Here is a 72,089-nt window from a genome sequence, read left to right as displayed (position 1 = left end):
TAACGTTTCTGAAAGTGTCTATTTCTCAATAAAATCTTTGGTTTGGCGGTGGCAGGTCAGTCTGCTCGAATCTTCTGCTCTAGAGTCACTTCTGAAGAGGAGGAGACGAGGAAGAGGACACTAGCTCGGTCCCCCATCCTCCACGTTAAATTAGATATTATTATTTACAATGTACAGCGTGAGTGTAAGCAGGAAGTCGTGTTCATCAGTCGCTGTCCTCCTTGTCCTCCTGGATGGTGGTGGTGGAATGGTTGTAAAGTCCCTGCGCCATCAGCTGAAGGGCCAGCCCGTTCTTGAAGCCACTGGCCTTTTTGATCTTGGCCCTTTTGTTCTGAAACCATATTTTGATCTGGGACTCGTTGAGGTTGAGCTCCTGGGCCAGAGACTGGCGCCGCTGCTCCGTGATGTAGCGATTCACTTGGAACTCTGTCTTCAGTCTCTGCAGCTGCTCGGCCGTGAAGGCCGTGCGTGGCCGTTTGTCCTCTTTGCCGCTTTTTGACTTTTTCAGTTTCCGTGTCCTTGGGCCTGCAGTAGGGGCGAAAGAAGAGAGCGGAAACATAAATATGCAGCGTGCGCAAAACAACAGCGCGCTAACAAAGCTGGAGTTTTAAGTAATCCAGCCTGCAAGCTATGGATACATGACAGATACTACTACTACTAATAATAGTTATTATTATTATTATTATTATTATTATTATTATTATTATTATTATTATTATTATTATTATTATTTCTTTATTTAATTTACAGAATAACGTTATGCGGCACGTGTCTGTGTGGTGGTGTCTTCAGAGTATCAGCGCGTTTACACACTCCTGATTACTGCCTACACGGATGACTACAGCAGCCTGAGCCCCTGTCTGACATCATTGCGAACACACGTACGTTTAGGTGTTTTCACACAATAATCTGTCATCTAAATATTCGACAATAAGATTTCCTTTTTTTTTTAATGTTTTAGAATATTCGGCCGCCCAGATCATGGTGTGCATAGAACAGCACGCGTTTACTGCTTTTTCTCTTTTTCTTTTTAAACGACAAAAACAAATAATGCCAGTTGGAACAGAAAGCTTCAGTTCACACTGAACAAAGTTAAATTCATTAACAAGATGCCGCACAAAGACTATGGTTTGAACAATCCTCTGGTGTAGTGACTGGTGTACGATTGACTTTTTAAAATATTAATAAATGTCTTTACTTGTTTGGCTTTGAAATACTGAAGTCCACGTCACAAATAATATGGCTCACACACACACACACACACACACACACACACACACACACACACACACACACACACACACACACACACGCAAATTTAAATTAATGAACGTGCACGTGTCTTCTAGCTATTTACATCTGCATAGTTTCTTTAGCAAAAATTTAAGCACGCGCTTAATAAATTCAAAATGTCCTCTGTAAAGACGAACAGGCTCGCGAGGCTGTAAGACTTTATTTACCTTCAGTTCCTTTGTGTTTTATTCCACCTTACTGATGGCAGCTCACACACCGGGTCACAGGAGCTATTACACGCCATCACCGGTTTTTGTGGAAAGACAATATCTCCTGGAATCAGCCAAAGTGTCAAATATGTTCCGTTGTCAGCTACACAATTCTAATCCTCCAGGATCAACGCTGAGCGACTGCTTATGGAAATCTAACAAGACTAAATACCGTTTATGACTAAAACGGGGAGAAGTTTTTACAGGCCGCACGAGCACTGGTTGTGCTTTTTGATGCGCGTGAATTTAAATTAAAATAGCTTTTAGGATTATTTATTTAATCATTTTTTTATTTTGCAAGTGAAACTTTAAACAAACAGAAATTCACAGAAAACCTCCACGTCAAACACACCAAAGTGTTACAGATGTGTAGTGAACAATTTTATATTTTCATCCCAAAATATATAAATGTAAAATATATATTATTTTTGAACCGAAATAAATAAATACATGAACCAGCATTTTAAACTGTTTTCTGTCTTTATCGAGTTTTTTTTATTATTGTGGTGCTGCGTCGAGCGGCATGAAATCCTGAGACGATTTAAAAATAAATCAAAGCGGCAATACAAAGATTATCATAACATATATCCAGTATTGTATTGCTAACCAATAAACGATTTGGTTTGATATTAGACTTGAGTCGAGTCAGTGCAGCTTCATTTTTTGAGAACATTTAAACGAAGGTCTGAAAATGTTCTAAAACTTTATTTCGTGCTTTACTTTATTAGAAAAATTGTTCTTCGTTTGTTGCATGGAAACTGTTGAATATTAACGTTTAAAAAAAGTCTTGATGAATAAAATGTTAAGTGAGTTTAGGGTGGAAATAATCCTCAGTTATGCACGGTCACAGTTGCATTTCTTCACGAATCTACTGCCTTACCAGATGAGGGCCTGTCCGAGTATCGGGTGCAGTAAACCCAGGCAGGCCAGAGCAGTGGCTGCGTCTCCGGTGTGGGCGCCGCGGTGCCGTTCAGCACCACCAGCGAAGACGAGGTATTTTCCCCGGTCCCAGTGCCAGTTCTCCCCTCTGCTTTTACGCCATGGCCGTTACCGGTAGAGGGAGCGGCTGCGGCTCCTCCGCCGCTAACGTTGCTTTTTTTGGGACTTGCCAAAGAAGCGGAGGAGGCAGAGGACGAACTACTGTCAGTACTGCAGTTGGAGTCCTGGCACGGCGTCCCTGGAAGACTCGGCCTGCTGATCGCCGGGTGGACGCGCTCCCGACCGGATGTCTGCGCCCTCTCCCGCAGGCCAAGGCCGTGCTCCTTCTTGCAGCCAAAGTCCGGTCTCAAAATGTTGTCAATGAAAAAGTTGGTGGTTCTGTGGGCCTGTTGGGCGACCTGTAGAGGCAATATAGGCGGGGAGGGCAGGCTGGGAGACGGGGAAACGCTCTCCCCCTCGCTGTTATCCGAGCTGTTAAGATCCCGCTGCTCCTCCATCGGTGCTTCTCTGAAGAACCTGGTTTCTGTTCTCTTAATCCACTTCCACTGCGTGAGTTTATTTTGTATCCAAATTATGACTACTAACTAAAACATAGTTATTTTCTCACCGGAATGGTGCTGGTTGTTGTCATTATTCGGAAACTGTGGGCATCCTCCCTGCGCAAAGGCGCTCCAGAGGGTCATGGTCGTTGATTTACTATAAGACTGACTGTGGTCGCTGTTGCACACTACTCCCACACACCCAGAGCTTTTCACCGCTGTGTGACACTCTTCACAAAGTCCACACACACACACACACACACACACACACACACACACACACACACACACACACACAACTAGAGGCGCATGAAACGTATCGGGCCAATCACCGACCGGGACACTTTGGAACAGAGTGTGACGACGTCCAATAATGTCATGAGTCTCTGAGCCAAGTGGAGAGCTGTGGCGCAGGGAGCAGGCTTCACAGAGAAACCAAACAAGAGATTATCGCTGCTCCTCGCCTTCAGTCTCGTTACGGTGTACTGTTACATCTATACAGCTGATGAACGGAAGAATACTGGCTGTTTACTGCTGGTTTTTGTATGAAATTCAACTGCGCACGTCTACTTTACTTTGAACTGTACAGACACAGGCGGGCCTCAGACCCAGTTAAACCGTGAGCCACGACTGCACACAAAAATGCTTTTAATTGGGCCGTAGCGTAAATAGATAGGATGACATTTGGGGGTTTGCTTCCCCACTTACAAGCATGTTTTATCCAAACCAAAGCGCACGCCTTCTACATCTTCATATGCGCCCGTTCGCTCTGAATGGTGGTATCTAACTGCGCACAGCTGCAGGTTAGATACCACCACCTATCAAAACACACGCACATACCTGCTGTTTCCCCTTCTTTCTGGCCATTGTTAGCGCGTGTTGTTTTCGCTGAAATAGCGCGCTCTTATCTCTTTCTGAGAGAGAGGAGCTGCCGAGGGATAATTTATAGGTTTTAATTATTTTTTATTCCGCCTGATGGGCCGGACGTTCATCACCTGGCTGCAAGAGAAAAGCCTTTCAAAGTCTCCGTCAACGTCGCCTTGCCAAACACTTCATCAAAGTGTGAGCAAAGTGGGCCGATAGAATACCAGAAATGCGCATAATAGACAGGCACGCCGCCTGCCAAGATGTTAATAGAAAAGCTGCTGTGCAGCGGAATACTGAGAGGTTGTGTGAAGGGACAACTTAATTGGTATAATTCATATTAAATGAAGCCTGATTATATGTCTTATACGAAGTAATAATAATACTAACAATAACAATAATGATATGTAATGTTTTACATTCTAAGATGCCCTAATTGGCTTTAGTCTTCCTGCAGCAATTCTCCAATAGGCTGTGGTTTTATCAACAGAAAAACACTGATAGTGTGATTACAAACCAGACCCTGTGTCTCCTTTAACTTGACTTAACTTATTGCCTTTTCTTCGTTCCTTTAGTAGGATAAGGAGTAAACTTCATAGCAGTCGTGTCATTAAATATACCGATAATAACTAATACAGCGCTTCACTCGGCTCTATGTCGTCGACTATAAAATGTTTATGAATCATTTTGCAATTCATAATCGTTATAATAATTTGGTTGTTATAACAAGCCTTATTATAACAAGCTATGATGAGTCGTATTTTTATATATTGATTATTGAAAATGTTTTACATTGAACATTCACAGTTACATTACTGCTGCGATCATTTGCTTTATCTCTGGCTTTCATCTCCGTCAGTCAGTAAGCGTTATGATTTAGAGCTGCTTGTTTTCCTCACAGACCTGTGATTCCTAATAATTCCCTTATCCTCTAGTTTAAGGTTTAGTAATATGATTGTGACACTGCAGAAAGAGACAGGCTCAGAAAACGCAATAACGCAAGAACCCTCGGAGTTGAACGGACATGAAAACGAATGAATCTATATGAACACAAAAAGAACAGACGCATGTTTAGATTTTATTCGTTGACGTATCTATGACATAATCTGCTAACTGTAACAAAAATACAGTTTGGCTAAAAAGAAAGAAAAAAATCCGAACTTCTGTGTTTTCATTTTTGAGTTCTATTTTTTTTTTAAATCGACTAAAAAAGAAATGCGTTTAATTTGATAAACTGGTAATAATGATATCTGTGCTGCACCTGATTAAACATATACTTGTACATGATTTTAGCTTCACAATAATCTGCTTAGAGCTGCTATTTAAACTCAAAATCAAAAGAAACATTAAAACTACAAAAAGCGAAAACCCGTTTTTATATAATCCGCTAAGGAAGTATCACGGATCACCCACCGGTGTCTCTGAACCTGTACAGCGGGACAGTGGAGCAGGCGGTCAGACCTCAGGACATTAAAAAAGTACGATGTTCGGCTGTTATTATTGTTCTTATTATTATTGTTATTAACAACCACAACACCAATATTAATAATAATAAAATCACGTGTATAGGAAACCTCAGGGAGCTGTCTTTTTAAAATTATAATTTACCTTTAATTTCATGGCAAACGATCTAAAAACATTGTAGCAGTTAGAAACAAAGGAGAATGACATTTTTATTGAAATTTGTTGGGGGAAACATTTAGCAGTAATGCCAAGAGGAATTCTTAATTTACAGCGTGACACACACACACACACACACACACACACACACACACACACACACACACACACACACACACACACTTTCACTGTTTTTTTTTAATTATTGTGATTTTAATGTTACTACTGAAATAAGTCTATCTTTAAAGCAGAAACATTTCAGCAGTCCACGGAAAAAAATTATATCAGGGCGACACCTAGTGGTCGGTGATGGGTACAGCAGGTCTCTCGAACCACTGCCGTTCCTTTTTAATAGCTATTTTGTCCCGTTTCTCGGTGTTTACATCTCCTGACATCTTATACTAAATTCTAGTTCAGGGGTGTTAGCTGGTAGGAAAACTGTGGGCAGTTATAGACAGTTGGTCTACCTGCTAATAGTCTGCTGTCAGATAGGGTCGTTTCAACAATATGTGGTGTCTGTGGGCTGTGGATGCTCATGCTGTTACTGGTCCATCAGCCAGCTCCAGGTAAACGTGAAAACAAAAAAGTGTTTAAGTGAAACCCAGTGTTAAAAACAAGGAAAATATCCACTGCAGCCACTGTCTGTACTTGATGTTTTAAAATCTTTATGTCTCTTTATTGTAGTGCGTACACTGGGATGGCTGTAGCTCAGGCAGTATGCCATCTAACAACTGGAAGGTTAATGGTTTGATCTCCTCCTGTTTACATGACAAATAATCACAGGGCAAGAGGAGACTGTGTGTGTGTGTGTGTGTGTGTGTGTGTGTGTGTGTGTGTGTGTGTGTGTGTGTGTGTACACTACCAGTGAAAAGTTTGGATGCACATTTTCATTTAATGGGGTTTTTATTTTATTTTTATGACTATTTACATTGTAGATTCTCACTGAATGATTACGTATGACATTACGTGGTAAAGTAAAAAGTGTAAAATAACTCAAAACACGTTTTAGATTTTTTAAAATAGCCACCATTTGCTTACCTATTTGCACATACTTAGCATTCTCTCGATGAGCTTCATGAGGTAGAAATCGCGAAGGAGTTCTCAGAGATGCTGAGCACTTGTCTGACCTTTTGCCTTCACTCTGTGGTCCATCTCATCCCAAACTGTGGAGGCCAGGCCATTTGGCGCAGCACTCCATCACTCTCCTTCTTGGTTAAATAGCCCTGACACAGCCTGGAGGTGAACCTCAGGTGACCCCAAGCACATGTGTTTGGGGTCAATGTCCTGTTGAAAAATAAATAATGGTTCAACTAAAAACCATATGGGATGACATGTTGCTGGAGGACGCTGTGGTAGCAATGCTGGTTCAGTGTGCCTTCAATTTTGGACAAATATTCAAATGTGTCTGCGTCACACAGAACAGGTGGGACCAAAGATCTCAAATGTGGACTCATCAGACCAAAGCACCGATTTCCACTGGTCTAATGTCCATCCCTTATCTGGACTCTGATCTGAGCTGCTGTTAAAATGTGACTTCTGAGGCTGGTGACTCAGATGTATTTATCCTCAGCAGCAGAGGGACTCCTGGTCTTCCTTTCCTGGGGCATCCTCATGTCAGACAGTTTCATTGTGGTCTTGATGGTTTTTGCGACTGCACTTGGGGACACATTCAAAGTTTTAGCAGTTTTCCGACTGACTGACCTTCAGTTCTTAAAGCAATGATGGGCTGTTGTTTCTCTTTACTCAGCTGATTGGTTCTCGCCGTAATATGAATTCTAACAGTTGTCAAACAGGCCTGTCAGCTGTGCACCAACCTGAGTGCTGCACAACACAACTGATGGTCCCAACGTCATTAAGAAGGCAACAAACTCCACCAATGAACCCTGACAGGCTCACCTGTGAGGTGAAACCATTTCAACCATTTCATCATGAAGCTCACTGAGAGAAGGCCGAGGGTTTGCAGCGCTATCAACATAGCAAAGGGCGGTTAAAGAGGTTAAAAATATTTAACCAACTCAAAAAACTACAGGCAGATGTTGTCCTTTTACAAGAGACCCACAGACCTCTTAGAGGTTCGAATGAACTTAAAACACCGGAGTTTCCCAATGTGTTCTCAGCTTGTTATAATTCTAGACAAAGGGGAGCAGCAATTTTAATACATAAAAATATTAATTTCACAGTACTCGATACAGTTATAGATCCAGAGGGCAGATTCTTAATCATTAAACTATCTATACTGGATAAAAAGCTATGTATTGCAAGTGTATATGGTCCAAATGTTGATGATCCCTCATTCTTTCACGGTTTTTTCAGTGCACTCTCTGAACACTTAGATGGCACACTTGTTCTTGTAGGCGACCTCAACCTTGGACTAAATGAAGACATGGATAGGCTCAATACAGCGGGAACTCAGCGTAATTGGCAGTCCATAAATATAATCAAACAGTATATGAGCGACTTTGGTCTTTGCGATGCATGGCGCTCCCTTCACCCCACCAGTAAGGAATATACTTTTTTCTCACATGTCCATCACTCCTACTCTCGTCTGGATTATTTTTTGGTCAGCAGCTCACTGCTGAACGACATTTCAGACACTGAGATTCACCCTATAGCTGTCAGCGATCATGCTCCTGTATCTTTAACACTAATGCACAAGAATAATACTACGCCAAGAAAAAACTGGAGATTTAATATATCACTACTTAAAGATGAAGACTTTATTAAATATTTTAAAAAAGAGTGGACTTCATATTTGAACTTTAATGACACTCCCGAAACATCAGCTTCTGTTCTATGGGAAGCAGGGAAAGCTGTGATGAGAGGTAAAATAATTTCTTTCTCATCACATAAAAAGAAAAAAGAAAACAAAAATATTCAGGAATTAGAAAAAAACATCAAATCACTAGAAGAAGCCTACGCGTCCCACCAAGATCAGGAAACATTGAACAAAATACGCAAAACAAAACTAGAATTAAATTAGATAATTGATAAAAAAACAAAATTCTTAGTACAAAGACTACGCCTACAAAATTATGAACATGGTAATAAATCCGGTCAATTTCTAGCAAACCAGCAAAAAATAAAAAAATAAAAAACAACTATATGTGCTGCTCAAGATTCATCTGGGAACACATTATATGAACCGATACAAATAAACAACATTTTCAGGGATTTCTATAAAACGTTGTATTCACCACAAATAAACCCATCTAAAAAAGAAATTGATCAGTTTTTGGACAACATAACTCTTCCAAAATTATTGGACACTCAAGCAATGGCACTGGATTCACCACTGACACCAGGTGAACTCCAGGAAGCCCTGATAAGTATGACCAATAATAAGGCTCCAGGTCCAGACGGCTTTCCTGCAGAATTCTACAAAGAATTCTGGTCGATTCTAGCACCAGTTTTCTACAGAACGTTGTTGGAAATTAAAGAAAAGGGCAGACTTCCATCAAATATGAATTCTGCAAACATTAATCTCCTGCTAAAACCAGGCAAAGACCCTGTATATCCCTCAAGCTATCGTCCAATATCCCTTATAAATGTAGACCTTAAAATAATCTGCAAAGCTCTCTCAAAGAGACTGGAGAAAATAACCCCCCTCTTAATTCATCCTGACCAAACTGGTTTCATGAAAGGTAGTGTAAAATAAGGAGGGGATGTTTTTCTCATTTTCATTCATTATTTTAATATGGCATTATTAGTTCATTAGAAGTATATAACCAGCTTTGCATTAAACATAAATTGAAGTTTTTGACCTTACATTATCTTTTGCATTTACAGTGATGGCTATAATTTCAGTTTGATCTTTTTCCTTACAGGTACCAGAATAATAACATGATTTTCCATTGCAGATGTAACCATGATCATTCCATACACATTGCAGTTTGTCGCTTATTCTAGAGTTGTGCTCAAGTTAATTAACGGTTAAAAGCTACAGCCAGCGCGAGTCTGGCTGATCTATGGAGGGCAAAGGCGTTGAGCTTGGAAGGCCGCACGCGCTTACACAGCACTTATAAGATGTTATTCTTGGTGATTTTGTGCTTAGTCATGTTTTAATATGTTTTAAGTAGAAGTAGCTGATCCAGCAATATTCATTTAATATTATATACTTGATTTAGAGCAATACACACTGATGGTCTGAGTAAATGAAAGAGTCCTTGTAGCTGCCATGTTGTGTCTTAGCAGGGTACAGACGGTTCCAGGAGACGGGGGCAGTCAGCGTCTGCCCTCGGGAAGGAGACAATGTTATTCTTTGTGTTAAATAAAATTGTCAACATTGATTGTATTGCACCTGTCACTACGCATGAAGGGGCGTTCTAATACCCTGATTTCATAAAACTATGGTGATGTGTTTTTTGAGACGAGATCTGAGACTGTCTGCATACAGTGTCCATCTCCCACGTGTGTGATCATTAAATCATCGTTTGACTCAACCCGACCGGACCAGTGTTGTTATTGTGGGTTTTTCCTCTGGTGTCCATCCCCAATATTTTGAACCTTAACAGTAGGCACTCATCAACAAATACACGTAGATTACTTAATTTGATAGACTACTCATACAGTAAAAACCTAGAAACTACAATATTCTCTTTAGACGCAGAAAAAGCGTTTGACAGAGTTAACTGGAAATTTCTATTTGCAACTTTACACAAATGTGGTTTTGGATCCTCTTTCATAAACTGGTTAAAAATATTATATAATTCCCCAACAGCTTGTGTTAGAACAAATGACCAGACATCCTCCAGCTTCTGTCTCTTGAGGGGCACCAGGCAGGGATGCCCACTCTCCCCTTCACTGTTTGCAATTTTTATTGAACCACTAGCAGCAGCAATTAGACAGAATTCAGTAATTAAGGGCATAAAATGCAAGAACGTGGAACATAAAATCAGCCTTTATGCGGATGATGTGTTACTCTTTCTCCAAAATTCACAAACCAATATCTCTGGGGTGATTGAATTGATAAACTCTTTTGCAAGAATATCAGATTACTCAATTAACTGGTCAAAATCTACAGTCCTACCGATTAATTGCTCCTTCCATAATTCCTCTTCTACACCACTGCAATCGGGAAATATAAAATATTTAGGTATTAATGTTTCTCCCAAGCTTGCAGATCTAACTAAATTAAACCATATCCCACTTTTAAAGAAGGTAGAAGATGATCTGGCTAGATGGAAATGTCTACCCATATCACTCATGGGAAGGGTTGCCGCTATAAAAATGATGGTCTTACCAAAAATAAATTATTTATTCTCAATGATCCCAACTAAACCGCCACAAGATTGGTTCAGATCTCTAGATTCATGTATGTCCAAATTCCTTTGGAAAAATAAACCCCCACGTATAAGCTTAAAAACACTACAAAAGACCAAGGATAAAGGAGGACTAGAACTGCCTAACTTTCAGCACTACTTCTTAGCCAACAGGCTTCAGTTTATCTCAGGATGGCTAAAACACACCCTCTTAGATGAACCTTGGCTAGATGTAGAACAAGCACTTTGCAATAATCTAGAGATCTCAGACCTACCATTTATCAGCTCAAACATCCAACGATATGAATGCTTTAAAAGCATCAACATCAGCTCTTCTCTGACAGCATGGTGGGAGTTTCTAAAATTGACGGCGTCTTCATTAATCCCATGCAAACGTACACCTATCTGGAACAACCCTGACATATTACAAAACAATAATATGATAAACTTTTCAGATTGGAGTGATAAAGGAATCAAATATTTAGAACATATACTAGAAGGAACAGAATTTATTTCATTCGACGGACTAGTTACACAATATGGGATCAACAAGAAAAGATTTTTAGAATATCAACAGATTAAATCCATAGTAAAAAAGAAATTTAAACCGGGTCAAGTTGAACTACAAACACCACCAAGTGTGGTTCAATTTCTTACTCTTAAAACCCCCAAATTACTATCCAAAATATACAGAATGCTTTCTAAAACAGATGAATCAATATCACTTCCTATTGCAAAATGGGAAGCGGATTTATCAGTTAACTTAGACCTAAACTTCTGGTCTCAGATTTGCTTAAAAACCTTTCATCTAATTAGAAATCCCAGTCTTCAATTAATTCAATACAAAATATTACATAGAGTGCACTGTACAGGTCATCGGATGTTCAAGATGGGCTTTTCGTCTACCAACAACTGCTCACACTGCCAAACCAATTCACCGGACAATTATATCCACGCTCTTTGGTTCTGTCCACCAGTTCAGAAGTTTTGGCGCGAGATATGTGAAGACTTATCAAAGTGTCTGAATGTAACATTCCAACTTCCCCCTTAGTGTGTTTGTTGGGCAACTTAGATAATGTCACTTCAGAAAAGAATATCGCCCATATGGTTTTCACTGCCCTATGCATAGCAAAGAAAACAGTCCTCATGAACTGGAAAAATAAAAATAATCTTAATTCTAACCAATATAGAAATTATCTATTAGATTACATTAGTCTTGATACAGCCTCTGCCACCACATCAGATCAATTGCTCTGGGCTCCTTTGATCAGCTCCATCACCTAGTGGGGGTGGGGAGTCATAGTTTGGTCCCGCCTTCACTGTTGTGATTGGTGTGGGGGTAGGGACAGGCTTAGAGCATCGGGGGGTTCCCCGGAGGCATCTTCCTTGGGGGGCTCAACCCGGGGTAGCGGTCATGTTCGGTTAGGGCTAGGGGAGGGTCTGTGCTGACGGACATGGGTTACTGACCTGGTAGCCTGGCTGCCCCTGGGTGGGTCCGGGATGGGCGTGAGGTTCTGGGGGCGCTCCGTCTCTGGGCTGGGGCCCGGGCCGGGCCTCGGGGGCTTGGGTCCTGGTTGGTGTGTTGCCGGGGTTGTGGGTGGGTGGGTGGGTGCATGGGGGCCCAGCCCTGGAGCAGGGTGCCGCCGGTGCATCGAGCCACCTGGGGGTCTCTTCAACTGGTGGCGGAGATTGTCACATCTTGCAGGAGCTTTCCTCTCTTCGGGAGCTCCCTCTGCAGGAGGGGGAGATACAGGAGAGGTGGAGGAAGATCTCAGCCTGGGTGTTTATTGTCTTATGTAGTCTGGAAGATGAGTGGATGGTGGGGTGGGTGCAGTTTTCTCTGTGGTGGGGTTGGGTGGACTGTGCAGCAGGGTGGACTGTGCACTGTGGACTGTGCACTGTGGACTGTGCAGCAGCGCCTCCCGGCCCCACAGGGCCCGGGAGGCGCTGCTCCACTGGGCCCCGGTCTGGATGGGCCTGGGCCCCCTTTCCCTGGCGGGTCGCGGAGTATGGGGGTGCCTACTGGGGTCAGTGGGGGAGCTGGCCCCAGGGTGGGGTCACTTGCCCCTCCCTTCCTTCCCTCCCCATCTCCAGCTGCCTCCCTCTTCCCGCTCCACCACAACCACCCACACATGCAGGACCTTGGAGTAGGGGTATGTCACCAGGGTGCAGAGGAGGCTACCCCCAGAGGGCTAGCAGGAGGGGCTATGCGCTTACCTGCTGCTCTCTGGCAGGTAGCTCCAAGCCCTCCTGGGTTTTAAATGCACCTTAGAACACACATGCATCAACACTACAATGAGCGGGTGGAGGGAGGTTTGGAGTCTTCTCTCACCCCCGTTCTCTGCGGCCTGCTGGAGCGGGGGGGCTAGGAGGAGGAGTTGGCTGTCCGACTGCGGTCTGGAGTGTGGGGCCTCCCTGCTGCTGCGGAGTCGGGGCGGTCTGCCTCCCCCCACCGCAGGGAAAAGGGTAACACCACCTGGGTCTGGGTGCAGTTCCCCCCTCCAGGGGCAAGGGTACCTAGACCCGGTTTGTAAAGTACGCTTGGGGAGTGTGATCGTGTGTACAGCGTCTCTTTATGTCTGTCTCCACGTTGGTTGAGTGTGGAGTAAGTGCATATGAGAGCATGAGGGTGGGAATCGATGTTTGTATCTGTGTGTGCCTGTATGTCTGTGTCTATATGTCAGGTTGGGTATCAGACGCCACCTCTCTGGGGACATCTCAGGCCCTCCAAGGTTTGGAGGCCTATCTCCCCCTACCACCACTTCCCCTGCCAGTGGCGGACCCCCTCAGACATCGGTGCGTTGGTGGTTCTTTGTGTCTGGGGATGGGCGTCCAGGTACACACCGGCTCACTCCTTGGCGGCCGCTTATCGGGGCCTGGAGCCTGGGGCTCGCTCGGGCCACTTCTGAGGTGGGGTGCCCCCGGCCTCTCGGCCTGGGGCTCGGTCACTCAGGCACGGCTGGCTGCCGGCGGAGCTCACGGGCGCGTCACTGCAACTCCCCCTGGCTTCTGCTCCGCGGCTGCTGAGTGAGCCCTCATCTGGGACTCTCCTCAGCTCTTTCTGGGACAGTGGCGCGGCTGCCCCTCTGTTGGTCTTCCTTGGTCTCTTGTGTTCTGGGGGCCTCTGGATGTCTGGAGTTTCGATCTCCTCCATACCTGCTTCATGCCCTGGAGGACGGGGCTGTGGCCCCCCCACACCCTCTAGCAGATCATTACATGAAGGAACCTTTTAAAAAAACAAGAGCGTCCATGCTCACAGGTGTACACACGGGTGATCACACCCACAAACTACACCCTTTTTGGCTCCTACCTCAAAGCACACTGTGTTCTGTTGATCTTATGTGCTGCACAATAATGTTTAATATTTAGTATTTACTGTCATATTCCCATATATCATTGTGATGCTGTTTATTCTATTACTCTTGTTCTCTTCTGCTTGTTTTCTTTCTCAGCAGGTGATCCAGGTGATCGATATATGCATTTTTTTTCTTTTTCTTTTTTTTTCTGCTCATTCTGTTGGTTTTTGCCCTTCTCCCCCGTCCCTCTTCTCAGCTGTTTCTCTTTCCCTCTTTCTTTCTCCCCTTCTTTCCTCCAGTCAAGTCTGTCCCGTATTCAGTAAGTGAAAATAAAATAAACAATAAAAGATGAATCAAATGGACCATTACGGCAAGGCTGGGATGGTCAATTTGGTAAAGTAAATCCGTTGGGCATCTTTCTTAGCCTTTAGACAACAATTCTGATGGCAAAAGAGCCAAACGGGACAGGCAAAAAAAAAAAAAAAACATAGCAAAGGGCAGCTAATCTCAGGAATCTGAAGTATAAAACATATTTAGAGTTATTTATCTTTTTTTTCTTTGCTACATAATTAAATATATCTTGCTTCATATATTTGATATCGTCAGTTTGCATTTACGATGTAGAAAGTAGTAAAAATAAAGAAAAACTATTAACCCTTGTATGGTGTTCGGGTCTGTGAGACCCGTTTTCAGTTTTTCTCAAAAGAAAAATTAAACAATTAATTATTTTTTCAACCTGAAATTCATTGGCTTTGGCTTATTTTCTCTGAAGAACATAAATCTGAACTAATTTTCAATGACCTCATACTGTAACTCCACCCACGCATTTACATTACATACAAGGTGTTCGGGTCCACTGGACCCAGGTCTAATAAAAGTGTTGAAAGTGTAGGTCCTGTGTTCCCACACTCTGTCTTCCTCCTTTCTGGTGCTGCTGATAGTGTTTTCTTCCCCTCCTGCTCCGCACAAAGTTGCAACATTGTTGAAAATTCAACTATCAACACCGTCTGCTCTGACATTCCCACACATTTTACCCTCTTTCTTGAGGGATCCAAATTTTATTTTCTCATACCCTGTCCCACCTGCAAATTAGGGGCATAATACTATAAATAAGACTTTGCCAGTGTGGTTCCTTATCACAACTGATCAAGATGGCAAAAGATTATCTGCTGCGAGGGCCATCCAATTGATTTTGGAAGAGAGAGGAGCTTCGGATGATGATGTTGACAAAGAGGTTTCAGAACATTTCACATTTCTAAAAATTCAGAGTCTGACAGTGACTTTGAAGAAGAGGATGAGGTTGAGCACCATTTAGTAACAAAACGAAGACGAGTACCCCATCTGCTGCCAGCTCCAGGACCAGAACAAGCCCACCAGACAGCAAGTGAAGAAATATGGATGTCAATAACTGGTGAAATTGAATGGTCTTCTTGCCCAAGAAATGAGCCACCCTGCAGAGCTGCTACTGTGATAAGCCAGGGCCAACACGGCTGGCAGTTACTCATGTGCAGGACATCAAGTCTTCATTTGAGCTTTTCATCCCAGATTCCATCCAGAAAATTATTCTGGATTGCAGTAATCTAGAAGGAAGGTGTGTTTTTGGAGAGAGGTGGAAGTAGATGGACCAAATTCATCTAAGAACCCCAAAGGCCTACTTTGGGGGTTTTATCCTTGCAGGAGTTTTCAGGTCCAAAGGGGAATCCAAAGAATCCCTGTGGGATGCAGAAACCGGCACGAACCTTTCCGTGCATCAGTGTGTCTGGAAAACTTCCACAAAATTTCCAGGATTATCCGTTTTGATAACCGAGACGACAGACCAGCTCGACGGCAGAGAGACAAGCTAGCTGCCATCAGGACAGTGTGGAATAAGTGTGTGCACCACCTCCCCGTTTTACAACCCTGGGCCTAATGTCACCATTGATGAGCAGCTGATCCCATTTAGTTGTAAAACATATTGCTTCACGTGTAAATATGTTGTGTATTTCCACTCACTCCACTTGATTATAACTTATTCATTTTTTATAACATTTTATAAAAAAAAAACAAAAAAACCGAGAAGCACATTAATTCATAAATGTGATCTAACAAAGGTAAAGGGAAAAAATTAACCATTTTTGCTGTTCATATGGCTTGTAATTGGGATGAAGTAAATATCTGTTGAGTAATTTAACATAAAATTGTTTGATAGTGTTAATTTGGAAGGCCAAAACTCTAGCGGGTCCACCAGACCCATGAACACTGGCTGAGTAACAAAAATATGAACACCACACAAGGGTTAAATGAGAAGGTGTGTCCAAACATTTTATTTTGCCCTCCATCACTGTAGCAATCAGAATTATTGTCTGAAAGCCAAGAAAAATGCCCAACAGGCTTATTTTCCCATGTAAACCATTATGCCTTTTTGTATGCTGGTCCACTTGACTGTCATAGTTTATCTTTGTTATTATTATATATATTATATATTTTAAGTTATTGCAATCACAACAGACAGGACCAGGGGACAGGAAAGAGAAAGAAGAAGAAAAGAGAAGTTGGACAGAGAGTTAACAGAAGGAGAGTTAAAGAAATAAAATAGAGGAGAAGAGGGATAGAAAGAGAAAAGACAGTGAAAATCTGCTTGATCACCTGCCGAAAAAAAACAAGCAAAAACCAAATAAGACACTAGAGAAACCACAGCAACAACCGACAAGGTCCTCTTTTCCCACCTTTTCCACCATAGATCATTTATTTAACCCTGATTGTAACAGCTCCCAAAGAAGCCCACAGACTCGCTCTGTGAGCAGTTTGCAGACCACTTCAGGGGAAAAGTCAGCGCCATCAGAGCTGATATTTTATCTTCTCGTGATATGATTAAACACATCTGAGGGCTCGATTGTACCTGAGGAGACACTGGACAGCTTTGTCCTGGTTAATGCTGAGAACCACCACATGTCTTTTAGATCCAATCCCCTCTTCACTCTTTAAAACACTTTATGGATTTTTTGAAGCTGAGCTTTTAAACATGATGAATTGCTCTCTTCAGTTGGGTGTCTTCCCTGCTGCCTTTAAAACGGCGGTGGTGAGGCCCCTTCTGAAGAAGAGCAATTTGGATTGTAATGATTTTAATAACTACAGACCTGTATCCAACTTACCATTTTTAAGTAAAATCTTAGAAAAACTTGTTTTTACTCAGATTAATGATTTTCTGAATGATAGACAGATCCTGGAGATATTCCAGTCTGGATTTAGGGTGAACCACAGCACAGAGACGGCTCTCCTAAAGGTTTTAAATGATCTTAGATGTAACTGGGACTCCCAAAAGCTCTCAGTCCTGGTGCTACTGGATCTAAGCGCAGCCTTTGATACAGTAGACCACGCTATTCTTTTGAACAGACTGAAACACATGGTGGGCCTCTCTGGTGCTGTACACAACTGGTTCACTTCCTATCTCTCTGACAGAACTTTTATGGTGAGTATGGATACATGCTCCTCTAAGATCCATAGAAGGACATGAGGTGTGTCCCAAGGGTCGGTTTTAGGCCCTGTACTTTTTAATTTGTATATGCTCCCTCTCGGCGGTGTCATCAGGAGGCATGGAGTGAACTTCCACAGTTACGCTGATGACACTCAGCTGTCCGTGTCTCCTGATGACACCAGACCAATGGATGCCCTTTTTAACTGTATCTTGGATATAAGATCTTGGATGGCAGAAAACCTTTTACAGCTTAACCAGGACAAAACTGAAGTTTTAATCGTCGGTCCTGAGGCTCAGAGAGAGAAACTCTTGTTTAAATTAGAGGCATTTTCACTATGTCCTTCGCTACAAGTGAAAAACCTGGGTGTTATTTTTGACTCTGAGCTTGGTTTTATCCCACATATTAAACATGTAACCAAAATTGGATTTTATCATCTAAAAAATATAGCCAGACTCCGCCCTATTCTCTCTCGGGCCAACACAGAGATGTTGATGCATGCTTTTATTACCAGTCGCATTGATCACTGTAATGCCCTGCTCTCTGGTCTTCCTAAAAAGAATATTTCAACTTTACAACATTTACAAAACTCGGCAGCTCGTGTGCTGACGAAGACCAGAGGGCGGGCCCACATTACACCGGTTTTAGAATCGCTGCACTGGCTCCCCGTGTGTTTCAGGATCGATTTTAAAGTTCTTTTATTGGTTTTTAAATGTCTTAATGGTCTTAGGCCTTCTTATCTCTCAGATCTGCTTTTACCATATGAACCCTCGCGGACCCTGAGGTCCTCTGGTACTGGCCTTTTGATTGTCCCTAAAGTCAGGACACATACTCACGGAGAGGCAGCTTTTCAGTGGTATGGTCCTCGTCTGTGGAACAGCCTGCCGGAGGAGCTCAGGGCCGCAGAGAACGTACATGTTTTTAAGAACAGGCTCAAGACCCACCTTTTTAATTTAGCTTTTATTTAACGTTTATTTATTTTATGCTTATTTATTCTATCCTGTTATTCTATTTATATTATCAATTTAGGTTTTACCTAATATTTATTTATTTTATTCTTATTCATTTTTTGTCTTCTTACTCTATTTAGATTTATACTGTATCCCATTCTTATTTACTTTATCTTTTTATCCTGTATATATTCTTATTAGGTCATATCTCCAGTGTTTCCTCGGAGGGCGCTCTCTGCACCGGGGCTGTGACCGACCGTGGCTGCTGGGGCTCTGGGGGTCCTCTCAGCCTGGCTGGGGGGCTTCTTTGCCTCCCTCCGGCTGTGTGCCCAGCCTGGTGGCTGCGGTCTGTGACCGGCTCCCGGTGCAGACGGCTCCCTGTGATAGTGTTTCCTCACCTGGCTCATGTGTGCCCAGCCCAATTTTACTCTTTAAGTGTGTGTGTGTGTGTGCGGGGGGGGGGGGGGGGGGATGTATCCATGATCATTTATGTTAATGAGAGTGTGGGGAGTGAGTTGGAGGGCGATGTGGGGTGGGCTGCTTTTAACCATGTGCTACATTTCTGTATGAAAAGTGCTTTATAAATAAAGATTGATTGATTGATTGATTGATTGATTGATTGATTGATTGATTGATAAGCTTAAGAAACAGTAAATAATAGATATTGAAGGTTACTGAGCAGCATACAGGACTAAGGATATGTATAGAGGCAGCAGCCAACCAAGAAAGTGTGTCTGTGAGTACCTGTTTTTACACCTGTGTGAACGCTCGTGTGTACACCTGTGTGTGTGGGCGGACTTGTATTCATAAAGTTTCTCCTTGTAAGCGTCTAATAGTAGTGGGGAGCTATAGCCCTGCCCTCCCAGGACATGAAGGAGATCCTGGCCTCAGACATCCAGAGGCCCCCCAGAGCATGAGAGCTCAAGGAGGACCACTGCTGGGGCAATCCCGCCACCCACCTAGAAAAGGGCTGAGGAGCGCCCCAGGCGGCCATGTTTTCCCGTGTCCACCCCTGGTAGAGCCATCATTGTCTGAACTATTCTCGACTCACCTGAGACTAATCCCTGGCAATCTGTGGGAGGGTATTTATGAGCTGTCTCTTCTGGGACAATTCACCAAATTACCCATGTTGGTAACAGTTTTTCTCTTTTCCATGTTCCATGACCAAGATGGAGTACTTACCTCCTCTTTGTGCTAGAGTTTCCTCATCGTGCCACTGATCTGCTCGTCCTTCTCTTGGATGCTGGTCATCACTAACTGGATCCACTCCACAGTCTGTCTCTCTGGAAAGATCTCTTCACCACACACCTGCCTGCCCTCCTGCAACTCAGGTCAGCCCGTCATCACTGCACTCTCCTGTCCACACCACCCGGACCTTCACCTTGTCCTCCAAGCTTTAACAGCTCAACCTGCCAAGTAAGCCAACCCCTTAACCTCCATTCCTTCCTGGCTGCTTTTCATGTACCCGCTAATTATTATTTATTGTATTTCTTATAAATGTATTTTTTTAATATTTCTGCTGTACAGCACTTTGGTCGGCCATGTGTTGTTTTTAAAGTGCTATATAAATACTCTATGGTATGGTAATTACCTTCTCCTCTGTTCACAGTTCACAGCACGCTAAGGTCATCACGGCACGAGTCCGTCTCCATGTTTAAAGCTGTTGCTCTCACTACACATTAGATCGCCACATCACAAATCCCTTCTTGTGTTTAAACCTTTGTTTATAGTTTTAAATAAAGCTTGTGAGAAATTCATTCAGCTGTCTCTGTGTTTGGGTCTGTAGACTGCAGTAACGTACTGGCCCTCCTAACCCTAACCCTTGAATGCTCCAATTACCACGAGAACTGCTGTTGTCTTTACCCGCCACATCTTCTCGAGTTCTTCTTTCAGCCCTTGGTATATTTCTTCCTGATGTTGCTATCACTCAGTATCGCTAGGGAATCAAAAACTGTTCCTTGTAGAAAACCAGTTCCCAGCAGTCTTGGAATTCTTAGTCTGCCTGCCTATCAATCCTGCTTATCCATTTATACACTCGCCCTACAATCAGCTGATTTCAGTTTGTTTTCAGTTTACAGGGAATAGCTATGCAGTCCAGACATCACCATTTATCTCGTCGTTTTGTGTAACAAAAACACAAGCGGAAAACTGCAGCTGGGACAGAGGCAACCGCATTATGCCACTAACATAACTTCTTTGCAAGCATCTGCCAAGACAGCATGCTAACGCTAAGCTAGCCAAGAACCCAGTGTGAAAGCTGAGTGAGCAGCCAAACCCTTAATTTCAACAGGTAACAAGCAGATGAGCAGTCAGGCTGCAGCCTCCCTTCTTACCTGTTCATGTTTCTAAAGCAGGATCACTGTGGTGATCGCTTTTTTGTGCTGGTTTTCATCTTTGCTTTGTGCGGTTAGCTTTGTATTCTACTAAGAGAAAGATCTTAGAAATGTGTGTCCTCATCAGGGTTTTGTGTTAGTGTGCCAGTTGTAGCCCCAAATTAATTTTGTTAAATAGCGATTATGAGACAGAGTGTTTCAGCTATTTTACAGAGTAACATGAAAGCAATGTAATGAGTAGTAATTAAGTAACGTACTGCAATACTTTTAAGAAAAGTGTTCTGTGTAATAAGAGTAATAATGACCTTTTTGAGTAACAACTCCAGCAATGGTCATAACAAAGATATCCCCAAAACTTCTACAGACGGACCCAACACACTGTTGTTGTGTTCACGTTTGGAAGTGTTTATTGTGGTTTCACACATGCAGTGTCTCTCTGTTCAACACCCAATTCACCAACTTTGCAGACGGGCCTCAGCACACACCCTCCTCTCGCTCCGGTCTCTGGCTTCACTTCACAGATCATCACGACCTGTGGCCTCAGCTGGCACCGCCCCCTCAAACTCACTGCACCATCTCTCCCCTGCAGCTGAGCCAGGGACCACACCTCTGCCACAAGTGCCTACTGTGGGATGATTGGCTGCTCCAGGAGAAGTCTAAGTTTCATGGGATCTTGTTCAAGAGTAAGATGAGAAGGCAGAAAGAGACTGACAGACAGATCAAAGTCAAGTCAAGTCAAAGTCAACTTTATTGTCAATTCTGCCACATGTACAGGACATACAGAGAATAGAAACTTCGTTACTCTCAATCCCTAGATAAAATAGCAAATGAACATTTAAATATAAGAGTGATTAAAAATGCAAGTAAAATATTTTAAAGTAAAAAAAAATTAAATAAATATAATACAATTTTACATATAACAAGAAAGCTATACAATATACAATATAAGGGTAAATGACATTGAGTGCAAACCAGGCAGAGTAGTGCAAATAGGCAAATAGTGCAAATGGAGATTTGGTAATGTACGGTATGAGATAGTGTAACACAAAGTCTTATGAGGTAATGGCAGTCCAATGCTCCACAAAGTGACTGGTAACTGGTGCAGGCCAGTGAGTGAGTCAGAGTGTGTGTGTGTGTGTGTGTGTGTGTGTGTGTGTGTGTGTGTGTGTGTGTGTGTGACAGAGTTCAGTGAGACCGTGGAGGAGAGAGGGGAGAGGGGGCAGAACCGGGAGGGAGTTAAGCTTCCTGACAGCCTGATGGATGAAGCTGTCCTTCAGTCTGCTGATCCTGGCCTGGAGACTCCGCAGTCTCCTCCCCGACGGCAGCAGCTTGAAGAAGCTTTGCATTGGGTGCGTGGGATCAGCCGCTATGCAAAGGGCTTTTTTAGTGAGACGGGTGCTGTAAATGTCCTGGAGGGAGGGGAGAGAGACACCAATGATCCTCTCTGCAGCTCTCACTATGCGTTGGAGGGTTCTATGACAGGACGCGTTGCAGGCTCCAAACCACACAGTGATGCAGCTCGACAGGATGCTCTCGATGGTGCCTCTGTAGAAAGTGTGCATGATGGGGGCTGGTGCTCCTGCTCTTCTTAGTTTGCGGAGAAAGAAGAGACGCTGCTGTGATTTCTTGGCCAGTGCTGTGGTGTTGTACGTCCAGATCTTTGTAAACACACAAACACACACACGCGTGCGCACACACACAAACACACACACATTAATATATTTGCAAATATTATTTTGTTCTATTTATCACAACTTTTCAATTTTTGTATTTCATGTATGAACTGTACATCGTGTAGAGTCTGAGTGGGTAAATTACTCAGGGTAATGTAAACATTGTACACAGGAACTCAAAGCCAGAGGACAAAATAAAACTTTATGTGATTGGCTGGGTATTAAGACCTTGTTGCTGTAGGGTATGTACGTTATTGCAAACCAATATTTTCATAACTTTCCGAGCTTTTTTGCATTGTAAAAGAGTAAAAGTGGTAAAAGAACTTGGACAAGAAAATTGCAACTTCCGTTATGGTTTTGTAAGACCTAACCAGCTTCCTCATTTTGGTTTAGCAGTAACACTAAATAAATGTCAGCTGCAATATTTTAGTCAACTCAGCAACAAATCAGAAACTTTTACTTCCTCTCTTTTAGTCGGTTCTCATGTGAGCACTTTGGTACAGAGCTTCTGTTGCAATCTGGGGAAGAAGTGTCATCTTTTACCTACTGCATATGTTAAAAGAGGCTCCCAAGTAGGACGTGAAGGTGATTTGGGGCTTTAGGAAGAATGGAGACGGCAATGAACAGGACAAGGAATGAGGTCACATACACTCAGAGTAACCCACTGTTTGACATGTCACTCAGCAGGAGTGATCTCTACAGCCTTCAGCCTGATGGTAAGTGCTAAGACAGTGAGTGTTACTTCTTTCATAGAAACTGTGTTGAGATTTGGAAAATAGTTATCTGTAACATTTATCATGTTAGAATGAACGTGAAGGCCTAAATCCCTGATTGTTTTACTTTTTAATTCCAAACCTTTGGTGCTGTTGTTTCTGAAAATGTGCCTAAACTTATCCATAATCCTTAACTGGCCATCAACAGTCTCTAAAGCTGGAAATGCCAATTAAGAGATATTATTTTCTTCCTGGTAGGTTGTAACTTTTGAATAATCCATATACAAGCTGCTCCTGAAAAAAACCTCACTGGAAACATTATAGTATCATTTAACAAAAAATAATTTTTCAATTTGCTATAGTAACCAAAAATTTCTCGTAAAGTAAGAAACACTGAACCATCGTGAAAACCAATTTCAGCCTCGATGCGACCAAAGAAAAGTTTGGACTGAATAAAAACATGAACAGTGGAGTTAAGTGGCACAGGCTTTATTAGACTTGATGACAAAAACAAAAAAATCAGCTTCCTTAAGTTTTTTACGCCAGCTGCCTGAGCGGGTAAAAAAGCAAACAAACAAAAGCTGCTGTTGACAACAGACAAAACAATATTGAGTTTTTTGTCTTGGAAGAGAGTTTATTAAGACTCCTGAAACAAAAAGGAACGACATAATGGCTTAACTGAATATAGAGCAGTTCAAAGAATAACTTACAGGAAAGTACAAGAGCAAACAAATCATCTAAAAAACAACTGTGGGACTCTGAAAAACACAGAAGTAACCTGAATACTGGCAAGAGGAAAATGATTTGATTCAATTTGAATGAATTCTGGGGACTGCAGTGACAAATGTACGATTCTGTTGCTTCTAGTGCTAGTAAGTAAACTTTATTGTCATCTCTACTATATACAGTACAGGATATAGAGAAACGAGGCGAGGCTCCGGTTCCACTCAGTGCAAAAGACAAACAATAAATATAAGAAGAGAAATAAATATACACTTTAAGACAAAGATAAAAGGATCAATAACAGTTAAAATTTACAATTTACAGTTTGAAAACTGCAACAAAACCCATTTTACACCCACTCTAAATCAAAAATCAGTCTAATGTCATTATCTAATGTTATGATAGGACCGAGACAAAAACTGTGGTATTTTGTAAATATAATAATAAACGCAAATTGTGTAATTGTGTAATTTTATTAGCAGCGTCCTCCTGAAAACAACATTGAGAGTAACATCCTCCTCTCTGCCCCTTAATGCCCTCTGGTCGCTATGGTAACGTGGAAATATTTCTTTCAAAATAAGACACACAACTACAACACGGGAAAAGACCCAGGGAAACCGAGTTAATGATTAAAACCCCAAAAACCATAAATTTCACTCAACTCTCGCAGCCTGGTGACAAATGACTCACAGCCCAGTACCCGCTGATTTAAAGTACTGTCAGTACTACAGTGGCTGTCATTCTTAAACCTGGGACAGAGTGAAATGGCAACCTTTACCAGCAGGTGGTGGCAGTGTTTCATATTTTCTTTCAGTGACAGCAGGTTTGCTCATTAAGAGGTTTTCCTCGATTCAAATTTAAAAAACGAAATAAAGAAAATGACATGAATGAAAATTCACTCAAAACAGCTCCTCATATGCCAACTATGGAAAAGCATCTTATGGTACAATCAACAGAGCTTTTAAAATACTGATGTTTTAAACATGCATAAAAAAAGCAAGCAGCAGGAAACTCGCATCAGGACTACCAAAATGGCGGCGCGCACAGACGCAGCGGCCCGGGGCTCCTACATTTTTGCACTTTTGGTGGTATTGGGTACACTTGGGTTTTAAGGGGTATTTATTATTTTCTTCATTATTTTATTTACGGGTTGTACGGAAGCCCCAAATGCAATTTCATTGTTCTCTGACAATGACAATAAATAAATAAATACTAAATACTAAATTATCTCTTTCTTTCTCTCTTTCTCCTGCTTTTCTCAAACTCAACATTTGTACTCAGTAGTAGTAATTTGAGTACTAAATGCCTGAATACAACCTCCTGCTTTGATGACAGCCTAGAAATAGAAACTGTGTATTATCCTTGGAAGCACTGAAAGCAAAGTGATAAGTTCCTGTATTTGGTTTGTGCAATGTATATACTGGCATTATTTTGTTTATTTATTTATTGCTTGACTGATTTATTTGCAGAACAACTTGAAAACATTTGGTTAAATGTTAGTGATTCACTTGTATATATATGTATATATATGCATATATATATATATATGGTTTCTTGCTTTTTGCTTGGTAAATGTAGACAAATATTTGTAATAGCTGAATAAATAGCTGAATTTGTGTGTCCGGAAGTGACAATTTGAAGAAGTAATCTTGGTCCAAGAGATTGATCACATAACCCTGTTTGTGTTTCAGATCTGAAGTCATCCAGGCCCAGGAAACTACGGTGTTTTCATGTCATAGTTATTTACCTCATCCTGCAGACAGTCCTTAATGCTTTTCTTCTTTATAAAGGTACAGCTGCATACCATCTCATCTGTAGAATGAAATAACTTATGAGCAAAGACAGAAATAAACTACATTATTTAAAAGTTCAGTGATGCTACCATATCAACAAACACCATGGCGACAAGGTTCAATTTAGTTTAATTTATACAGCAACAAATCGCAACAACAGTTGCCTCAAAGCACTCGATACTGTAGACCCTACAAACACTTCCAGCACAGTTACTCCTGACACAAAATCTCCTTTTTCTATCTGCACACTACAAAACAACAGATAGAAACACACAGATACTAATCTGCCATCACTTCAATGCACACAGAATCCAAACATTAGAATAAATTTTATTATTCAAATCATTTTTCATTCTCGATCCCTGCTCCATCTCTCTGGACAGCAGACATCTAAATACTTTGTTAATCAGTTATTTAGACTTTATAAATGACACAATGACCATGTTATAAATAAATAATTATAAATAAGCATCTTAATCAAGAATTTTTATATTTGTATTTAATGAGGAGTAATGGTTTATAAGTGATGAAGCACTTACTAATACCTTAGTAAAGCAGGTTAGTAAGTTTAGGGTGACATTATTATGATGTGTTACCCATTAACATACATGGGAAGAAAGTATAGTGAAACATATTTGTTCATTTTCTCTTGGTTCCAGTTTTCACACTGGAGGCTTCACTGGCTCGGCCCAGATCAGAGGGGCAAACGTCCAATGATGTTTCTCATGGTTATGAAAGCTTCCAAACTCTCATACAAAACAACAGTCAAGAAACCAAGAACCTGAGACACCACCTATGGACGCTGGAGAGCCAGGTACTCTTCTCGTGTACATATAATGTGACACGGGGCCAATGACACAATGGATATTGAAGATTGTAGGATTGACCCATGGCTGACTTGATCTTTCCTGTGTTGCTCTGGTAGAGCGGATCAATCACTGCCCCATGTTCTTGGGCAATATGTTGATCCCTAAATTGCCGTTGATGTACTCACTGGCATGTGAGCGTGTGAATGTGACACAAAGAGTTTGGGCATACATAAAGGTGCAATGGGAATGTGTGTTATTTGGTGAATGAGACTTACAGTGGAAAGCGTTTTAAGTGCTGAGCTTATGTAGAAAGGTACTATTTAAGAAGCAGTCCATCACTGAATATACAGCGCATCCGGAAAGTATTCCAAAATGGCCTGTATGGCAGTTTGTCCAGACAGAAGCCAAAATCATGCATGATGATGGGCAGCCGTGCCCCTCTCCACACGCCTGTCTCACACACACAGCGAGCCAACGACAAGTATCATAGTCATAACAACTCTATAACAGAGCTTATCTATGTGCTTTGCTTATAGTGAATCATCTTTATTCTTAATCAAAGATATAAATCAAAGTATAAGTCTGATTAATATGTTAGCTGAGACATGAGCTGGGTAATGAAAATTATTCAGATGTCTGGATTTTTGTGTGCATAGACATGATCCAGCTGCAGCCTCAGTAGATGAGTATCTGTGTGTGGCTGCAGAGATGTGAAAGATAAGAAATGTGCTGCCAGCCCAAAATTATGTTCTGAAAGATTCTGGAAAAGAGAAATGGTACTAAGGGTTGAACAGAGAACCATAAGTCAGATGTGATTTTAATGACAGTTTAATTATGCTTAATACTGATGAGAATATAACCAATACAATGAATGAGAAAATATAATGATGTCATGATTCAAGAAACAACATTTCTTTTGAATCACGTATGTGGAAAAGCCACATAGATAGATGGTAAGATATGGCTGGACATCAGGTAATAAGTTGTTTGTTCCTTTCTCTTCTCTGAGATGAGCGCTTCCAAAGCTTAGATTATATTTATATTATAATACAGCTCGGTAATAAAGGGGTAACAGTAGGGTAACAAGGGGGAAACAAGAGGGTAATAATGTAGTATTTCTAAGTTTTAATATCCAAAGTAATAACCATGTAATGTCCAAGTAATATCGAGGTAGCAACAATGGTTACAGTTGAGTATTATTACCCTGAAATTTATGTAATAGGATAATAAGAAACCCAAAAATTGGGTGTAATAATGTGGAAATAGAGCTAGGTAATAAAGCAGTAATAGAAGGGTAACAAGGACAAAATAAGAGTGTAATAATGTGGTAATTTCTAAGTTATTACCACTCAATTACCAGTGGTAGTTTCTATATAAAAAGCAGGAAACAAAATGCCTGTTTCCATTTAATAACACATTAATAACCCGTTAAAGCTAACTTAAAGAAGTGTGGTTATTACCTGGAAATATCTCAGGTAGTTTCCATGTAATAAGAAGGAAACAGATGCAAAACCACTTGTTTCTATCTAATAACACATTTATAACTATGTAATAACCTTTTAAAGCACACTTAAAGAATCGTAATGACGACCTGGAAACACCTGTGGCGGTTTCTGTGTAATAAGCAGGAATTTAACACTATGGTCATGATACCTGATTAAAAGAAGCACCAGGAAGTCTGTAATGAACTGGAAACACTTAAACACAAAATGTTAATAATTAAGTTTAAAACAATAACACATATGAATACATATGTGTTATTCTCTGCACAGGAGTGTAGAGGACCCTCCATCATGGCAAAATTTATACATGGATGACAACACATAATATGGTCAATATAGTTAAGGTGGGAAAGAAAGTGGAGCACATTTTTAAAACTGTGATCAGTCGTGGCAAATCATCAAACATCTGCTGACATCTTGGTGAATTGAGTTGTGTAAATCCACAAAGAGCAGTAAACCTAAAAGCAGTAGCCCAGATCAGCTTATCACAGCTTGTACATCAAGAAAATCTACTGGACCCGCAGATGTATTCTAGAAATTCTTGTGAGTTGTGATTCGTTTCTCCACACTGAGCCATTCCAGCTGTCTTTAGGGTTCCCCCATCTGTTGAATCCCACAACGTAGGCAACAGAAAACAGGAATACAGGAAAATAAAAAATATCTCTATCTACTAATATTTTAATATTGCCTTAACATTGCACAAGGCTTAGTCAGCTTTACACAAAAACATCCTCCAAAAAGCAGTTTTTTACTTTCTTGCATTTACACACTACAGGTGTACTTTCTGTGTAGCTGGCCTGTACCACTACACTTGGTGTCTTACACTTCTGTCTTTGGAACGTTTGCCCCCCATTCCTTCTTTCACAGTCTGTCTTTGCAGGTGATTGATGGATGGTGTGCTCATCAAAATAAAGCTAACATTAATCTCAGTGTTATTCCACATTACCTGGACTATATCAATATTCAGATCATACAGAGATTAGTTAAAATATAATATGTGGATGTGCAACCACAGTTTTCCCCAATCGGGAGCTGAGTACTGATTTGTATTTCTATAGATTTGGATGAATGCATTTGTAAATAAGTGTACTCCAATCGCTTTGTGTTTGTGCATGAATTGAACACAAATTCAACAACAATACATGTCAGCCTTCTAAAATCCCTGAGCACTAATCTGAGCAGGAGTACCTTATACACAAAGCTTATTCATCTATAATAATTCCTTTAAAAAAGTGTTTCCATGTTTTTACAGTTTAACATCACAGTCACATATTTTACCAGATTAAAGGCCTGTGTGGCGAGGAAGGTCAGCTGGACAAACTGAAGACCGACCTGAGCCTGCTCAATACCACCACCCATAACCTGGAAGGCAAACTAACAGTCATCAGCTTGAAGCCAGGTCTGTGCATGTGTTTATGTACACAACAACAGGGTAAAGCAACAACTATCACACAGGGCATTGTCTGATTTCAAGCTTTAGATCCACATCATTGTTGTTTAGACAACACTGAGGTTATTGTACTCTGTCCTACAAGTTTTAGAAATGTGGTGTTTAACCAAGAATTTACTTTAGATTGCACTACGTAGCTAAGACTGTGAGGAATTTAATGAGGAATTTCTAGTATTTAGTATTTAGTATTTATTTATTTATTGTCATTGTCAAGAACAATGAAATTGCGTTTGGGGCTTCCATACAACCCAAAAAAAAAGAAGAAAATAATAAATACCCCTTAACCTTCCTGCCTTCTTGGGACCTTTTTGTGCCACTGCTATGTGTTAAATGGCTGCCATTTCCACTGTGTTCAGTGGAATATAACCAAACTTGCCACAGGATAGTTTTTACCTGTCAATGTTAATATTCCAGTGTGAATTCCTTAAATCAGCCTAAAATGGCTGAGCAGCAGAAATCCCCACACCCATCACCCTGGGGACCATTTTCTGCCCATTGACTTCCATTATAAACGCTATTTTTCAACCCCAAATTATCTTCATATGATTTTATTTTTTCTTCTTTTCTTGGATGTCAATGAAGACTCAGGGCCTTGAAGTTTTAATTTTTAAATTGCAAAAAAAATGCAAACAAAATAATGGCAGGTCAAAATGTATGTTGGTGCCAATCTTTGGTCCATCTAAAGGCCTACTTATAATGACAATCACATATTACTTCAACTGGTTTTTTGTGGAAATATTTAGTTTCGTTTTTTGGTTTTTGGGGCTTATAACACAGGGCGCTCATGTAATAACACTGGGATTTGAAGGGTTAAAACAACGAAAATATAATTAAAACTTTACATGAATATTTCAGGGAGAAGTAGTTTTACAAGGTTGGCTAATTTAAAGTGGAATAAAATATGGATATATGGTCTTTTTATGGCGTGGCTGAGAATGGTCCCTAGGGTGATGGGTGTGAGTTTTTTAAAGGATGGCAGGAGGGTTAAAACCCAAGTGTACATATTTAACCCAGTGTGACTCCAATGCAATAAGACAATCCTTAGCAATAATGTTCGTAGAAATTCAGACAAAGACCTGAGAAACATGACAAAATACAACAATGCACCCATTCAATATTATTGTACTGTGAGATATGATATCAGATATGATAGTTATCTATTTAAGAAAGAGGGGGGGGGGGGGCAGGAGGGGGAAGAGAATAAAGATATGATGCACCAATGCAGACCAGTTCATTGCTATTAAGAAGTTGGATATGGTTATTGTCCGTGAGAGGGGGGCAGAGAGTTCAGGAGCCTCACAGCCTGTGGATACAGGCTGTTGGCCAGTCTGGATGTTCTGGCCTGTATAGACCTGTACCTTCTCCCTGAGGGCAGCAGATGGAAAAGGTGGCGCGCAGGGTGATGTTGGTCCCGCAGGATACTGTGCACCCTCCTCAGACAGCGAGTGGGGAAGATATTACTGATCTCTGGCAGACTTGTTCCAATAATTCTGCCAGCTTCCTTCACCACCCGCTGGAGTGCTTGCTGATCGGCCTTGGTGCAGCTGGGGAACCACACTAGAAATCCATACGTCAGAACGCTGCTGATGGCACAGTTGTAGAAGTTCAACATCAGAGATCTGGGAATGTGTGCGCTCCGCAGTCTCCTCAGGTAGTAGAGGCGCTGTTGGGCCTTCCGTACAACTGAGGTGATATGGTTGCCCCAGGACAGGTCCTCGGTCACAGTTACCCCCAAGAATTTAAAACTGCTCACCCTCTCCACCGCCTCACTGCCAATGAAGAGAGGCAGATGGTTGTTATGACCCCTCTTCCGGAAATCTACAATGATCTCCTTGGTCTTTTTGGTGTTTAAGACCAAGTTATTGTCGTGGCACCATGACTCTAGTTGTTGCACCTCTGTCCTATAGTTTGTCTCATCATTGTTGGATATAAGTCCGAGCACTGTAGTGTCATCTGCAAACTTAACAATGAGATTGGACGCGCAGGAGGAAATACAGTCATGGGTGAAGAGAGTGTATAGCAGAGGGCTCAGAACACACCCCTGAGGGGCACCGGTGTTGACCACAAGGGTGGAAGAGGTGTTCTTACCCACTCTGACACTCTGTCTACGGTTAGTGTCTAACCGTAGACCGTAACCAAGATTTATCCTTTAGCATGCACATTAAACAAATATATAGGGTTGCCTTCATTTGTTTGGTAAAATTAGAAACATCCGGACTCAGAGTGATGCCACACAGCTAGTGCTTCTATTGTGATAAATAATTATCGGGTCACTCTAAAAGCTCCTGAAAAGCCTTCAGTTGATCCTGAATGCTACAGCAAGAGTATTAACTGGAACTAGAAAGAGAGACAATATTTCTCTCTTTAATTTGGACTTGAATTTAAAGTCTTCATCTTCACATGCAAAATGAATAACGAGGCCACGCCATAAGAATTTATAGTAAGTTTCTAAAAGTAGAATAGAAGGCAGAGCCTTCAGCTATCAGACCCCTGTATTATGGACCAGCTGCCAGTTTGGATGAGTGAGACAGACACTCTCTGGGCTGTGAGGTCTCTCTCTCGCCTCATCCTCCACCGAGACCCAAGGGCCCCCCACACTCCAGCAGGGGCCCGACAGAGTCAGGGGGGCCAGGTCCTGCCAAGCAGCCGCTGAAAGGGAACCAGTACACAACTGAATACTCAGCCTCTGACATCCAGAACCATCATTGCTCTGCCAGGTGGGGACACCAGCCACTGGCAGGGACTGTGGCGTGGAGAAATAGGCCCCCACACCTGGGGGAGCCTGAGATGTTCTAAAAGAGTTGGATTAGTAAGGAAAACAGGCACACACAAGCATACATGCCCATCCTCATGCACACATATAAACACTCTCACACTTGCCCAACATGGAGACACTCAGAGATGAATGCAGTACACACACACTCACACTCCCCATACACACACTATACTCCCAAGTCCAGACACCAATGCCTCCAGAGGGGCAATCCACTCACAGACCCATGAGATGGGGTAGAGACCACCACACAGCCCTGGTCCATGCAGCAGCAGAGCAGCCCACCAGCCCTGGCTGGAACGCCAGTCCCAGACCCCATGCCTCCCTCCACCAGCTCATATGTGGTGTTGATGCTGGCCTATAGAGCATTTATAGTACACTTTGCAAAGGAGGAATGAAAAAATAGGATGAATGTTTCCTAAGTTGCAAAGCTTTGACAACAGAACAAGCTTGAAACTAATCAATGTGACTGATTGTCCCGGAACAACAATACCTCAGGTGTAATCAGATGCATCATAACACATAGTGTAATAAAATACTTTCTAAAGTTTATCAAGCATAGCAATGTATTTACGTATGTGTTCTCAGGACCCCCAGGTCCTCCAGGCACCAATGGACATCCAGGTAACCGAGGAGAAAAAGGCAGCAAAGGTGAGGTCAAAGTTACAGAAGCTGTAATTGATGTATTTATATTAACAATGTGACATAAATCTGCCAATGTGAAATGTCATATTCAGTAAGTTTAAAGCAGCAGCCAAGGCCAAATGGAACGAGCTGATGACAGAATCATTCAGAAAAGCAGCGTCACATCTGTATTTATTTTTACAGTGTTTAGTCTAAAACCTGCTTTGGTAAAGAACAAGAAAAGTTTCAACTGTAAAAACTTCATTCATTAGAAGATGCTGTGGGGTCGTGTGCAGCAGAATACATTAGCTTTCAGCTGCTGCTCTGGCAATGATCCCAGCATTGATGACGCATCATCTCCTGTCAGATGGATGATGAGACCTGGTTGATGGATGAGCTGCAGCCGTTATTTCACATAGCTTCACAATGTAGTGCACTGACATTTGCTGCATGAAATCTCTATCAGGGCTGGACTTTTACTCACACTGACAAATTAACCAGCTCTAATGCATATATTTCCCAATAGATAAAACTCTGCGTGCCCTCAAGCTCTCTGCTAAAAAAAAGTCTTTGATCAAACTTATATTTTATGATAATTACATTTAGTTGGTTTTTTGTGGTTATTTGTTGGTTGATTTGTCTGTGAACCACTCGGCTCTAGACAAGGACACTAAGGACAGATTGTTGATTCACTAACATCTTCATTTTCCCGAGTCCTCACATAATAATTCTCAGTTAATCATCAATTTAATTCATTTTTTTTCTTAATTCATTGCCGTTATCTCAGTGCATTTCATTATGTAAAGACTGTAGAATATTAGAGAAAGATAAAAGATGAAGAAACAGTTTGCATCGGTGTACAGAGAGAAGATGAAGCCTTCTCAGGCAGCTGCTGTGACCAGTTGTGGGGTTAAAGCGTCAATATGTTTCTTTTTTACTGCACTGAAAATTTTAATTAGTGAATCTTATTAAGGATGATTAAAAAGGATGTAAAGCGAGTGCTGTAAAAAGAAGTGTTTTAAGTGTAGTGCACTTATACCCAAGATTTACCTGTTATTGAAGTGCTTCAGACGTCCACAGAGATGAATGAAAAACAAGTTCCGTCACCTAAACACTTAAACCCCCACGGACTGCCATTTGGCTTTTCTCTACCTTTAAAACCCAGAGAGCAGCCAAATGGCTTTTAGCTAAGCTTTAGCTTCAGCCAAGTGGAAGCTAAATTGGCTAGTCATTCATATGTATATTAGGTTATTACCTGGGAATTCTGGAGGGAGGGGAGTGGGGGTGTGTGATTGAGGGCGTGGGGGAGCTGCTAAAAGCTGTGCACTTCCTTTTGTGTTTCATCTTGATGCATTCTCAATCATCCAGGGAAATAAATCTCCAAAAGTCACCAACTTGGAGTGTTTCAGTTTGCCATCTTAGGGAGAAATCAACACACATGGGTGTATGTCCTTTGTTGCTGAGATTTATTGATAAAAACAGTACAAAAAACCAACCATTTGTACACATATTTACAAATAATAATAAAAAGTGAGTGAGTACAATTCAACATTTTCAGCAATCACTCACAATCCTGGCACTGCCATGGTATCTGTAGTCTGCATTTACCACATGTGTATCTTTTGCAGTGAACACATCGCACAGTGGCATGATTGTTCTTGCAGTTGTGTTTGACCTGACACGTGGCTCTTTTTCCAGGGCTAGGTGTGGAGGGTTGTGTCCGAAGCAACTGTTCTTTTCTTGCCTTCTTCTCAGCTACATGAGAGCGAGCCAACTCTGTTGCAAGCGCCACCAGGAAGTCCACCCGTCTTTCCTTCGTCCCGGTGCATGCTTGATACAGCCAATTTAGCTTCCACTTGGCTGAAGCTAAAGCTTAGCTAAAAGCCTACCAGCCATTTGGCTGCTCTCGGGTTTTATAGGTAGAAAGGTAGAAGCCTGGGGATGCTAGTGTAAAATAGTCACGTTCTGTGCGGTGACAAAGTATTTGACAGCTCCCTGATTTCTTACCTTTTTGTATTTCTGTTGCACTCACTTGTTTCCGATGTTTCAAATCATCACATCATTTTAGACAAAGATAACCTGAGTGAACAGGAAATGCAGGTTTTAAATTGCAATTTCATTTATTGGGAAAAAAGATATCTAAACCTACCGGGACCTATATCAAAATGTAATTGTCTCCAGCCCTGTGCTCATATATTGGTTTCTATTACTTTTACATCTTGATGAAATCTTCCTCCATGTTCATTTCTGAGATTGGTCAAATCTGGAGAAAGAAAGTTGTGATAATAACATACAAAGTACATCGTTACTGACATTTTGGCCCCATTAGCTGATGTGCTTTTGTGGATCTCAATCAGGCACCCCTGTGTCAGGAAGGTCTGGAACCTGCTCTCGGTTTAAAAGGTCGGAGTCTCTGATCCTATACTCAAGAAAAGAAAAAAAACAACCTTTGAATGAACATAAAAAAATGATCATGCAATGAATTTCCACGTGATTCAATTGCTTTATTATAGCAAGGAGACCACAGACAACCATTCACACCTATGGACCATTTAGCATCATTACCCTAACCCTACTAACTGCATGTACCTAAAGGGCCACAAACGCAGGGACAACATGCAAACATGCACAGAAAGCCCAATTGGTGGATTCGAACTCTTGCTCTGAGGCAACAGTGCTACTCACCAACCTGTCACTCCATACTGTAGAAAAAGTAGGAAAGCTATGATTTCAAGGCTTGAATTTTTTTTACATTTTTGTCCTTGACAGGTTAAGCCACAGTAAACAGCAATAGCATGTACGTGCTGTGTGTTTACTTGCCTCTAATAACCCCAGTGACTTTCCTGTGGTTTGAAATCTCTTGTGATCAAGCGCTAACAGCTTCGCAGTCCTCCAGATGTCGATCATGCATCCTCTGAAGATTTGGTTGCCAGGTTGGCCTCTGATTAAGCCTGAAAAACTACAGAGTTCATTTTTAATGCTATTATGACATCTGAGTGATTTGATGTCAATAATAAACAGGCTTTTACCTTTACAGTTTCACAAGGTGAAAAATAGAATGTCCACAACTCAGCTAATGCTGATTTTGAGAGGAGAGAGGTTGAGGAGAGAATGGGCAGAATTCAGGCTGAAGAAAAGTATTTCTGTTCTGTGTTGATGTAATCCAGCCAAGTCCTTGGAAGTTGTCTTCCTGCAGAAATCAGTGGAAATCCAAATCCTCTTGATTTTGTAATCTAACATAGCAAAAATGAGAAAAACACAAAACCAAACTGTAAGACAACACAGAAGTACATACAAGCATGCGCATCAAATTACAGGAAAAGACCAGAATATCAGGAATCATTATTGCTCAAACTGCAGTTCTTCATGATAATTAGACTTATACTTTGATTACATCTTTCATTAAGAATAAAAATGATTTACTATTAGCAAAAGCACATACAGATAAACTATCATAGCACTTTGCATCACTGTAAACATAAAAGGCTGGATGGTATCACCTCTCTCCAATTTAATATGAGCTAAGCCGGCAAATTCAGACTCTGTCGATCCCACCTTTCTCGACATGCTGTTTCTGAGGTAGAAAGTTGCACAGACAGAGCATTCGTTTTTCAATTTCTAATACCCAACCAATAAGTTACGGTGAAGTTGAATCTCCTGAATAGAGAGACAAGACGAGAGTTCAGCTGTTTGACCAAGTGGAAGTCGCTAACTCCCACTCGATTTTGTGATCGATGTAAACTTAAAAAAAGATATCAGCTCTTTTACTTCTGTGGTGACACTACAGGGTTAATATAACTGATCTAAACACTAATGTCTAGGTACAGTGTATATTTTGCTGAATAAACCATGTTACTAATATCAAGCACAAACTTACTATTTTAAATCGGTTCAACAGAAAACCATGGTGAGGTGACTTTGTTTTCCTGATGTGTAGCATCTGCATAGCTTCTACAGCACAAGTTTCTTCCGTAATACAGTCAACAAAAATAAAAATAGACGTTAAATTTATTAAGTATTTGAAAGATTATTCAGTCATTAACTTTGGCAGTTCATGGATTTTGCAAACTATCATCATATGTTGTGGAAACAACTTGATTATCTAGGAAATAGATTTTTCTACTTTTACGTTGATATAAAATGTGCCAAAATTAGAAAATCGCCTTTAAATGAAATTACTTTTTTAGGGAACAAGTTTGTATTTTTATTTTTCAAAAAACGGAATTTTATAGTTTTTTTTTTATAGAATAGCTTATAGCATATTGGTATGTAAATATAATAAATAATATAGAAAAACAACACTAAAAATAGTTCACAATAGAAAGAATTAACAAGATATTCCAACTGATCACAACTTCTACAACAACAATACAAGTCCTGTGTAGAACTGCAATGTTCTTTACATTTTCACTTTCTTTTTTATAATCAAAATTTTATGCATTTTATAAAAATATGATGTGGAGTAATAAAATTGGTTTGTCTTGTGGTCATCTTCTAACTGCACTGGCCGTGTGTGCTTTTTTTCTGCATGCTTGCGTCATCAGATATTATAATCCATCACATACCGGTATGTTTCTTTCCAGGAGACCATGGAGATAACGGCCTTCCAGGACCAAAGGGTGAAAGGGGAGACAAAGGAGAACAAGGAGAGCCAGGTACTGGAAAATGGTAGAGTTTAATATGCCTATACAGTCCACCCTGTGGCAGCTATAGTAAGAGCTGCTCACATTCTCTGAAATCTTATCAAAGTTGCTTCAGTGCATCCTTTACAACCAGCTTCTGTACTGGGGAGACTGGAGATATCATCTCACAGATCAAAGCACGACCCCAGTGCAACATTCAGTACTGTTGGCGACAATATTTTAGCACCTTGGGAACGAGAATGGGTGCCGGGGCAGACCAGACACCAGACACTCCCACTCAAGGAGTAGGAACGGATGCAGGAGCAGGCTGGGTCATGGCTGCCCTTACCTTGGAGTGGCATCAGCAATGATCTGGCACCCGCTGTCTCTACCTGAGAACCAGGTACTGGAGCGGAAACCAGCAGGGCCCTAACTGATTTGAGACCAGGAAACGCGATTGGCTGAGCCCCAGCCTCCCAAACCTGAGGCACTGGTATGGGTGCAGGGGTAGGCAGGAGCCCAGCTGCCCTCGAAGCAGGAGCTGGTGCCAGCTGGGTCCTAGCCAGTGTCCCCCGAGAAACTAGTACAGCTGCAGGGAATGGGGGGACCTTGGCCACCCTAGGAGCAGGTGTGGGTGCACAACCCATCTCTGCCTTAACTGACTGACTTACACCAATGATCGTTTCAGGCTGTGCTGCTTCATAAACCCTTTCTGAATGAGAACCATGAGAATTCATCTTTGAGCACAAAAACAGTCTCAGAGAATGCAGGTCATGAATAAATGAATAGTCTGAGGGAGTCTTTCAAAAAGTAGTTTCATATACATAATCCTCATGCACAGTCTTGTATTTAGCCAGTTCAGAAGCACAAATGTATGTTTGAGCTTCTGGAAAAAAACGAGCCGTTTATTGTGGCTGATAATGAACAAGAACAAAACAGAGAAACAAAATTAAACGAAGAGCCAACCATAAAAAAACTAAATACAAAATACCTGAAACACATGGAAAGAATGAGAGGACATGGAGACACGAGGGACGACAGAAGATTTACAGACTGAGGGAGAGACAATAAATACGCTGAGGGATGACGAGGGAAGTGGAAACAGCTGGAGTGAACAAGATGTGATGAGACAGGGGAAGCAAAACTTAGCACACTGAACACAGGACGAGAGAATGAACAGGAAACACTGAGACTTAAGACATACAGTGGGGCAAAAAAGTATTTAGTCAGCCACCGATTGTGCAAGTTCCCCCTCCTAAAATGATGACAGAGGTCAGTAATTTGCACCAGAGGTACACTTCAACTGTGAGACACAGAATGTGAAAAAAAAATCCATGAATCCACATGGTAGGATTTGTAAAGAATTTATTGGTAAATCAGGGTGGAAAATAAGTATTTGGTCAATAACAAAAATACAACTCAATACTTTGTAACATAACCTTTGTTGGCAATAACAGAGGTCAAACGTTTACTATAGGTCTTTACCAGGTTTGCACACACAGTAGCTGGTATTTTGGCCCATTCCTCCATGCAGATCTTCTCGAGAGCAGTGATGTTTTGGGGCTGTCGCCGAGCAACACGGACTTTCAACTCCCGCCACAGATTTTCTATGGGGTTGAGGTCTGGAGACTGGCTAGGCCACTCCAGGACTTTCAAATGCTTCTTACGGAGCCACTCCTTTGTTGCCCGGGCGGTGTGTTTTGGATCATTGTCATGTTGGAAGACCCAGCCTCGTTTCATCTTCAAAGTTCTCACTGATGGAAGGAGGTTTTGGCTCAAAATCTCACGATACATGGCCCCATTCATTCTGTCCTTAACACGGATCAGTCGTCCTGTCCCCTTGGCAGAAAAACAGCCCCATAGCATGATGTTTCCACCCCCATGTTTCACAGTAGGTATGGTGTTCTTGGGATGCAACTCAGTATTCTTCTTCCTCCAAACACGACGAGTTGAGTTTATACCAAAAAGTTCTACTTTGGTTTCATCTGACCACATGACATTCTCCCAATCCTCTGCTGTATCATCCATGTGCTCTCTGGCAAACTTCAGACGGGCCTGGACATGCACTGGCTTCAGCAGCGGAACACGTCTGGCACTGCGGGATTTGATTCCCTGCCGTTGTAGTGTGTTACTGATGGTGACCTTTGTTACTTTGGTCCCAGCTCTCTGCAGGTCATTCACCAGGTCCCCCCGTGTGGTTCTGGGATCTTTGCTCACCGTTCTCATGATCATTTTGACCCCACGGGATGAGATCTTGCGTGGAGCCCCAGATGGAGGGAGATTATCAGTGGTCTTGTATGTCTTCCATTTTCTGATGATTGCTCCCACAGTTGATTTTTTCACACCAAGCTGCTTGCCTATTGTAGATTCACTCTTCCCAGTCTGGTGCAGGTCTACAATACTTTTCCTGGTGTCCTTCGAGAGCTCTTTGATCTTGGCCATGGCGGAGTTTGGAGTCTGACTGTTTGAGGCTGTGGACAGGTGTCTTTTATACAGATGATGAGTTCAAACAGGTGCCATCCATACAGGTAACGAGTGGGGGACAGAAAAGCTTCTTACAGAAGACGTTACAGGTCTGTGAGAGCCAGAGATTTTCCTGGTTTGAGGTGACCAAATACTTATTTTCCACCCTAATTTACGAATAAATTCTTTACAAATCCTACCATGTGAATTCATGGATTTTTTTTTCACATTCTGTCTCTCACAGTTGAAGTGTATCTCTGGTGCAAATTACTGACCTCTGTCATCATTTTAAGTGGGGGAACTTGCACAATCGGTGGCTGACTAAATACTTTTTTGCCCCACTGTACAGCCGGATACAGCAATGGAGATAAACAAGCAGGGTGTCATGCGGCGGCTGTGTGAAGGCAAGAGAGGACCCAAAATGCACGGCTCTAGACACACGGGGATGAACTCAAAGGCAGGTCTTTATTAACAGGAACATAAGAAGTCAACTATACTGGGAGCAACTAAAGCTGAGGCGCTGGGAAGACACGGTAAATGCACACAACCTAGAGGGACGACGCAACACGGAACAAAGGGACACTTTGACATAAATACACAGAAGGTAATGAGGGAAGTGGGAACACACGGGGAACGCAGCTGAGGACAATTACTCGTGACAGAGCGGGGAGGACACGAACCTGAAAATACTGACACCAAGATGTGGACCTTGAACACAACACAGTACACAGAGATGGGCACAGAGAGAGAGGCAGAGAACAAGGATGAATACACGAGGGGATGAGGAGAACACAGAACACAAAGGACAGGAACACGGTACCAGAACAAACACCACAATAACAGCATGGACACAGGGGGGATCCAAATACCAAACCAAACAATCCAATGAACATAAGGAACAAAATACAAAACCACAGGAAAACTAAGAACACTGGGTCAAAATGACCCAGGACCATGACACAGGGAGGCAAACGATGAGACACAAGGAGAGCAACAGCATGTCTACACACACACAAAGTCTAGACATTAGAATTATTTTTATTACTCAAACTGCATATCTCATTCAGCATGTTAATTAGACATATTCAATTCAATACTTTATTGTCCCACAAGGGGAAGCAATAAGAATAAACAAAACAATGATAAAAAGCCACAAGACAGTTATTTGCCATTAAGGAGACGGGTTGCAGTTGGGATAAAAGAAACCTGGAGTCTCTTGTTCTTCCTCACAGGTTCTCTAAAACGACGGCCAGAGTCAAACTCACTTCAAACAATTTATAATAAAAAGAGCCTTCCTTCCTCTTCCTTATATCTTTGACTATAGCTTCAATTTGCACACATGAACTTTGTTTAGCACTCTGTATCACTTTAAACTTAAAAGGCCAGATGTCTTTTTACCCTCTCAGACTTAATAAGAGGCGAGCAGGGAGGGCTTCATTCTCTCAGTCCAACCTTTCTCGACTGGAAGGCAGCCTTCACCTTCCACTTCTTCTCTGGCTCCTCTGTGAGCTCTCGGTATTCCTCGAGCTTCTCACATTCCTTCTTCCTGGTGTTGCTACCACTTGGTATCACTACATCGATCCCTACAGCCTTCTTCCTCTACTTGTTCTTCCGATTCAGCTGACTCCTCAGGATGTTTCTTACGCTCTGCAGGTATTTTGTGGTTGAGACTTTCCGAGCAGTTTGGTTTCCCTCTGTGACACCAAGGTACTTGAAACTGACATCCATTGTTAGTCAGTGGTACCAGCTTCAGTCATTATGCAAATGTGCCGGAAAACACAACAAGTTTTAACCGTCTAGCTTAGATTGGAGGTTATGTTGAAGAATTTGGAAATCATTGTCGTTCTTCATTATTCTAACAACTTTGTGCAATGTACCGGTACCACTGGCAGCCAAACAGCTCCAGAGCCAGATGTTATCACCATCATCAAGGTATAAATAATATGCTTCATTTTAAAAGCCCTAACTGTCATGAACAGTCAGGGCGGGATTGGACCCTGAATGCAGACAAGATCATTATATCAATAAGAGAACAGAAAGAGAAAAGTCACAACACAAACTAACCTGTCTAAAGGAAAAAACAACACAACCAACAACCAGACGCACTTCTGTGGCTGGCCAGCCTTCACTAGTAGCAGCAAAAAAACATCTACACTGTTCCCGAAACTGTCAAAACGACTGTGTCTTTCCATTCTGCTCAGCAGAATCTCAGACTCTAGAGAGCAGAGAAAATTGCAAGTGGACCTCAAACAGACTTTATAATGTTTTATGGCTAACTGCTCAGTGAGTCCAGGTGCAGGCTGGGAAAAATGAGCAGCAGAGCAAGAGAAACAGCACCTCACCTGCACATCCCCATTGCATGTAACAGAGGCCAGATGGTTCAGTTTTTGTCTCATCTGGCCATAAACCTGTCCTGCAGAAAGGCTATTCATTGTGAGCAGCTGCTAAGATCGTCAGCTGAAACAATGTATGTAAGTTTGTGTTATTTGGATGTTTCACGGCTTTGGTGTTCTTCTGAAAGGTGACTACAAATGTCACCCTTAGATAAGAGGAAACTGGTTGGGATGTCTGTCTTTTGTTAATTTACATTTACGAGTTAAAATTTGCTCCCATAAAAGTTAAACAGACATTTTAAAATCACCATTGTTGTCTTTACAAATGCAGGTCCTAGGGGTCCACCTGGGGATCAAGGACCAGGTGCAAAGGGAGAGAAAGGTGACCCTGGCAGTCCAGGTAAGGTTTTTGGTTAAATTCATTGCAGCCGTGTTGAGGATTCACTCAAACTCAAACTGAAGCAGATTATACACTAGGGCGACCAATCATCCTCTTTCTCTGCACTTGTTGACTTGTAAAAGACTATATGACATTTTTTATTTCACCATTCATTAACCGCACAGAGAAGGCATCGTTTAAATATGTCAAAGTTTTCTTTAAGGCAAAAAGAATTTTCTGGCACAACTTCACCTGCTTCCAAGGTGCATGGAGAGGATAAAAGAATTCACAAAGCAGAAACTCCAGCAACACTTGAGGGAAGATGAACAACTTTAATAATAGATGTTTCGGCTTGTGGCCTTCATCAGGGTCCTGATGAAGGCCACAAGCCGAGGATATGCTTCCTAGATATTCCAGCATTGTCCCTAGATATATTCCGGTCCTGGGTGACCGACTGCACCAGCGTAGGGGCTGACAATGGATCCCTGGTTTTCATCCCAATCACTAATGGCAGTTATGGTGCCACCGCCTAGGCCAGGGCTGTCGAACTCATTTTACATTGCAGGCCACGTACGACCCATCTAAGCGGTCGGACCGGTGAATCTCCCCTTTCTGTCAGTGTAAAGAAGTTTCATATTTAACAGTTTTTCTACATGATAAAGAAAAAGAAACAAAATAAATATTTATATTAGAAAGTGAAAATCAGAAACCTTGTTTTTCACAAAGTTACAGAGGTTTTATTAGAAACATAGCTATGCGTTTAGCAATTTGGCATAATTCACTACCAATAAAAGGTTAAATTTTTTTGTAGTGAATAGCAGGAATGAGGCTTTCTTGTCAGAAGTCATTTTAGGAAAACAGAAAAACAGCAGCCAGCAGCACTGTACACAACTGGTGCGTAATAAACAAGTAAATAAGGCAGATAATAGAGATTTTTGATGGGAAACTGGTCCTGAAGCACACAGAGATGGAGCTGATTTGGTGAATTTGGCTCGCAGAGTGATCAATCCTGCAGTTTTGCAAGATGTCCGTTATGACTTTACATGCCTTTATGCACCTCCCTTTGTTAATCCGTTCAATACTTTCTCCCTGTGTCAATTCTCATTATTACACATAATTTATGGACACATATGGTTTGATTTCTGTGCATGTATGGATAGGATGGGTTGTTACTGTTGTTACTGATTCTCTGGTGAGAATTTTATGTCAATACCACCTTCAGAAATATATTGTCTTGAACGTATACACAAAACTGAATGTGTACACAAAACTGAATGTATACACAAAACTGAATGTGTACACAAAACTGAATGTGTACACAAATCCAGAAATAAACGGACTGAAAATTATTTAAGGCTTTTCTAGCCTAACTGAGCACTCAGAACACTGGTGGATACACTGAGGGCAATTTGGACTTCATCCCTCTTCTTTTCTTTGTAGGTCACAGCAAACCTTATTTGAAAATGGAAATACTTTGCATTTACTGTATACGTCATTGTTTTAGTCTTACTGACTATTCAATTCAATTCAATTCAATTTTATTTATATAGCGCCAAATCGCAACAAAAGTCGCCTCAAGGCGCTTCATAGATACAGAGAAAAACCCAACAATCATATGACCCCCAATGAGCAAGCACTTTGGCGACAGTGGGAAGGAAAAACTCCCTTTTAACAGGAAGAAACCTCCGGCAGAACCAGGCTCAGGGAGGGGCGGGGCCATCTGCTGCGACCGGTTGGGGTGAGAGAAGGAAGACAGGATAAAGACATGCTGTGGAAGAGAGACAGAGGTTAATAACAGATATGATTCAATGCAGAGAGGTCTGTTAACACATAGTGAGTGAGAAAGGTGGCTGGAAAGGAAAAACTCAATGCATCATGGGAATCCCCGGCAGCCTACGTCTATTGCAGCATAACTAAGGGAGGATTCAGGATCACCTGGTCCAGCCCTAACTATATGCTTTAGCAAAAAGGAAAGTTTGAAGCCTAATCTTGAAAGTAGAGATAGTGTCTGTCTCCCGAATCCAAACTGGAAGCTGGTTCCACAGAAGAGGGGCCTGAAAACTGAAGGCTCTCCCTCCCATTCTACTTTTAAATACTCTAGGAACAACAAGTAGGCCTGCAGAGCGAGAGCGAAGTGCTCTAATAGGGTGATATGGTACTACAAGGTCATTAAGATAAGATGGGGCCTGATTATTTAAGACCTTGTATGTGAGCAGCAGGATTTTGAATTCAATTCTGGATTTAACAGGAAGCCAATGAAGGGAAGCCAAAACAGGGGAAATATGCTCTCCCTTTCTAGTCCCTGTCAGGACTCTTGCTGCAGCATTTTGGATCAGCTGAAGGCTTTTCAGGGAGTTTCTAGGACTTCCTGATAATAATGAATTACAGTCGTCCAGCCTGGAAGTAATAAATGCATGAACTAGTTTTTCAGCGTCACTCTGAGACAGGATATTTCTAATTTTAGAGATGTTGCGCAAATGGAAGAAAGCAGTCTTACATATTTGTTTAATATGTGCTTTGACGGACATGTCCTGGTCAAACATGACTCCAAGGTTCCTCACAGTGTTACTGGAGGCCAAGGTAATGCCATCCAGAGTAAGAATCTGGTTAGATACCATATTTCTAAGCTTTTCAGGGCCGAGTACAATAACCTCAGTTTGATCTGAATTAAGAAGCAGAAAGTTAGCGGCCATCCAGGTCTTTATGTCTTTAAGACGTTCCTGCAGTTTAACTAATTGGTGTGTGTTATCTGGCTTCATGGACAGATAGAGCTGGGTGTCATCTGCACAGCAGTGTAAATGTATGTTATGTCTTCTAATGATGCTGCCTAAGGGAAGCATGTATAATGTAAACAGAATTGGTCCTAGCACTGAACCCTGTGGAACTCCATAATTAACCTCAGTGTGTGAAGAGGACTCTCCATTTACATGCACACCTGGAGACCGCTGGAAGCACTGTGAGAATCATGTTCTTTGATTTCTCCAGTGCCTTCAACACCATTCTTCCCTCGGTTCTAAAGGACAAGCTGGTGAACTCTGGAGTGGACCATCACCTCACTACCTGGATCCTGGACTACCTCACCGACCGACCACAGTATGTGAGGACCCAGGGCTGTGTGTCGGACAGGGTCGTCTGCAGTACGGGGGCCCCACAGGGAACGGTTCTGGCTCCGTTCCTCTTCACCATCTACACTGCAGACTTCTCCCACAATTCCACCCAGTGCTTCCTGCAGAAGTTCTCTGATGACTCTGCAATAGTCGGCCTCATCACTGATGGGGACAACAAGGAGTACAGAGGTCTGACCCAAGACTTTGTGGACTGGTGCCAGCTGAACTACCTCCAGATCAACACCAGTAAAACCAAGGAACTGGTGGTAGACTTCCGCAGGCACAAGCATTCTCCACTGCAACCACTGAACATCCAAGGTATGGACATTGAGGCTGTGGACAGCTACAGGTACCTTGGTGTTCATCTGAACAATAGACTGGACTGGACTCATAACTCAGACGCCCTCTACAGGAAAGGGCAGAGCAGGCTGTACCTGCTGCGGAGACTCAGGTCGTTTGGAGTGGAGGGCCCACTCCTGAAGAAATTCTATGACTCTGTTGTGGCTTCTGCTATCTTTTATGGCGTGGTCTGCTGGGGCGGCAGCATCTCTGCTGGGGACAGGAAGAGACTGAACAGGGTGATCCGAAGGGCCAGCTCTGTTCTAGGATGCCCTCTGGACCCAGTGGAGGTGGTGAGTGACAGGAGAACGGCGGCTAAGCTGTCATCCCTGTTGGACAACATCTCCCACCCCATGCAGCAGACTGTGACAGCACTGAGCAGCTCCTTCAGTGGGAGACTGCGGCACCCACGGTGTGGGACGGAGAGATTTCGCAGGTCTTTCCTCCCCACTGCTGTCAGACTCCATAATAAAGACTTTAACTGATCAAGCACACACATCCATACATATGCAATAATACTAAGTGCAATAATCCTTTCTGTCATCGTTGTATTTTTACTCAGTTGTATATAGTATTTGTATTTGTATTCTATTTTATCTTATTGTATATTTATTTTATTTTATTCTACTGTATATAGTATTTTATTTTATTCTATTCTGTACAGTTGTGTACTGTATTTATTCTTATTGTATTCAAATTTTTGCCTCATAACTTTTGCACTGTCCACTTCCTGCTGTGACAAAACAAATTTCCCACGTGTGGGACTAATAAAGGTTATCTTATCTTATCTTATCTTATCTTATCTTACAAACTGGAGTCTATTAGATAGATATGATACAAACCACTGCAGTGCAGTACCTGTAATACCTACAGCATGTTCTAATCGCTCTAATAGGATATTATGGTCGACAGTATCGAACGCTGCACTGAGGTCTAGCAGGACAAGCACAGAGATGAGTCCACTGTCAGAGGCCATAAGAAGATCATTTGTAACCTTCACTAAAGCTGTTTCTGTGCTGTGATGAGCTCTGAAACCTGACTGAAACTCTTCAAATAAACCATTCTAATCAACTAATCAAAGTATCAAAAAAATAATCACAGCGTGTCACTTGTGCTGTATTTTGACAAGTTATTGCCTTATTCCATAATGAATTAAATTCATTTTCACCTCAAAGTTCTACACTCAATACCCAATAAGACAAAGTGACAAAAGTTTTCTTGCAATTCTTGCAAATTTATTAAAAATAAAAAACAAAAATATAACACGTGCATAAACATTCACAGCCTTTGCTGAATACATTTTCTGGTGTAACTTTGGCAGAACTGTCGCAAGTCTTTTAAGTATAATGCTTCATGCTTGGCACACTTTTTTGGGCAGTTTCTCCCAGTCTTCTTAGTAGATCCTCTCGGGCTCTACTGGGCATGATGGGAAGTGTTAGTGCACAGCTATTATCAGATCTCTCCAGAGATATTCAGTGGGTTCAAGTCTGGGCTCTGGCTGAGTCACTCAAGGACGTTCACAGGTGGTCCTGAAGCCACTCCTTTGTTATCTTGGCCGTGTGGAGGCCGTTGTTTTGTTGGGAGACCTTTGACTAAGTCAAGGTCCAGAGTGCACTGAAGCTGGTTTTCATCATGAATGTGTCCATCACTGCATTCATCTTTCCCTTGACCATGACTAGTGTCCCAGTTCCTGCTGCAGAAATACCATCACATGATGTTTGGTAAAGTGATCATTGGCTTCTTGGCCATTGTGTTGTCCCTGACTAAGGCCCACCAATCCCAATTACTCAGACTGATCAGGATTCCAGCTCTGAGAAGAGTCATGGTGGTTGCAAACGTCTTTATGGATGATCGAGACCACTGTTCTCACTGGGACCTTCCGTGGTGCAGAAATTCTTCCGTACTCGACACAATCCTGTCTCAGAGGTCTACAGACAAGTGCTTGGACTTCATGGCTTGGTTTGCACTCTAACCTGCACTGTCAACTGTGGGACCTTAGACAGACATGTACTTTTCCCAATCATATCCAACCAACTAAATTTAAAACTTTCAAGTTGTAACAGCTGACAAATTATCAGGGGAAACAGGATGCACCTGAGGTCAGTTTTCAGCGTTAATACATATGTTTTGTTATGTCTTTATTTTTAATAAATTTGTGAGAATTTGAAACTTTCAGACTTTTTTAAAACTTTGTCATTGTGGGAAACTGTGAAGAATGATCAGGCGAAAAATGAATTCACGCTACTTTGGAAAAAGTCTCTGACATGACACAATGTGGAACAAGTGAAGTGCTGTGAATACCGTGTGTGTACAGTGTGACTAATGTGAAACAGTGTTTTAAAACAGTATTTGTTAAACCCATACCAATCCATATTCTTATATGTTTGTGCTGTTTGTGTTTTTCTCTTTCATGAGATTTCATTTTGTCATTTTCACGACAGGTCCTAGAGGGCCAAGTGGTTACAATGGAACACAAGGTAAGCACATTTAATCAACAAGCCCGTTTCCATGACTAAAAAAAGGATCCATAACTCAAAACTTCGACTTATTTTCTCAAAATTTCGACTTGTTAACTCAAAATTTCGAGTTAGCGCTGCCAATCAGTAATCTACGTGAATGACGTCATTTCCTTGTTACCCGGAAGCTGAAGCCCTCAGGTAAGCTACCGGTATTACATCCAGTCATGAATGCACAGATTGCTGAGTATTTTCAGCTTGGCTTCAAAAATGATAAAATCCTTGTGTTACTGGCTGAATCACATGGTGTTACTATCAGCAAACGCACTCGCTAAAGCGCCAATTTGTTGCGATCCGGTTTTGCGCGTTAGTCTGCACCATATGTTTCCGGGTAACAAGAAAGTGACCTCATTCACGTTGATTACTGATTGGCAGAGCTAACTCAAAGTTTTGAGAAAAGTAACTTGAAATTTCGAGCTATGTTTCTTGAAATTTCAAGTTAATAAGTCGAAATTTAAAGAAAGTAGCTCAAAATTTCGAGTTATGGATACGTGTTATTATTTTTTTTTGTAGTGGAAACGGGCTTCCATAAAAGATGGAGAAAATATGACTTGGAGTCTTGTTTCTCTCACACACTGGAAGCTTAGTTTTTCCTTACTTTTTCTGGGGGTTACATATTCCACAAAAAGAGCTGGTTTTGTTAGAAAAGTTCCACTAGGCAACATCTATAAGAGATATCTCATACAGGGAAGTTTAATGTGAGAGCCAGTTCAGTAAACAAAGATCTTTATAATGAATTGAACATAATGACAGATGACCAGTAAGCAGATTGGAGGCTGATTGGCTTGAAGAAGGCAGGCAGAAATATGACTGAACTAGAGCTGTGATGTCAGCAATGAGCTTGAAAGTGTGGGAAAGTGGAAGTGATGAAAGCACAAATTAGGCGCCAAGCGCCCAGGAAGCAGACAGATGTTTGATTGTAGATCTTCCTTAATAAAATTATGTATAAGCTTCAGTCTGTTTGTGATAGATACATTTGGGTCCATGACTGACACCTTGTTGACTTAGATGTTGTAGATGTTTGTTTTCTGTCATCATGCACTTCAGCTGTTTTCTGTAGGGGACAGTGTATAATGCAAAGATTTGTAAAACCTTTTGAATTTAAGTTGCAAGTCTGCACTGCAGTCAAATATTCATCGTGATATAAAATCTATTGTAGTGGTGTACAAAAGCAAAACTGGGAGAAATATGTCTTTGTCTAATAAATGATGGGCCTACTGTAATTTCATATGTCAGCTTTAATCTTTTCTCCACAGGTCTTCCTGGGCCACCAGGTACCAAAGGAGAGAAGGGAGAGATGGGAACAGAGTGTAAGTGCACTTCATGCTGACCTGAGAGCAGCGATAGCTTCAGAAACCTCAGATGTTAAACATTAAAAAATGTATTAAAGGTATTCTAATGTCTAAAGGGACATTAACCATTTTTGACAGAGAGAAAATAAAAGCCTTAGAGTGTTTTGTTATTAGATTTGTACTGATGAAAATAGCATGCAGCACATAGTGATTCAACAAGTATGGCTGCTATATCACAGCAGAAATATCTTGATGCATGCTCAGTCATCCAGGTAAGTAAATCTCACAGCAGAAATATTTAATCGCCAGAACACAAGTTGGCTTTTTGTGAAGTAGTCACAGAAAATGCAGCGTGTTTGTCAGTTAGCATTTCCAGATTTGTCATTTATGAAATGCAAACCAACTAAATGTCTCACAGGGACATTTTTACCATTGTTAACCATCCTGATCTCTTTCATAACAACAATGATTCCAGTAACAACAAAAACCCACTGTTAATCTTGTCACCTCAACTTTGTCCACCACAGTGACTGTGCGTCTTGTGCCAGGAAAAAACCAAGGACGAGTGGAAGTGAAGCACAACAATATCTGGGGCACTGTGTGTGATGACAGATTTGACCGTGTGGATGGCTTGGTGATCTGTAAGATGCTGGGCTTCCAGACTGTCCATTCCACCTTTATTGCCGCCCCAGGTACCAAGCCCACTCTGTCATCTGTTTTCAATGAATCTCAATCTTACTGCTAGAACCTTATTTTATTTATTTATTTATTTATGTAATTTATTTAAAATGCTATTCCCAAATTTCAAAGAAATTAAATAATAAGATGTTGACTTTTTATGGTCAAATAGTAGGAAATCTCATAAAATATAACATAAATTCATAAAGCCACATCTAATTCCAGGTGAATGTAAAATGTGTGCACAGGTTGTAAGTGTAGCACAGAATTTATAGGAACTAAAAGTATATTAAAAAAGTAAACATAGGGACTGTCAATGCAAGCAGGTGGTTTATGTCATAGTATCACAAGATAAAGAACCTTTATGAAGATGCACAGAGACAAAGTGAAGAAAACGAAAGTAAGCCTTTATTTTGGCTGATAAAAATCTGTCAAATAAAAAAGAGCCCACTCACAAAAACTCATAGTTCATAAGCCTAAAACACTGGGTCAGAGAAAAACAGCACAACACCAGTCTGCTCTAACACTTCTTTCCTTCTGTAGGGTCTGGCGAGATCTGGCTGGACGAGCTGCGGTGCACAGGAGCCGAGGACAATATCTTTGATTGCCCTCAAGGTAAAATCGGTGTTAATGACTGCAACCACAATGAAGACGCTGGGTTACACTGTCTGTAGACTGAAGACGGAATCGCTGCTCTCGTGGAATCAAGAGCAACAAAATGTTTTCAGAAACTCAGTGTTCAGTATATATCACAGGAAATATTACACATTTTACTTCACTGTTTTGCTCAAAACTGACTTTAATGATTGAGCTTTAAAAACCTGTTATGAGCTTGTGATTCAGTACTATACAAAAGCCTGCACATTAATGACGTAACAGTAATTTTCCTTGTAGATCACTATAAAATATTCCTGATAAATTAACTCAGACTGGTGTTTGTAATTGCTTGCAATCTGTGACCTTGCAGCTACACCCCACTAAATACTGCACTTTGTACTGTGAGGTGGCTCTGGATACTCACACCACTGTCAAACACATCGATACACAGCTCACTGACCTGGGAGCAGTACTGAGACTAATGGTGTTCACATCTCAGTCTAATTATATATTCACACAATATATTTTATTCATTTCATTTTAATGTCAATATTTAACATATTACCAATGCTTCTTACTGACTTCTCTTATGCCCCCCCGGGAAGAAAAAAACATTTTGCGCCCCCCACAACTATAAATAGTATCATTTGTCTATAAAATTGTTATATGTACACCTCGCTTTAACACTTTATCCTTATTTACATTAAAGACACAAAAAAGAAAGAAATACACTGTAGATCAACTTACAACAAAAAATAACTTTATTAACATTGTTTTTTAGTCTGTAAGAGAAAAAATTGCAACAATTTGCCTGAAATAAAAAAAGAAATTAAATCCTTACTTAAACTTTGAACATTTTTTGACCGACTTGAAAAATAAAATTGATCAAACTCAATAAATAATAATAATAATAATGAATTCAAACTGATCAGCAACATTAAATCAGGAGCACAATATATTAAACACTTTAACCTACAAAAAACAAAAATGAATAAAACAAAAGTCAGGATTAATGGCTACAATGAGCAGGTTTTGCAGTGCACATCTTTTCTAAGCGGGTTTGAAGCAGGATCCTGCAGCTCTCACCTCCTGCTCAGTGTTTAGCTGGGACCTGTCTTCAGTGCAGCAACAGCAGAGAAGCCAGTCTCACAAAGACGTTGCAAAAGTAAGAAGAACGCCCACAGCCTTCTGCCCTCAGAGTGGATACTGCTTCTCTACCAGAATTCACTCAGTGTCTGTGATGTGAACTGCAGTCTCAGTGTGGAGTCAGATGTCATGTCAATGAACTGGTTCTCCTCTGCAAAGCTGAAACCAGTTGAAGCTGGTGCTTTGAAAGGATCTCTCGCCCAGTCATACTGGGAACTGTTTTCATGGAAGTACTCTTTAAAGTATCCCATCAATGATGGAATATGCTGCTTAATATATGGAGTGACTGAGGCGGCATCATAGTCAGTAGTTTCAACAAATTCATGCAGGTTCTCAATGAATCTGTGTTTCCTTCATCAACTCGCCTGCCTCGCGTTGCAAGCTTTCGAGTGAAAGAGTTGATCTTGTCCCTTGGAGGTTTTTATCTTTCCCTTGAAGCTGTAGATTTAGTTCATTTAACTTTCCACTCAGGCCAGCCAGTTTTGCCAAGAAGGTCTCATCACTAAATTTTTCTGCAACTTTGCACTTGTGCTCCTGCTCCAAAAACATTCTTATCTGCTCTCTGAGCTCAAAAAGTCGGGACAAGACTTTTCCTGGTGACAGCTGCCTTGCTTCACTGTGAAACAGCACAGCTTGATGTTCGGCTCCCATCTCCTCACAGACAGCAGAGAACACGCTTGTTTTTATTGGTCTGGTCTTTATAAAATTGTCTACACCTATAATTTCAGTCATAACTTCACTTAATTCAGAGGTTGATGCCAGTGCTTCTGTGTGTATAATACAGTGTGTCCACTCAGTTTTAGGTGAGTCCTTTTCTCACCCCTGCCATGTTTTGTGCACCATCACTGCAAATACCAATGCAGTTCTCCCACTTTAGCCCATTCTCAGCCAGGAAGCAGTCCAGCATTTTGAATCATCCTTCAGCTGTGGCTCTGTCTCTGACCTTTTTACAAAAAAGCAGGTCCTGACACAGGGTTAGTCATGTCAAATCGTACATAAGTAATAAACAAACAGTCTTTGTTGCTGTCAATTGCGTCATCAAATTGTAAGGCAAAACGTTTGTCTTTGAGTTTATCTAATGTTAGCAATGTCCTTTATACGTCTGGCAACAGTGTCATTGGACAGAGGGACTGTTTTTAACTTTGCAGCACTTGCATCAGTACGCGAGTCCGTACTCGCGTTCTCGGCGAGTCTGGACTTGCCGGGAGTCCCCTGTTCTTGCCAGGTGTTCTGGGAATCCATCCTACCTGACAAACCATCCTACCCGATGTTTCTGCACATGCGCACAACACGAAATTAAATGGCGAACTGTCCTACCTTTGTGAATATTAGCTAGAAAATACTCTGACAGGTAAAATTAAGTGCCAAACCATCCTACCTTTGTGAATGTGACCTACAAGCATACTTTTTCAGCTAAATTTAAGTGGCAAATCATCCTGCCTTTGTTAATAAGAGCTAGAAACATACTCTGACAGGTAAAATTAAGTGCCAAACCAGGCTACCTTTTTGAATGTTACCTACAAGCATACTTTAACGGGTAAAATGAAGTGGCAAACCGTCCTGGCTTTATGAATATGAGCTACAAGCATACTGTGACGGGCAAAGTTAAGTGGCACACCGTCATACCTACTTAAATATGTGCTGGAATTACTCTGTGACAGCAGAAATGGTCAAAAAATTTTTACCAGTATTGAGCCGGAGGATCCAGTTGGCTGTCCGTCAAGATACTGGGCAATCCTCGACCCAAATTAAGGCTGTTACCTGTACCGACTGCAGCCCCATAACCATCAGACGGCATCTGAGACTGAAGAGCTTAAAAAAAATGTCTTCAAAGGCCGCGTCTCCTTGAACGCCACAAGACTGACCATTTGGACTTTGCAAGAGAGCACCAAACATGGGACACTGAAAGGTGGAAGAAAGTTTTATTCTCTGATGAGATGAAATGTAACTTGATGGTCCTGATGGTTTCCAACGTTACCAGCATGACAAACAGATCCCACCTGAGGTGTTTTCTATGTGGGGGCCGTAAAACAGCCACTGGCTATGTCCAGATGTTGCAGAGAGCATCCCTCATGATTGAGGACCCTTGTCTGTGTGGTAATTGATTGATTGATTGATATTTCGAGGGAAATTGTTTTAAAGGCTGCCAGAGAATACGATGCCATCATGAGCACCCCTTCCTACCATACGTAGAATACACAAACATATCATTGGGAAGACAGAGAGGTACGAAAAAACTATGCAAATACACATTACATGAGAAAAGAGGAGGAGAAAAAAAACTCCTCCCAGACTGAGCTCCTAGGGGAGAGCAGTCGAGAACAGAAAAAAACACCTCAGCACAGAAAGCACATAAATCTTCACATCTTACATCCGTCTGCATACGTCGGGTGGGTGTAAGCGTTGGGAGGCGTTGGGAGGAGGGAGGGGGGTGAGTGCGTGTCTGTGTCAGTGTACACACGAGATTTGCGTGGGTGTGTTTTCCTGTGTTCATCTTGAGAGAGAATGTCCTTTCACCCGGTTGAGCAAAAGTCAGCATTCCTCCAGCTGATGTAGGTGACCTTGAAGGAGCAGATGGCCCAAACACAGTCCTGTTATCAAGGAGAATTGTTCTTCTAGCCAGTGTCAGCCTTGGGCAGCCGCATGAAGGAGATGGTTGTTTGGGTTTAAACAATGACTCCAATACATAAGTATTGTTGTGAGAGTAAAGGACCCTCTTAGTTAAAAATTCACTGTAGTATAGTATTATATGTAATAACTGCAAGTTATTCACATCCAGTTATTTATAAGCCATTACTACTCCTCCATAATATTTGTGTAATCAAAGTAAATATCTCTCATGCTTCCCTTATCTGATTTTGACTTCACAATCATTAGGGGTTTTGCCAACGGGCAAGAGGGTTTTTTCCCCTGTTCCTTTGGGTGGGCAAATGGGTCCTGAATGTCTTTTGCACTTATGCACTAGTTACAGTACTTGGCCTTCTTGGAGTCACATGGTGCTCCAACTGGTGACTCAGTCATCCTACTGGGAGACTTCAAAACTCACGTGGGCACAGCAAGACCTGGAGGGCAGTAACTGGAAAAAATGGCCTGCCTGATCTGGATCCAAGCCGTGTTTTCTTATTGGAATTCTGTGCAAATATCAATTTGTCCACACCAACTGATTGTACAAACATAAGGAGTTGGCACTATGCCCTCGGACTCAGATCGATTAATTACAATTAATTTTGTAATCTTATTGGGTGGTAGCCAGAGCAAAAACTCCTCTATGAGATGAGTTTGGTGAGGCTGTGGAAAAAGACTTTTAGTCTGCCTCAATGAGATTCTCGCCAACAGTCAATGAACTCAGTGTATACGAGGGTGGAGTGCTGCTGATGTCAACGGAGGTGGCCGAGTGAGATGAGCCGTGTGGAGATGATGAAGGAGGATCCAATCGCAGCCACTTGTAAAGGCGTGAAGGTGGTTTATTGAACACAAAGTACAAAATAGAAAAACGGCAAACGGGACTGCAGACGGTCTAAACTGAGAACAACTAAACTACAAAACACGAACCAGAACTCAAACATGAAGGAGGAAGGGCAGAGGTAAATGACGACGGACAGCAGGGAGAACACACAGACGAAGCACGGTGGACACACAGATGGACCAGCGACTACAACAACAGAAGACTTAAATACACTCAGAGAAACACAGGGAGATTACACACAGGTGGGGGACACAGCTGGAAGTAATTAACGTGCGGAGACAAGGGAGGCAAACTGAAAACACTCACATAAGACACGGACTTTCACAATAAAACAGGAAACAAGAAACCATCACTGAGAGGCAGACAGAAAATAACACATGGAACTCAAACTATACATGAGGCAACAAATCCTTAAACACGAATAAACAGAAACATAGAATCCTTTTAATAATCAACAAAGCACAAGAGCATCAAAAAGCAACTCATGATGCAAAAATAAACCAAAACATAAGAACTAAAAATACTGGGCCAAAACTGACCCAGAACCGTGACAGGAGGACATAACAAGGCGGTAAAAGCAGCTGACATGTCTTCTATAGAAAAAGCAGAGTAGCCCAACACTGGGGCCGAGGTCACTGAGGCAGTTGAACAGCTCCTTGGTGGTTGGGCCTCTGGGTTAGAGGAGATTTGCCCTGAATTCCTGAAGGCCTTAGATCAGGGGTGGGCAACTCCAGGTCTTGAGGGCCGGTGTCCCTGCAGGTTTTAGACGTGTCCTTGAACCAACACAGCTGATTTAAATGGCTAAATTAGCTCCTGCAGTTCTCCAGAGGCCTGGTAACGAACTAATCATGTGATTCAGGTGTGTTGACCCAAGGTGAGATCTAAACCCTGCAGGACACCGGCCCTCGAGGCCTGGAATTGCTCACCCCTGCCCTAGATGTTGTAGAGCTGTAATGGTTGGCATGCCTCTACAACATTCTGTGGTGATCTCGGATGGTGCCTCTGTGCTGGCAGACTAAGGTGGTGACACTCATCTTTAAGCAGGGGAACCAAAGTGATTCACCTGTGCGCCAACTACTGAGGGTGTCTGGCTTGTTGCTACGAGACATTTGATCCCTGCGTAACCATAACCAGTCCAACTCATTCTCAGTGCGTGTTGGACTTCACCAGGGCTGCTCCTTTTTCATCTCCCTTTTTTACTCTCATTTCCATGAAACAAATATTTATACAAATCATGTCACTATACACTCATAGAAAATGCCCAAATAAATAAAATTGTTTTTACCTTCTTTGTGTCCGAGAGAGAAATAAAGGTCAGGGCGGTAACAGTTGATAGATAAACAGAACCAGCAACATGTTTTGACAAGAAATGAGACAAATATACTTGGTAAGATTTTGAGTTTTTGCAGTCTTGTTCAAACATGCTGAAAAGAAAACTCTTTCTTTTCTTAGAGAGAAACTCTTCCTCTCTAAGATAATCTTTTACACCCAGTCGAGCTGCTGACCACTTCAGTTAATGTTTTTATACAGAACCAAATCACATCAAGAGTTGGGTCAAGGCACTTTTTTAAGCAAACTTTTTTTATTGCAAGGTAAAGACCCTACATTACTACAAAGAAAACAGAGAAATCTCCAACAATCATGATCCCCTGAGCAAACGCTTAGGCAACAGTGGGCTCTCCCTTTCACCTGGAAGAAACCTCCAGCAGAACCAGGCTAGGGAGGGGCGGCAATCTGGATAAAAGACAAAGACATACTGTGGAAGAGAGCCAGTTAGTTAATAATGACTAATACGTGAATGCAGATGGTTTATAAACACATAGGACTCGATGCATCGTGGGACTCATGGGAACCACAAGCCCAGACTTAATGCAGGGTAAGTGAGTATTCAGCGTCACCTGATCCTAAGCCTGCAGTCTGATGATCTAACGGGTGATACGGTCCTGTGAGGTCATTACAATAAGATGGCGCCTGATTATTCAAGACCAGATTCAGATGTGAGGAGCAGGATTTTAAATTCCCTTCTGGATTTAAGCAGGAGCCAATGAAGCGAAGTCAGTATAGGAGAAATCTGCTCTCTGTTTCTAATCCTTGTCAGTACAGCATTTTGGACTCTCCTACTATAAAGTAGGAGAGTGGCCTTATGGCCATGCTGTTTTATAGATGCAGCATTTTGGATCAACTATAAGACCTAAAATAAAATCTAATAATAACAAATTACTATAGTCCAGCTTATTTAGTACTACTAACTTTTCCAGCCTTTTGGTGCCCCTTCCCAAATTTTTGAGACATGCTGAAGCTAAACTCAAAATGAACATATTTTATTCATGAAATAGTAAAATCGTATTTGTTTTGTCTTCTCTGTTCTGTTGTGAATAAAATACGGGGTTATGAGATTTGCAAATAACTGTGTTGTGTTTGTAATTACATTTTATACAACATATCTTCTTATGAATTGGGGTTGTATATATCCACACTGAACATTTGGGAATTTTCAGGGACACTAAACTGTCTGTGGATAAAATACCAACATAGACAGATAAAGATGTCTAATGTCTAATAGCTGCTCATTACTGTACATGTGGGACAAGGCCTCATATCTTCTCCTGCCAGACCTCTCAATACCATTCAGATCAGTTCAAACTGGGAGAAAACTTATAATCCAACTGTAAATAGGAGAGCTAACATCTACCAGCATTTAAAAGTTCAGAAACTCAGGACCTCGGACCGTGACCCCATAGTTTAGTTTTTTGAAACTTAATTCTTCTGTTTGATGTCTGTAAGCTGTAAGCCTCTCTTCTGCTCAAACAGTTACATTACTGTTGAACGCAAATCAATGATGCAAAACCTTCGAGTAGTAAATAGGCTGAGACACGTTAAAGGATATTATGGTCTTTTAAAATAGACTGTAGTGTTGTTTAAATGTTGAGTGGCTTGGCTGGGAGGCTGTGTGATGATACTGTAGTTTGTCAGTGTCAGTGAATGACAGCAGCTCACAGCAGCCATTTAGCATAGTGATTAGCTGGCATCACCTAGTGGCAGCGGCGTGCCGTAAGCAACCCGCTCTTGAAGAATAATGGTGAACTCCTGATATGAGCAGTAGACTGTCTGCAGTCCACTTTAATTTCCAGCCCTCAGGGCAGCCATACTATGTGATAGATTCTCAGGTCTCCCCTGCTGTCTCATTACAAATTGCTCCCATGAATATAGATGTGACACATCTGAGAAACAGTTGTCATGCATTATGTCTGATTCACAAGACCTGGTCTTTAAATCAACCTAAAGGAAGCGGGGGAACGTGGACATAACTCAGCCACAATGTCTGCCCGGGCCTACAATGGCGACATGCATTGGGAGGTCGGCAGGGAAGGGAAGGGAATAAAAGAGAAGTTATTGTATATGGTCACTGAATGAAATAGCCTCTTTTATATGCCGGCTGAATCAGATCCCTTATTCACTCTAGTGTGAGCGGCAGTGAACCACAGGATATGTGGGATGATCATTAAAGTAGAGGCTACAGCTGATCTATGGATCCAGGAAATTTGTGCTTTGCTCCTTGAAGGATCCTGTATCCAGGTAAGCATTGGATGACCAGCAAACAACCAAGTGAAGACAATGCCAACCACTGACTAAAAATGAGTCACAACATTGATATTTATCCAGTTTTAAAAGGCAGTGTACAACTGGCTTTTACACATACAGCAGGGTTTTTTATTCAGATCTAATAAGTCATATCTGGCGCATGCAACTTTACATATCCTGTTGTAGGATAAAAGTCAGCCATCTACTGAATCCTTAACCATGAGAAAACATGAGAATTGACACTAGAAAGTAGTCAATCATTTAATAATCTTGGTCCTGCAGCTGTAACTGTTATTGCAGTAAAAAGCACCAACAGTCGACATTATTTTTTATATTTGCATATAAATCTATATTGGACTTATGGTGCATCAGGGTAAAACATAGTGGTGGCACCATCACCTTTTGAGGTTTCTTCATAGCTCGGGATGGGAGTGATGTCGATTCCATTATTAATATTATTTATCGATTCAATTCCTTATCAGTTCTCTTACTGATGCTCATTGTGTTCACACCGGCTTCACACGAGAGTTACCACCATCACTAATCAGCGTATCAAAGACATTACAGTTCTACAAATGAACTGCTTGTTGTGTGGTCAAATGTTTGTGCATCTTGGATGTGTTTCCTCTCTTTGTTGTGATCAGTGTTGGGCCATTACTCAAAGAAAAGTAATGTATTACTCACAGAACAACACATTCATTAAATGTAATGCAGTGCATTACTGGTTTATAATGACCATGTACCAGTATAAACCTGGGGCTACAGTCCCACACACCAACACAGTCAAAGGTAGACAAGAGACTCAGATGTCCGAAACACACTCACACGTTCTCAGCCTGTTCCAACTAAAAACAAAGAGGCGTAACCATGTTAACTAACAGAAAAATTAATTTCACCGCTAACAACACTACTACAGATCCAGCAGGTTGATTTATAATACTTTATTTAAGTATTTAAAATATGGGTCAGAGTCTTTCTCGTATATAAGGATCAGGTGATTTTGACCCCTCCTTTTCCTGCATTCTTCACTCTGATGCCACGTTTATAATAGGAGGAGATTGTTCTCATGAGAAAAATAAATAAAATAAATATTTAATAATAATAATAATAATAATAATAATAATAATAATTATTATTATTATTATTATTATTATTATTATTATTATTATTATTATTATTATTATTATTATTATTAAAAATAGAAAACAACATTTCTGGTGCAGAGAATGCACTTGGAGAACTTTAACCATGGCAACAAATCTGAAAGAAAGAAAATTTTAAAAAAAAATCAACTGTTTATTCTATTAAGGATTCGACTGAAAACGTTACTCATGATCCACAACAAATAAATAAATATTTTAAAAAGTTTTATAAACCTTTATACATGCCACAGATTTCCATCTGATGCTGTCATTGAATATTTTTTAACTATATAAATTTACCCAAACTAAATGATGAACAGATTGTGGTTCTGGATTCATCTCTTCCAATGTCTGAATTTCACAAAGCCCTACAGCGTCTCCCAACCAAAGGCTCAGGTCCAAAAGGTGACCAAGCAGTTTTACAAAGAAGTTTGTCCTACATTAGCACCTCCTTTTTTCAGAACGGTCACACACTTATCATGTACTCTGCTTTCATTTGTAAGTGAAACTGGGCAGTAGCCGAGTGGAAGAGTTGGAGCTTTGCCTGGCTTAAGAAGTGGGCTAATGATGATCGATAGCTTGCCAGACGATAAAAAAAACCCCACTCAATTCATAATACATCCTGACCGACAGGTTTTATCATAGGCCGACATCCAGCAGTAATACATGCAGACTAATAACAGATTATTGCTCCATCAACACATTAGAAACCAGGTAAACTGGAGATTTTTACTTGCAGTTCTACACAAACTTGGATTTGGTTCTTCAAAGACTGGAGTAACTGAGGATCAAACAGAAAAACATAAAGGCGATTTTTTCTGGCCTGGCTTTTTATAAAAGATAACCTTAAAAATATTCAGCAGTAGAACAAAAACTGAAGAAAACCATGAATCATCATATGAACATTACTGATGCTGCTGAAGTGAAGCAGAGCAAAGTTACAGAGGTTTGATTACAGACACAGCTGAGTGTTTTGCATTTTGGCATCTTTTGTAAAAGTTTACATTTCTTCAGTACTGAACAGCAGAAATGAGGCTTTCTTGTCGGAGGCCGACAGCACTGAACACAACAGTCGACTGGTGAGTAATAAGCATGAAAGTACAATAAGTAAGTAAATAATGCAGGAAATAGACAAAGGAGCTTGCAAAGAAAAGCGTCTGGACTTCTTTAAGTTGCTTGAAGACGTTTCACCTCTCATCCAAAAAGCTTCTTCAGTTCTAAGGTCAAATGGTGGAGAGTCCCAGATTTAAGCATTGGCGTTCTGGGTAGCAGGTCGGTGATGATGCCTGCAGCTGACTTAATCCTGCAGAGGTTCAACCAGCAGCCATTAGCGTAGCGGTAGGCGGTCCACTGGACTATTCCAAGCAACTCGAAGAGCGTATGTTAAGAAGGTTTTGAGAAATATGTGTACTTGTAAACCATTGTTTAAGTGTCTCTGTTTCAGTTATCACACCCTCTCAAGAAAGAGGAACAACGTGTGATAGGACACGAGAGAAGACAAAAGGATCATGACTGCTCTGGAGAAAAATATCACTGAACTCTATGTGACCTTGTATCTAAGCCGTGTGTCTGAAAGTACTAAGAAACCCACAGTAGAGATCAGGATGGCTGATGGGACTGCCCCTGAGCTTCCTTCTTGCAAAAATTTTAAAAAAAGTGTCATTGTTTTTTATTAAAGTGGTGTCAGCTTTGGATATATCCGACATTTTGGTCCTGTGGATCCTACATCCCAGCACTTTCCTTTTTTCTCAGAAATGAGGAACATGCACAGGGACTGTAAAAACAAAGCCTTCAACCCCACCACTGTAAGACAGCGTGGTCTGGATTTCGTAAGGTCAGAACCACTGACTGGATGATGCGGAGGGATCTGCTGACTCATTTAAAAGGTAGGAAGAAAATAATTGTCATTGAAAGTGTCTGTGAACATGAATGAGACTGAGAACAATCTGGAACTATTGTAGGTCGTGTCTGGGTAGACAAAAGTTGAAAAATATCCAATATGTACACTTAAAGTTTAAATAACAGAATATAGATAGATGAGCTAGTGTGTCAGTAAAATGGGAAGCTGTTGTTCATGCCGTGCTGTGAAACATATGGGAAAGCAACTTAAAGTATGCTCAATGTATTTTTACACAGCAATCTTAGTAACACGGATGATTTCTTCTCTGCTTTTATGTTGATTTAGAAAAAACTGCAGGTAGACTCAGTGAGTCTGAAAGATAAATTTCCTCAGAGTAGCTGATTGAGGAGACAAACGGCTGACAACTGAGAGCAGACAAAGTCACTGCTGAAAGTATCCAGATATGCAGACTGGAGAGCAGCTGAGATCAACTTGAACTTCTGACTGTATCGTATTTATATGAGAGTTATTTGGTTTAAGAAATTTGAAATTATTTTGTGTGTGGTAAGAGGGTCATTCAGAGGAAGGTTCTGTAAGCACAATGGGTTTGGGCTGATGGCCACAGGCAGACGCGGGTTAACAGCAGTGTGGGTTACATAAGTGCTGAATTCACTGAATCATTGAGAATCTAGAGATTGGCTCTGTGAGATGACGAGTGGATAGCACCAGGAGCTAATATGGAGAGCTCTAATACCTAAACATAAAGCCAGCTCAAAGTAAGTATTACTTATAAGAGTCAAACAAGTAGTAGCATAACAAAACAATTACCATTTACACCAATCAACAAAATGCAGTGAATGAAGGCACCCTTTGCCTTCAAAACAGCAGCAATCCTTCTACGTACGCTTGCACACAGTATTTGAAGGAACGCGGCTGGTAGGTCGTTCCAAACATCTTGGAGAACTAATCACAGATCTTCTGTGGTTGTAGGCTTCCTCACATCCTTCTGTCTCTAATCCCAGACACACTCAATGAAGTGATGGTATGACCATCACTTCTAGTACTTCTTGTTCTTCTTCACGCTGAAGATAGTTCTTAAAGACTTTGGCTGTATGTTTTGACGTCGTTGTCCTGCTGCAGAATACATTTGGGGCCAATAAACCATCATTTATATTTCTGAAAGCATTCTTTGTTTACAGCATTTTTTTCACACCTGCCTTAAACTTTTGCACAGCACTGCATATCCAGGAGCCAAAGACTACCTTCACCAAAAGCTGATTCTGTCTTTCAGTGGGAGAAACGTTTCGTCACTCACCCGGGGGACTTCTTCAGTCTCAGCTGACTGCAGGTTTCCCCAATCAGTCCCCAGAAATACTTATCGGGATGATTGAGATGACATCAAGACACACCACCTTCACCACCACCCAACTCTGACCATGAAAAACAAGCTTCAACATCAACCGGCCACATCAACTGCTTTGACATGAATGTCATGTCACCGGATTAGGAAACCAAAGTTTTTCTTTTTGTTGTTTGTTTTTTTGAAGAATGAGTGAACAGTCTGGACAACAGCATCACCACCACAGTGCAGTGCTCATGCGCTGATCATGTGCCTGAATGTAAACATGTGTTAACACAAAACAAGAGGACAGTGAGCATTTTGTTGCCTTCTGGTTGAATTTAAACCAACAGCAACTGATTATCTTAAAGTGGGGGCAAGCCATCTCACCAAGAGTCAACGACAAGTGGCAAGACAATGACAATGCCCTTACAGAGGGCCCAGCAGCGTATACATACTAAGAAATTCTAAGAAATAAACGTGTAAAACATTCCCCAAATTATAATACTGTGAAATATCATATTTTACAGTATTGCAGTAATGTTTTACTTTGTTAACATGTTAGTTTGGAACGCTTAAATCTAACACTGGTTGTCAGTCATCCACCACTTTGATCCAGGCTGAAAAAGAAACAGCTGGACTGACGACCAGAAAACTTTACTTCTGTTCAGTTTCAAATAATCTGGCTCAGCATTGACTATGTGCACGTTAGCATATGCTACTTCCGGTGCGGAAACGCCTGTGGGGAGCTGTGTTTCCGGTGTCCTATTCGCGCCTTGTTTACGGTCCAAAACAAGTAAAGCAAATGAATGAATCAAGCGGCGATTTGCATTTATATAGATGTCTCGGGCATTTACCCAATATATCTGTAAATGATGTTCATCGACTTGTAGATATTTTTCCCCCGCGCCTCAGAGCAAAAGAGAAAAGGGATTCAAATGTTATATTTCTCAGCGGTCCCTTGTTTATCGCAGGTGTTATGTTCTACAAATAACCAGCGAGAGGTGAAATCAAGCAGCCAATTGTATTTTTGACGGTGCAAAACGTTTGGTGGACATCGTGGACATACAGCACTGCACTTCAGTTACACTGCTAGCATCGATGCAGCGATTCTGTACTGTACAGGAGAGACGGAGGAGATCATCTGCAGCGATCAGGATGCAGGACACAATGTGACGTAAAAAAAAGCATGCAAACTTGCACTAAAAAAATCCGTGAAACAGCGAGGTGAAAGGTGAACCGCGTCATAGCGAGGGACCGCTGTAATTTTTAAGCTAAGTCACAACATACCCTTCGTAAATACTAATGTATAGAAACCCTTACCAGCAATCATTCATTTTTGTGTGGCTTTTTCTCACGGTTTGTTAACATGCTGTGTAGGTGTGTACTTGACTAGCTGATATCGACATAACGGGGGAAACATCTGGTTTGACTATTCTTCACCTGTAGTTTGAATGCTGAACATTTGCCTGTTTAATTCATGAGACCAGTCACTACACAGAGATGTGCTTCTGAATGTGGACGATGTGTCTTCTGCTGCAGTGATGCAGTTCGGCTTGTGTTGAGTGATGTAAACAACTGATCGATCTAAACGCTTTAAACGTCAAAATTGATCATTAGATTTTTTTATGACACAACAGCGGTGAGTGTTCCCACCTTCTGCTCTTTGTAACTTAACGCGATCTTTCCGTTTTCGAGTTTTGGACATGATTTTGGAGGATATCTTCGCAGTAGCGATTGACCGCAAAGTAAAGCTACCGGAAATGTACAACCCCACATCCGGTCTCAAACCAGGAAGTTAGCATTGTCTCATGCACAGGGTCAATTGGCCTGCTGATGAGATCTGGAGCAGGTGGGTGATTGCTGCAGGTGTGTTCAGCCAGAGTCGGGAACCCGTGATGAGTTCCACCCATGAACATAGACACAGACACACAAGAATAGAGAAAGGAGCGGGAGACAGAGAGGAACCAAAGCCTGAAGCAGGCACAGTCAGTCCAGTGAGCTGGATATTTGCTCCGGTTGATTTCAATGAAAGTTGTTGGTACGAGGAAAAAAGAGGACTAGCTAAAACGATACAGTTACGTTTGATGATGATGCTTACCATACACGTGTAAAATGTTAAACGTATTCTTAGTATTGCTTTGTTTTGTTCATGACATGTGTTGGATTGTTGAATAATGAGGAAGTAGATGAGCATATGATTTTGATATGTGAAGTTCTTTTTTAAAAACTGGGTGAGGGTGGGTAAGAGTAACACTGAGGATGACAATGGTGTGATATCAGCTGGTGCACACTATCAGCATCTGCAGTGTTTAAATATAAATTTATCCTGAGGTCTACAGATGGCTGTTGTGGGCTCAGCTGCAGTGCCTTAAGAAGAAAATGCCTTTATCTGTGACATGCCAATCTAACAACAGCAGCTATTACTGCAGCTCTTACAGACATCCCACTTTTTATGGCAAACTGTGAGGATAGAAGTCACCACAGATGGGAAGGCAAGTTAAATATCTTGTAATCTAAAGTAGAAAGTGATGACATTTTATTCAAGCTCAAGTATCTCTATACTAGTCTTTGCTTATGAATTTGAATGTTGTTAGAGATGGAGCTGGAGTAACTGTGCAGATGACACAGCACCACAGAACTCTTAGCTCCCCTTATGCAGCATGGCAGTGACTCATGCTATAGATGTGTTGATTTGTGTAGATTCCCCTTGGTAAGTGTATGGAGACAGTTTTTCACCAATTGCAAATGTACTCCAATGCAGCCCATTTGCCCTGCATGTTGCATGGTGTGGATGACACTGTCCTTCATGGAACTGATGGCCCAGAATTCATAGCATGGCCTAGCCAATTCCAGTTTCTAACAATAGTGACTACTACTTAGCTTTAATATCACTCTTATTTCTCTTTCTGGGTCACAAAATGAACTTTTAAGATATTTTCAGGTGAGAATGCAGCTGTGTGAACCTCCAGTTGCAGACACACAGCTGGCCCTGTGCTGGCCCAGAACAGTTTCAGCTCTGGCCCCAGATGTCAGCCTAATGTGTACCTTAATCAAGCCATGTAATAACATCATGTGCCAGAATATGATAGTGCAAAAGTAACATGACAAAACCCTGTTCAGACAGTGAATGGACTGAATCTTATGTTGCGCTTTTCTACTCTCCCAGGTTACTCAAAGTGCCACATACACCCATTTTCTCTAAACTGAGTGCTTCCTAACTACATTCATACTCTTGACATGCAAACTGGAGGAGCGAGGGATCGAACCACTAACCTTCCAATCAGTAGGTGACCTGTTCTACCACCTGAACTACAGCCACCCAGTGGTAAGCATGAGTAAACTGTCACTAGGTTTTGGATAAAGTGTACACTCACAAACCTGTCAAACCTGCATTTGAAACGTTGGCTACCATAGCAGTATAGCATTGCAACATGGCATTTGGGTCTTCTAACTAAAATAGGAAAATAGGAACATAAATAGTGCCGTTATTGCCAGACCTGGCCCGCATCTGGTTGACACACACCCTGCCATGACAACGGTCAGTCAGAAGTGCCAGCTTGATGCCGGATCCAGGGAAGACCTGTTTTCTATGAGCCTGGGCCACATACACCAAACCACAATCGGGCCAGATATGGCATGCCATCGCATAGACAGTGCCATCTATGAAAGGCCTGGCCCATATCTGGATGACATACGTCTTATCACGCCAGAAGTCAGCCAGCAGTGCCAGCTTGACACCAGATCTGGCCCAGACCTGTGTGCTATGTGGGGAAAAGTCTCAAGATGGTGAGCTACATCACAGAGCCCCTGCTGAACCCCCTGCAGTCTGCAGCTTACAGTTTGCAAACAGGTCGGCCAAGGATGCAGTGAACACGGGACTGCACTACACCCTGCATCACCTTGACCAACGTATGCCAGGATCTTGTCTGTGGACTTCAGCTCGCCCTTCAACACTAATACTAGACTTCCTCCACCAGAAGCTTACCCAGCTCACTGTGCCCACCTCAGTGGATCACTGACTGTGGAGATGACAGTAGACTTTAGGACCCCCCAAACAAATACTTGCACTACTTATTATGAACATTATGAACAATGCTGGGCATCCTCTGCACACGGCCATAAACAATCAGAAGAGTCTGTTCAGTGACAGGTTGCTTCTCCCCAAGACAAGAACTAACAGACTTAAAAACTCCTTTGTCCCACACGCCATCAGACTGTTTAACTCCTCTCTGGAGGGGAGAGGGAGGGGAAACAGGAGGACAAAGGAGGGAACAACTAAGCTGTAGTGCCTCTTCACCTCACTGTGCAATACCTTTTGTAAATAGTCAACAGTGCAATAGACTCAATACTTGAAATGTGCAATTCACTTGTATTTTTATTTTTTATTCCTATTTATTCTATTTATATTTTATTTATATTTGTCTCTGTATTTATATGTGTGTGTGTGTGTGTGTGTGTGTGTGTGTGTGTGTGTGTGTGTGTGTGTGTGTGTGTGTGTGTGTGTGTGTGTGTATATATATATATAACAATTCTGTAACTGTAACTTCGGTCGTTGCTGTGCTTTTTTTTTGGAAGTCGAATTTCCCAGAGGAACCCACCCGAGGGATTAATAAAGTTCTATCTTATCTTATCTTATCTTATCTTACTTTCAAGCACTTTGCAACCTTTCCTCTGTGTGTCTTTCTATTATATGCCTTCCTCCTGTTTTGTATGTATTTCTCCTGTTGTATACACTCCTCTTTTCTATTACTTATTCTTGCTGTCGTACTATTTATATTATTACACCATGCACAGTTACTGTGGAGCACCTACAATTTCAGTGTATATGCACAGTGACAATAAAATGTGTTTTTATTCGATTCAAAGTGGACTTCACCGTTGGGTCCATTTTCCGCGTCTGCATCCTTCGAAGGCCATATTTTAAGGTCAGTTAGGTTACAGCAAAGTGCCGAAGGGTGTTCTAATTTGAAGCGTCTTCCAAATGTGGCCTCCTTTTCCCCGGATTTGATAGATGGGTCAGATGTATCCTTCGAGGTCTGCCCTCCCATTCATTACGCTAATGTTAATGTTAGCAAGGTTATTTTCCTGCCTTTGTTTGAGATGGGAAAGTGATACGAACTCAGAGCTCCTTGAATTTTTTACTGAAACTGAGTTAAATTTCACTGCTGTAATTTTTGAATGAAATTTCTTTCATAATAATCCAATAAATTTAATGTTGGTCATATTGTATTTACATTATTTGACCAAAGTGAGATGACTTTAATCTCATGAACCACATCAAGTAACTGTTGTTTGCCAGCTAATGTTAAAGTTACTTTTGTGTAAGGAGACACAGCCTAACGATCTTATTTTTACAATCCCATCATCACTCAGCCTCAAATACATCACCCGCCACCACCCACCCCAAATTGTAGACTCAGGCTGAGGATCCTGTGGAGAGGTTAGCAGCCTACCCAGAACATCGTCTTCTCAGCTCCAACCTCAACCCTGTGTCTGTGGTAGACAAGGTTGGAGGTGTAACCCTCTCCTGGGTAAGTACACCTCACTCTCGGTTCGGCAGGAGCTGGATATGAGTGCGAATAATCATAACACACAGAAGTTTCAGTAAACTGTGACTTTAGTTTTCAACAGGTAACCGCTTCATAACAGAGATTACAACCTGGGCCTTTACAAAATAAAATAAAACACCTTGTGCTTAGTTATTTGAATTGTGCCTTTAAAAGGTATTTTATTAGGTTGCAACCTTATCTTTCAGTTTGTTCCTCAGAGTTTTATAGAGTCGATGGTCGGTCAAGTTAATGAACAGATCAGGTGAGGGAATGATCTGTGCTGCCTTCCTCTCAGTTCTGACCACCTTCCCTCTCTTAGATACCAACCAACTATACTTCTCTATTGCAAATTAAGTTCTGATGTCAGTGGTGTAGGTCCCAGTGTCTGATCCACTCCTGTCATACAGCTTGATGTCATCCATTTGCAGGAGGAGGCTGACATTTGCTCTATTCTGTAATCATTAATCGTAGCCAGTCTTGTTGATGATCTAGCTGAGAGGATGCATATGCAGAACAGCAGTGGGGACAGAGCATCTCTTTGGTAAATCTTGCACTTGACGGTTACTTGTGCACTTTGGCTTGAAGTTGGCCTCTAGTGTTGTTCTCCACATCCCCACCTGATTTCTGATGAATGCTCATAGGGTCATTTTGATCTTGTAGAGTTCTGCATTCCAGGTGATGCACGGGTTGGTCAGTCAGGTCTTATCAGCTACTGACATTTTTTCTTTCAGTTTATTTGACATGATATTTAGACAGTTTCTTTCTTTTTTTTTTACTCATTTGTATTCATGGTCAATTATTATAACAAGAAATCTCCTTTTTTTATAGAATTTCAGATTTCACAGAACATATCGAAGAGCAATCATAGCCCACTCTGCTCTTTGTATGTTCCATCCATCCATCCATCCATCCATTCGCTTCTGCTTCTCCTTTTCAGGGTCGCGGGGGGCGTTGGAGCCTATCCCAGCTGTCATAGGGCGAGAGGCGGGGTACACCCTGGACAAATCACCAGTCTGTCGCAGGGCCAACACACAGGGACAGACAACCATTCGCACTCACATTCACACCTATGGGCAATTTGGATTATCCAATTAACCTATCCCCACAAGCTGCATGTCTTTGGACGGTGGGAGCAAGCCGGAGTACCCGGAGGGAACCCACACAAACACGGAGAGAACATGCGGGGAGAATTGAACTCAGGACCTTCTTGCTGTGCGGCAGCAGTGCTGACCACCGTGCCACCGTCTTTGTATGTTATATTATTAAAAATGATGTGACTGTATAGCTGCAGACTATCTAGAAAAGAAGACTGGTGAAAACAAATAAGAAATGTTTTCCCTTTAAGAGGCACTTCACTCTGTGAGGTAAATGGCTTTTTATGGTAAATGTTTCACAATTCATACAAATCAGAGCTCTGAATCCAAAGTAAACCCTGCGTGAGCCACTGTGGCAGAAGGTCTCTGCCTGTTGACAGCTGTCACATTTCATAAGATATACTGGTTTCCCATCACCCCCATTTCTGTCTCACAAGACCTTCTGCTAAATGAGAGGCAACAGGTTTTTATAGCTATGCACAAAAATTTACAAACGATGCACCACAGTAGCTGGTATAAAACACTCGATTTGTTCCTTTTCTGCCTTTCTCATTTAGGCTGCTTCAGAAGAGCTTGGGTGCAGGCAGGTGTGTGCTTTATGTGTCTGATTGACACCTGAGCAGGGGCTCTGACATAGATGCTCCATTCCCTCTGCACCGGCACTAATAAAACAAGAAGACGCTCGCTGTCAGTGTTTGTCACTGAGAAACAAACAGGGGAGGTGGATGGTGCTGCTGGCGAGCATTGGCCATTGCACGCTAACTTTTTCTGACAAGAGGCAACAGTTTAAAATAGGTTTATCTCAGAGAGAAAATAAAGGGACTATAGAGTGAATAGAAAGCTTCGGGGACAGATTTCACTACAAAAAAGTGAGGAAAAAGATGTGGTCGGCGCATGCTACAGGAATATGTTGGAAATTTGTCATTCTAATTTTCATTCAGAAGGAAGAAAAGAAGGTCATGCTAATCAAGAGCTGTGAAACAATCAAGCAATAACCACGAGGCACGAAGAGCTTGTGCAGGAGTTACTCAGGTCTCAGCTGTTTGAAGACTTGGGGTCCGTTCTTCGTACCTCGCTTACTACATCCAAGATCAAATGACACATCCAAGATCAAATCATCGCGCTAACTCTGAGCTCGCTATTCCGGTTCTCCGAACACACCTGTTGTTGACGATTAGTATAGCTGGATGAAGTAATGTGAGATAACTGGGTGGCTTAACAGGGGCTACGCATCGATAGTAGAAACATTGATCGGCAACCCTTTGATTGGTCGGCGAAAATGTCGAAGGAGCGCGCTCTGTATTTTTTGGCAGCAGAGCAAGAACTCTTGATTGAGGGATTTCAGGAGTTTCAGAGTTTAATTAAAACGCAAGGGAACACTGCAAAGGCTGCAAAAGCAAGGAGAGAGGGCTGGCAGAAAGTTGCTGACAAATTAAACTCGTAAGTAATTTAATAATAACAATAATAATGGATTGGATTTATATAGCGCTTTTCAAGGCACCCAAAGCGCTTTACAATGCCACTATTCATTCACTCTCACATTCATACACTGGTGGAGGCAGCTACGGTTGTAGCCACAGCTGCCCTGCGGCAGACTGACAGAAGCGAGGCTGCCATATCGCGCCATCGGCCCCTCTGGCCAACACCAGTAGGCAGTAGGGTAAATTTATTATATTACACTATATTATATTATATTATATTATATTATATTATATTATATTATATTATATTATATTACATTATATCCTCTTTCACATTAGAGCCACGACAGGACCCACTAGAACATGGG

General features: G+C 41.6%; 2 protein-coding genes across 3 annotated transcripts in view; one reads left to right on the top strand and one right to left on the bottom strand.

Moving 5' to 3' along the window:
• Positions 1-3,014, bottom strand: part of en1a (engrailed homeobox 1a) — a 4,088-nt gene extending 1,074 nt beyond the window's left edge. The window contains exons 1-2 of the mRNA XM_085384320.1: positions 2,383-3,014; positions 1-525 (exon numbers count right to left, since the gene is read on the bottom strand). The exon at positions 1-525 is cut by the window's left edge and continues 1,074 nt beyond it. Coding sequence (XP_085240446.1) covers positions 206-525; positions 2,383-2,938 — 876 coding nt within the window. The 5' untranslated portion in view covers positions 2,939-3,014 and the 3' untranslated portion in view covers positions 1-205. The remainder of the gene's footprint in view (positions 526-2,382) is intronic.
• A 19,911-nt stretch (positions 3,015-22,925) lies between these two features.
• Positions 22,926-51,591, top strand: marco (macrophage receptor with collagenous structure). Of its 2 annotated transcripts, XM_085384716.1 has the most exons (11): positions 22,926-23,142; positions 25,554-25,652; positions 26,315-26,469; positions 29,248-29,365; positions 32,778-32,840; positions 37,397-37,468; positions 42,563-42,631; positions 48,498-48,533; positions 49,829-49,882; positions 50,392-50,556; positions 51,086-51,591. In XM_085384716.1, exons 1-11 carry the CDS (start codon positions 23,034-23,036, stop codon positions 51,214-51,216), a joined length of 1,071 nt encoding a protein of 356 aa, XP_085240842.1. In that variant the 5' UTR covers positions 22,926-23,033; the 3' UTR covers positions 51,217-51,591. The 2 variants fall into 2 exon arrangements, with proteins under 2 accessions (XP_085240842.1, XP_085240843.1); XM_085384717.1 differs by lacking the exons at positions 32,778-32,840; positions 37,397-37,468; positions 42,563-42,631 and having other exon boundaries at positions 22,927-23,142; positions 51,086-51,590.
• The last annotated feature ends 20,498 nt before the right edge of the window (positions 51,592-72,089 follow it).

Source organism: Rhamphochromis longiceps, linkage group LG16, assembly GCF_057381845.1.
Source record: "Rhamphochromis longiceps isolate RC_006_pf linkage group LG16, R_longiceps_female_GT1.1, whole genome shotgun sequence".
NCBI lineage: Eukaryota > Metazoa > Chordata > Actinopteri > Cichliformes > Cichlidae > Rhamphochromis > Rhamphochromis longiceps.
The sequence above is the reverse complement of the archived record's forward strand: the minus strand, read 5'-3'. Positions and strand labels throughout refer to the sequence as shown.

Coding starts and splice junctions, on each gene's coding strand:
- marco (XM_085384716.1), top strand. CDS start 23,034: ATGGAGACGGCAATGAACAGGACAAGGAATGAGGTCACATACACTCAG. Junction 26,470..29,247: donor TATGGACGCTGGAGAGCCAG/GTACTCTTCTCG, acceptor ATATTTTACCAG/ATTAAAGGCCTGTGTGGCGA. Junction 50,557..51,085: donor CACCTTTATTGCCGCCCCAG/GTACCAAGCCCA, acceptor TTCCTTCTGTAG/GGTCTGGCGAGATCTGGCTG.